At 43.5% G+C, this 72,089-nt stretch overlaps 1 long non-coding RNA gene across 1 annotated transcript; it reads right to left on the bottom strand.

Annotated features, from left to right (window-relative positions):
* Nucleotides 1-27,247: 27,247 nt before the first annotated feature.
* Nucleotides 27,248-41,015, bottom strand: LOC108499647. Its single transcript, XR_001875613.1, has 3 exons — nucleotides 40,472-41,015; nucleotides 37,315-37,422; nucleotides 27,248-27,389 (listed from the first exon to the last, which is right to left on the bottom strand). It is a non-coding gene; the product is annotated as an uncharacterized LOC108499647 (long non-coding RNA).
* Between the last annotated feature and the right edge of the window lie 31,074 nt (nucleotides 41,016-72,089).

Consider the following 72,089-nt stretch of genomic DNA (forward strand, 5'->3'; position numbering starts at 1 on the left):
GGTGACATTTGCTTCTGTGTCACGCAGCTGCATTTCAAAACCCCGCACATATTTACATGCCTCTAAGAAGAAGGGCATGTGTTTGTTGCCCTGCTCAAAACCAAGCACGTATTTACCTGCTTTGCTGAATTGGGGCCATATACCCTTCTTTTTCCTTGACACTGAGGGCAACCCTTTGTTTCTGCTGGTCAAACAAAACAGAACACACACAAAAAAATAAAAGGAGAACTGGGAGAGAAAATGTATTTATTAAATGGTTCTATAAATAAAAGAGCTGGGAAGATATAGGAGGCTCTGATCTCTGAGGGGTGATGGCAAGGTGCTACTGATAAAGTGGCTACGATTCAGATCAATAGCAAACAAGACAGGCAGGTGAATTTCCCCTTTGATCTTCATTCCCTGTGCAGCCCGAGTCGGTCTGACTCTGCCACACAAATTACTGCTTTGTGCAGGGAAAAAGCAGTTTGCTTGGCTTTTTGCTTATTGCACAAGTGTGTTGGGTGGCAAATGATAAGTGTCGCTTGTTACCATTTCAAAAAGCCACAGGAAAATGGTGGCTCTTGCACTTCAACTTGATGCGTTGACATTTTTTGTGTCAGCAGGGTATTATGGGGTTGATACATAGATCAGGGCTAAACGGTCTTAATAAAAAAGAGATTAAATCTGGAAGAGGGAAATAAAGCTCAGGGCGGGTTCACCTGTAAAGCTATTAATATACAGTAGGGAAATTTGAGGGGGCAGAATAGTGATGATGCTAGATGACTCTTTGCAAGCCAAAAATGTGCTTTTGGCCTCAAGAGCTGCTCTGCTCTGCTACTGACTTGGGAAAAATCACATCAGCTTGTGCCTTACTTCCTCCAACAATCAAGTAGGCATGGCTGAGGAGAGCTTTGCAAACTTAGCAAAGGAGGTGACCTGTGAGCCTGTAGTCACCAGCCCAGAAGTCAGTAGCCCAGATAGCTACATCAAAGTGAGCTCAAGCTCAATTCCCTGCTGGAAGCCACTCTTCCCAAGCTCTAGGGAGCTGCATTATAGGGGTTTGAACTTCTCCAGAGGAATGGCTGATATAATTCTTGTTAAGGATTGTGAGTGGGTTTTGCCTTCATCTTTTCACCTCAGTGACAGGGGTGGGAGGGTCACTTGGCAGGTCTAGCCTTACTTCATGCTGGCAGGTTCCCTACATAAACCAAATGATAGATCAGATAGAATCATAGAATCATTTAGGTTGGAAAAGCCCTCCAAGACCATCGGGTCCAACCATTTCCCCAGCACTGCCAAGGCCACCACTCACCCATGTCCCCAGGTGCCACATCCACAGGGCTTTTAAATCCCTCCAGGGATGGGGACTCCACCACTGCCCTGGGCAGCCTGTGCCAGGGATGGACAACCCTTTCCAAGAAGAAATTTTTCCTAATACCCAATTTAAACCTCCCCTGGTGTGTCTTGAGGCCCTTTCCTCTTGTCCTGTCACTTTTTACCTGGGAGAAGAGACAGACAACAAAGATATTACAGGTGGGGAGAGGGTTGCAAGCCATTTGGATGGACCCCCTTCCACCCAGTAAGTCCACCCCTGTGGTCCACAGAGCAAGGCAAGCCTCACTGGGTGTTTGTTATTCCTGGACTGTCATGGATGAGGCCACATCCACATGGAAAAGCTGTTAAACCATAATATATTGGCTTCCCATATGTTCTCATTTTTATCACAACAGCCCAGTCTGTTGCAGGAAGAACTTCCCTCTGACAGGATTGATAGTTTCTCAAAAAATAAACAATGATCTTGCAGCTTCTATGCCCTCTACTGCTGTTCAACTTCCCACCCAGCTGTTTTAATTGTTTTAAAATTAAGTGTACACCATGGAGATCTGTGGGTAGTTGAAACTTGGAATGTGCTTTTGACTGGGGCTAATGAGTCAGTGATATCCAGTCAGATGTATGCCACCCTAGGGGTTTCTGAGCAGTCACGGGACAATCTCTAACTTGGTTTCACATAATTTTTGATCTGGTTGTGCCTTCTTTCCTTTTTAAGTCCCGGGGATCCTTGCAGGTCGCTGCGTAGCTTATTAGTAGAACAAGTATGATTAATGGAAAACAAATCCCATTTTCCAGACACCTTGTACTGCACGTGAACACAACTGCCATTCATTCATCATCAAATCATTAATACCAATCATTTTCTTGTCGTGTTTCCTGCACTCACATCTAGTAGCAGCTGAATTTTTTTTCACCTCCGTGTTTCTTAGGGTTTTGTACTGATTACATTTTTAATCAGGAGACCACGCAGATCGCCAGAAGAGACCTCTTGTTAACAGTGATGAGGAGAACAGCAAATGTCACAGGGAACAACCGGTGAAAGCACAAACTAGTCTTTTCCTTTCTGGGGTGCACAACCCCATCTTGCAGGGTGAAGTCCAGATGTAACTAAAGTAGCCTCAAACCCTGGCAGGGAGTGATACAGCTCCTGTGTCCCCATGTACCCCATGGACCATCTTAGCAAAACCATTATCTTGTTCCTCACAACCTCTTCCAGTGGTTTCCAAGTCCCTTTGCTGAGTTGATGGGATTCAGCTGGAGCATGATTTCCTTCTTGGTCTTCGCAATTCCTGTTCTCCACACTGGGATTCAATTTTTCTGTGTTACTTGCTGGTGGTAACATACAGGGAAAGGAAGCTGGAGTTACCTGGTATCACCAGAAAAAGGGGAGCCGATGGTGGAACTTCAAAATTTTGCCAGTGGAAAGCTGATTTTCTATCAACATTTCCAAATATGCATATTGCAGACAGAGTGTTACATAAATAATGCCTCCATTAAATGGTGTGCAGTGCTTGTCTACATGAGTAAAAATGGAAGGAGCTTTTTATTCAGTTCAATTTTAATCAAATTCTACAGAACAGCATTTCTAAGGCCTATTTAGAATTTAAACAAAGGCAGAATAGCTCCATCTATATCTATACCCTCTTACTATTGTCGCAAGAAAAGAACAAGTAAAAGCTAAAAGAAGCCCTTACAATCCCATTGACATTGGCCAGATGCAAGCTGCACAGATATTTTAACCTCACTAAATAACTGTATGAAATGCCTTTTCCTTCTATTTTGGGGTTCTAAAGAGCCTGATGAAATGATACCTGGAGAAAGTGGCCAGTCCTATTGTTTGTGAGATATCTCTGTGGATTCTTAATAGCAATTTTCAATACTAAGCAGTTGCCCTGGTGCCTGTTGTGAGATTCTCAAAAATCTGCTCCAAAGTGAAATAGACAAAAGAGAATGAATGAAATCAAATTGAGTTGTAGCAGGGGACAGATGGGACCCACTCACTAATGTAACCTGGCCTATTCATGATATTCTCTTCCATGCAGAACAAGGTTCTAGTACCTGGAACTAAGATGGAAACGATATATAGTTCCCAAGATCTGCTTTACACTGATGTTTGGGCTCTGAAATCCATGTGTTTAAATAAAAAATTTGATCAGTTTAATTTTTTTTTCTCTTTTCTGGTAAAACCTGGTAGCTCAAACTCAAAGACTGCTGTGGGAATTGGGCTGCTCTTTTTAGTGGTAAAGTTTTCTTGGATGTACTCAGAGGTGAAGTTTAAAAGTCTCTAACTAGCAAGGTTATAAGTAACTGCCAGCTGGGCCTCACCAAACTCTCCTGCCTTTTGTATAATGTCCCTCTGCTTATCCAAATAAGATAGATGTGAAAAAAATGGAAAAATCTGATGACTGATGCCACTGACATGAAAGAACACTTCAATGATCAGTACTTAATTTGGTGTGTGGAAAATCACTGCCCTCCTCCAAGGCATATGCTGCTTGTTAGCTGATTGTTGCTGCTGGGAAGTTTGGCTATTATTAAAAGTGCCAAAATTTGACATCTAAAATTAAAGTTTTCCCTTCTCGGCTGAGGTCGTTGAGACTGCAGTTTGTGGACAGTGGTAAAACAGATGCCTTCAGCTAAACTCTTTGTTTCCAGCCGTATTATTCCTATGCAGGGCATGGGGATAAGGCTGTATTTTTGCCCTGAGAATCTCCCCATGCTACAACGCTGCAGGTCTGTGCAAAACAAGGAGCTCCATCAAGAATTAGTTGCAGCAGATCTTGCTACTCACCCTCAGAAAAAAAAAAACAGCTGGAATGTCAGAGGGTCGGAGCATGTCTTCTATAGAAACAGGATGAGACAATTGGGATTGTTCAGCCTAGAAAAGAAAAGGTTCCACGGAGACCTTAGAGCCCCTTCCGGGGCCCAAAGGGGCTCCAAGAGAGCTGGAGAAGGACTTTGGACAGGGGGAAATGGCTTCAAATTGTCAGAGGGCAGGTTTATATTAGGAAGGAATTGTTGGCTGTGAGGGTGAGGAGGCCCTGGCACAGGTTGCCCAGAGAAGCTGTGGCTGCCCCTGGATCCCTGGAAGTGTCCAAGGCCAAGTTGGATGGGGCTTGGAGCAACTTAGAATAGTGGAAGGTGTCCCTGGCCAAGGCCAGGAGATTGGACTGGATGACTTTTAACATCCCTTTCAACCCAAAGCAGTCTATGGTTCTATGACTGTTATTCCTGACTCCCATAAAAAAGCCAGACGTTTTTCAAACCTGCAGAAAATAAGTATTAGAGCGACCACAGGCTCCATCAGGACAACCATTCAGCAGATAGCTGGAGATAAAACAGGGTCTAGGCAATGAATGAATGAGGATTTTTCATCAACTTGTTTTGCAGAATGTCTCTTTGCCTTCCATGCATCATTTGCAATGCTCCTGTCACCCTTGGGTGTCATATTTGGCAGAAAAACCAAGCTGCTGGCCACTGTTGGATGGCTGTGGAGGACAGAATTTCAATTTCTAAAAACAGTCTGATTTTTCCATTTCCTGATGACCCTCCCAGAGTAAAAAAAAACATCAAATCCCACACACAACGTGTTGCATTTAATCAAACTTATGCAGGAGAGAGTAGGTTGGCTTGTTTGTTTGTTTCATTTCACACTTCCATATTCCACCCATGGAGAAATCTTGCTGGTAGGGAGGATAAACAAACAACCAACCAAACAACCCAAACACTGGGCCTCTAGGAGCTGTTGTTATTTATTTCCACAATTAGCAGTCGAGTTCTGGTGCTGTGCCCAGAGAACTCCTCTCATTTTTCAGCGTGTCACTCTGTGAACAATATGCTTTTAGGAATTGAGGATTAAGGCGGCTGATTGTGGGTGGTTTATGAAACTTTTTATGGGAAGCCATATAGCCAAACCTTTAGAGAATCAGAACATCATTTTAATGGGCTTATGTTGTGTACAAGACTGTTCAGTAAGATATTCACACAGTACAGAGCATCTTGATAAAGAATTTGGATTAATCAGGGATGCTGTTGCCAATGGGTGCTGTGGGTTGTTTTCTGAATTAGCTACAAGTGGTGCTGAGAACAGCCCTGGGGGTGGATGCCCTTCCTCCTTGAGGATGCAGACATGGTCACAATCTAGTAGGGAAACAACTACAGATCTATTTGTGAAACAAACAATATACACTCTCTATGTAGAGGCAAAGTGAAGAAGGCAGCTTTGCTCATCAGAAAGGGTCTCTCTGAAGTTCGGTGCTACCGGTTCACTCAGCAGGACAACATCAGGAAGAGGTCAGCACAGTCACAAAATCTGTTTGCATTTCATTTGCCCACATGAAAAACACACATTTCCACTTACCAGCGGGAAAACAGCGATTTCAGAGAGTGCAATCACCTCGTAAAAACTGCGGGCACTCAGCACCTTCCAGGACTCAAGTCAAATACTTCAGCTGTGACAGAGGGATGAGTATTTAAGGCACGGATCTATGGCATAACATTCAGATTTACCAGAGATGTCATTCTCTCCCAGGGTTGTTAAAGGTATTGATTAATTGCCTATTGTTAAAGCTATTGATTGATGAAGCTACAGTATAAATACTGGCACCATCACCTACTCCATACGGACTTTAACCTGAGGACTCAAATGTTTTATCTCTTTTTGTATCTGTAAATCAATGGAGTTTCGTGCCAAATTCCCACTGTGCCTTCTTTTATACCCCCCCTTTGCATTAAGGAATTCACAATAAAACCTCGTCTCTACACTGTGATGCAGGTACTGGGACCATCTTGATGTCCAGTTCCCTTGCAGATAGTACTGAAGCTTTTTGAAAATCGGCTTTTCATATGTAACGAGCAAATCACCATCTGTCTTTCAGGATGAGCAAAGAGGTAAACCAAACCAGGAGCCATCCTCCCGGGATGAACAAAGAAGCCAATTTTCTGGATGGAGCTGAGCCTTCAAATACACCTGGGAACTGAAGACCTGATGAACCCTGCTATAAATCCTATAAAGAAAAAAAAAATCATTTTTATTGAGTGTCACCTACTTTCAACAATGTTGTTGGTACCTTTGAAAGGAATCCTGAAAAACCTTTCCCGGAGCCTTCAAGGTCAATCCACCATCATCATTATCAAATTGTTGCAAGACACTCCATGTTGATTAACCGACATCATACTTAATTAGTGTGTGAGTGGCACTTCATCCTGCTTATTGTTAGAAATCCCTTTATCTTGCTATTTGCATTGCAGAGTTTTTAATTAGGATATGTGTAGGGAATCTCTTAATGATCTCCTGTCTGCATAACCATCCAATCTGTGCTCAGTTGTCTCTGCATCTCCAGAGGGTGCTTTGCCACCACAGAAGAGAAACTTGTATTTCCTCAGTTGAGGCTTTGGAAGTGTGAAGTTGCTTTGATAGCAGCTCAACAGGTTGGGTACTACTGCCCAAGGCTTCAACCTTGTCCTAGGAAATACCTGTTTCCTACTGCCCAACCCCAAACCTCTTCAGGTGCAGCTTCTTTCCCCGTTCTTTATTACCAACAACTCTTTGTAATAACCTTTCAGGTAGCCTTAATCTTCAGCTTGATTTCTCCTTTAAATTCATCTTTTCCTTGCTCAAGCCCTCCTTGCAGCCGTGTTCCTTGGACTGACCATCTCGGGGACCTTCCAATAAACACATTTCTCAGCATCTGTCTTGACATTAACTACAGGTAAGAAACCTTAAAAGAGGTAAAGGACAGCTACAGAGCCAGTGACAGAAAAATAATTGTAGGAAGGTGATCCTCTGTTATCACCAAAAAGGAAAGCTTTCATCTTTGAAAACCTCTAGTGGAATGAGGTGATCTTGAAGGTCTCTTCCAGCCAAAACCATTCTGTGATTCTGTGATAAGTTGTTAGCCACCTCTATGTCGTAACACATGGTTATTTGGATTTTTCCTCCAGCCAGTGAAGAAACAAAACCTTCACAGAAAGCTGTTCCTCCCTTCATCTTTGACATCCTCTTCAAGGTGTGAATCACCCTCTAAATCAATCTGCTTGCAGCGGGTCTGCTAGACTCAGAGAAAACCTGAATCACAAGTGGGTTTTAGGACCCACCACACTGCAAAGAGTGAATGTAAAATAAAATGTGTTTCTGAGAAGAACAGAGAGGTGCAAAGGCACCAATAGAAGTAAGAAGACAATGCTGCATTCTCAAAGCAGCCTTAATGACGTTCCTGAAGAGCAGCAAACCTGGGCTGACACAGCTTTACAACTATCACAGAATCATAAGTCGTGGAATGATTTGGGTTGGGATTGCCCTTTAAAGGTCAGCTAGTTCCAAACCCCCTGCCATGGGGGGGACACCTTCCAACAGACCAGGTTTTTCCAAGTGCCAGCCAGCCTGGCCTTGAGCAACGCCAGGGATGGGGCATCCAGGATGTGAATCCATTATGTGTGCTGGCCTCTCAGATACACACATGGCTTTGGCATCAAAGGTTGCTCCATCCAGCCCATAATTCAACAGCCAGAGGTGAAACCACAACAGCCCTCATACACTCAGCTGGGATATTGAACTAGGAGGAGATTAAATTACCAGATCCTGGCTGTGCCAGAAAGCACCATGTGTCACAGCACCATTAAAAGGAGAAAAACCCTCTTTGTTACCATCAATAATCTCTTCCTTCCTCTTCTTCTTCTTGTATTCCTGTGCTGACCACCCAGACTTGCTATGGCTTGTCAAGATGAAAGAGGTTTTTTGGAGGGCTCTACCAAATTATAACTGGGCGTTTCAATTGCAGAATAGAAACAGAGACAGTGTGTAGGTAATGCACACTGGAAGGAAAATAGTTTGAACTACTTGCACATGCTGATGGGTTCTGAATTAGTCATAACTCACTGGGACAAGATTTAGGCATTGCTACTGACAGCTCAATGTGCAGCAGAGGTCAAAAAAGTAAATAAGGCATTAGGCTCTGTTAGAAAGGGAGAGACAATAAAGAGCAAATGTAAGGCTGTGGCTGTGCTGCATGCACAAAGGATTGAGACTGTTCTTTAAATGCAGCTTTAGTTTCTTTGCCAGCTGGCCCAAAATTGGGACTGTCGAGAGCAGGGAAGTGAAGAGAGGCTGTCAACACCACAGGAATTTCAGGAAAGGGGGAATCTCAAAGGATATGCCAGTGCCAACCAAAGGGGGAGCTTAGCACATGTCAGAGTAAATAGCTAATGGTCCTTGTCCAGAGGATGTGCCACAAGTTTTGGGTCCAGAAGTTTCTGCCTCAAGGTAACAGGGGAAAATGTTGACATCATCTGGACTCTGATGTCAGGGATTCCCCATTTTTCTGGAAAACTTCTCCATTCTCAGACAAGCAGTTCAGGCACTCCATCTGCTCACGAAGTGAAAAAAGGGATCAGGGAGCTTTAAATCAGAATCTGTAACAGAATGGTTTGGGTTGGAAGGGACCTTAAAACTCATCTCATTCTACCCCCCTATCCATGGGTAGACACACCTTCCACTAGACCAGGTTGCTCTGAGCCTGGCCTTGGACACTTCCAGGGATGGGCCAGCCACATCTTGTCTGGGCAACCTGTGCCAGGGTCTCATCCCATCTCCAGAAAAATAATTTTTCTTTTAGCTGGCTATTGAATTCCTTTAGGTACTGTCAGAAAGAAGAAAAAAACATGTAACTATAAAATATACTAAACAAATTATCAATGTTTTCAATATCACTTATTGATTTATATTAATATTTTATTATCAGTAAATTATCTCTGTGCTTTGAATTTCATTGGTACGGAAAAAAGTCCTGGAGTCTGCAGCGTTGAAGAGCTCACTGAGAAGGAAAATGAAAAAGCCAAATTTTTCTGTGTTCATTTTGTGCATCTCAGATATGAAAAAAAAAAAAAAAAAAAAAAAAAAAAAAAAAAAAAAAAAAAAAAAAAAAGGTGATATGCCTATACAGCTCAAACAAGGAGCTTTCATTGATGAACTTTAGTTATTCGTATTTTACTTACAAACCTATATGTGCTGGGAGCTGTACAGGAATCACAACACTTTTTAAAGTAAAGCTCCTGCCCAAGGATTTTTGTTCTTTGTGAAAGAAATCGTTCTGCAAAACCAGCTGTGGGTCTGGGACTGTCCAGAAGGGAAAGTACAGAAGTATCACGAAGTTCAGCCTTGGTTTGTTCAGCCTGGAGAAGAGAAGGCTCCGAGGAGTCTTTAGAGCCTCTTCCAGTGCCCAAAGGGCCACCAAGAGAGCTGGAGAAGGACTTTGGACAAGGGCCTGGAGGGACAGGATGCAGGGAATGGCTTCCCACTGCCAGAGGGCAGGGTTAGATGGGATATTGGGAAGGACTTGTTGGTTGGGTGGTGAGACCCTGTCACAGGTTGCCCAGAGAAGCTGTGGCTGCCCCTGGATCCCTGGAAGTGTCCAAGGCCAGGCTGGATGAGGTGTGGAGCAACCCAGCATAGTGGAAGGTGTCCCTTCCAACCCAAACCATTCTGTGGTTCTGTGATCCTAATTATTTTGGCACTTGGACATAAAAATTGTTGTGTGACAGCTATGGGTCTGGGAGCATCTCTAGGTTTTGTGGATTATTCTGAATCATTTCTTCCTTCTTTTCCCTTGGTATGGCCTATTTTTTTCGTCATTGTGAATCACAATTGCTTCTCCTGAAGTCAGAAGTTACAGCCCCCAAAAAAACCCGGAGTTCACTCTGCTTCTGCAGAGCACCTGAGCAGGTTTTGGTCCTTCTGCTTGAGCAACACCTAAATAAAACCGAACTCATGGTTTTAGAGCAGTAGGAATGGCACCAAAATTGCCGTTGCCTCCCAGTTCCCTGGAATCTGGTAGAGGTTTGCAGCCTGCATGGTTCAGGCATCCCCTCACCTCACTCAACCCATCCTGTCCAGCTGCCTCCTTCCCACACAGCTTTATTGCCCTCCTTTGTGCTCAGGTGACTGTGGGCTGTAAATTCACCAGGTACAGGTTTAGCATCCCTCTTGTCTTCAGAAGGGGAGGAAAAAACCTTCTCTGAGCTGCAGCCAGATGCAGCTGGATCAATACTGCAGTGCTGCAGCAGCCCTGGATGGGGGCTCACCCCAGACACCCTGTTTCTCAGCTCCCTGGACCCCCATCAAGCTGATGAGCTGCCACAGCCAGGGCTCTCGTGGAGAATGGAAATGCATCCTCGAGAAGTGGAGTGGATCCCAAGTAATTAAATGTATAAATTAATTCTCCCCTTAAGATATGTTCCTCTCCCATTATTAGGTTTGTCTCAGGGAAAATCCTTGGAGGATCTTCATAAAACTACCACTACTTCAAATATTGTCTTTCTAAAGCTTTTCTTTCTTTTCTTTTTTTTTTTTTTTTTTCTTTTTTTTTTTTAGGCTCGATGCCTGCAGCCTGCAATTAAAATAAGTGACATGATCTATGAAAAAAATGAAAGGATTGTCTGTCAAAGGGTGAAAAATGAAAAATAGCAGTCTCAGATCTCTGAATGGATGAGTGGGGAAAATTCCTGTCCGTCCTACTACCCAAAGGGATAAAACCCAATGATAGCTTCTCAACTGCTTAGCAGATAATGCATGTGCTGTTTTGATGGTAGTAATGTGTTTTTTACTTCTTTCTATCTGGGAGGAACGAATCAAATATGAGAAGTGCTGGGACATGATTTTCAACCCATTGCCTTTGATTAAGTGCTTTAACATGTGAGTCCAGAGACTTGCAATAATACTAATGGGGCATAAAGCACTATAAACAGGACGGGCCTACTTTGGTCCAAATGCCATTATCCTGGAATAAAAAGGAGCAGCAAATGTAATATGTCCACTGCTAACCTTTTTTTTGACAGGAAATTTTCTCTCCTGTGTGCATGCCATGAATTATGCTGCGTTTTGCCAAAACCGTGAGCGATTGTTTAATTTCGTGCGAAGGAGCGTTTGCTAAGCTTGAACCACTTAGCTCAGTGCAATATTTAGCTGTGGAAACGCGGCGGCGTGAAGCAAAACGTGGATGCAAATGGCAGCGTGGATGGGCTGGAAGGAAATTTCTTTTTACGTCAGGTTTTGGGAAATGGAGGCAAAGACCTGTCAATAAATGTTGGGGCGAGTTGAGCGTTGTCCGGTGATTCTAAATGTGGTGAAAAAGCCACCTGGAAATCCAAACCACTCATTTATCTAGAAAGGATAAGGGAAGTTAGAAACTTTGCTTAAGTTTCGTTTTTAAAGACATTGAGGAGTCTGTCCCAGTGACATCCCCCCTTGCAGGCAAAGCAAGCCCTGCTGCCACACCACTCTGTCAGGATGTTCCAGCACAGCCCTTCAGGCCTGGCTCTGTGTCACTTCTAACTTTGTGCTACGTTTTATTGCTCTCAGCAAGTTGCAGATTGTCCAACTGTTCTGTCATTTATTGTAAACGGTTGCAAAATAAAAAAAAAAAAAAAATTTAAAAAAAAAAAAAAAAGGGCAGGGGAAAAGAATTCCGCAACTCTATAACGTAGTCCTTGGTGTAAATCAAACATTCCCTGTCATGTTGATAGCTTGTGTTAGTCTAATGTATTTTATATTACTCAAAAGCATTGAAACCCTGCAGCTTTCTTCATATAGGCCATTATGCGGTTATCATTAAATTGTCTTGCAAAGAACATTATCGGTAATTATAGCAGACACTAAAATCAAATGATCAGACTGGGACCTTTAACACCAAGAGGAACCATTAGAAGTTAATCAAATAAAAGGATGAGAATAATTATGTTAGGATTAAGCAGTAATATGCCAGAAGTTATATACTTTGCTGACTATATATCTTTACTCCCAGCTTCCTGCCTCTCCTCCTGTTTGATGCTTTTTATATAATACTTTGGCACAGAATGTAAATGACAGTATTTTTGTGTGCCACAAATGGGGCTTTAGGGTTCAAATGAGGTTCATGTCTAAATGTCACAAAAAGCAGCACTATGTAATGATGAAGATAAAAAAAATAGTCCTCTGTGTGTGTGTATGGATAATATATATAAAAGTGGAAAGCTGAAGAAAAAAAAATCCATTGGTCAGTGAAGCATAAAGTGGTGGTAAAAATAGTTGCAACAGGAGGTGAAACCACATGGCTGTTGGTTTGCTACTTGAGGTCGCTTTGCTGTTTTTAAGTGACAGTCTTTCTGCCTTTCGCCTTTCAACAAGCCACAAGAAATCCCCTGCACAGACAGAAATTGCTCCTGTCATTCCTAACATTATTCTCTAGGGAAAAACCTTCATATCAAATTCAGTCCTGGTGTTTGCGTGAGCCTCGAAGCGGTAACAACAGTGTTGAGGTTGTCAATAAAAACACAGGGAAAAAAAAGGGGCTAAGGAGGTTGCCTCAAGAAGAGCAGGTTGATTTTGGTTATGGCAGATGAAACCAAAACTAAGATCCTTGTATTGATCCTTGATTTTTGCCAGCTAATGCTGATGAACTGGGCACTAACAGAATAAAAAATGCAAACATGTCACCTCTGGCAGGGGCCCAAGAAATAGGTTCCTGCCACTCATTCCCTCATTACCAGGAGAACACAGTTATAGGATCCTTATGCTTATTACCTGTCCCTGCAGAGCCCAGCACCCTGGTGACAACCCGTCAGTGCACTCTGGATCCGTTCCCACAGACAAAAAACAAAGCAGTGACGCAACATCCATGGGGAACCTGGAATTTGGGATTTTCACTATGTTCTACTGACATGGAAATAAGTCATCACCCTTAAATCATTATGCCTCTGCTACTAAATTTTGCTTTTTACCGCCTTTCTCTTGGATTTTTTTTTTTCATTGAGGATCATTAAACTTGAAACGTAATTGGATGAGACAGTTGGTGTTGGAGCCAGAGCACCATCTCACCCTTGAGGAGTTAAAATGTTCATGCTATAATGAAACAGTTTCTTTCTTATTTTTAAATCTTTTAAAACATCAGCTATTAGGAAAATTTCAAAATTGAATTTGCTATTTGCTTGTGAAAGTGTTTTATGCTAGATTTTTCAGCTGAAAGATTTTTTTTTCCTGACTTAACATACTGTGCAAATTAAACACAGATCAACCTAGACTTAGACTACTTTCCTGAAAAACTTTTTTTTTTTGGCTACAAAATATGAACATTTTATCTGCAGTCATTGCATTAGATAAAATCATAGAACTATAAAATAACAGAACCATAGAATTGACCTTCATGATCGTGTAGTTCCAGTTCCCCCCAAGTATGAACCAGGAAATCTTCCCCTACGCAAACCCAAGAACATTTCACATTTAAAAATCCAACAGATCTCTAAAAATAAGTTTTCAACCCCAAAATGGAGTGTCTCGTGTGACCTGTCTTCATAAGGTGTTGTGGGAAAAACGTCTCATTTGAAAAGTCATGATGGTCCTTACAATATCCAGCCTTACAAAGGTTATGGAAGGCAGTAGTTGATGGGGAAACACCAAAAGTCTCTGACAAGACAAAACTGTAAAATGCAAAACATTACATATGTGTATACATGAAGGTCCATGATGCATTTTCTGCTTGTTCTACTGCCTTAAAATTGCCTTAGATAAGAATAGAAATTTAACCACTAAAGTCATACACCAACAGCACAGCAAAGCTTTCCCTGTTAAATTTGCTGTGACACAACTGCAACAATCAGTTCCTTCTAATATCCCCTCATGTGATCTCATGACCTATTTTGTTGATTCAGAGCTTTCAATCGAGCTCTGCGCTGGCTGAATTTTAACTGTGATATTAATTTAATAGTTGCCTCTTCCAGATCTAGATGTTGATAAAACTGGGGTAAATCAGCCCTGCAAAGTGTAAGCTGAAGTGTGGAAATGATCCAGGGACTTGCCAGGCTTGGAAAAAAAACACATCACCTGGCACCACCCAGGTGGGCCTCCAAGCCCAGGGAATTAAAATGACAGTGACCATCAGAGTTTGTCCACAGCAGCAGCTCTGGGTTGATTCAGTGGGATTGATTCAGCTACAGGCAAGGGTCCTGTGGGTTGGCAGAAAGGGTGATCACATCCCCCTCTTGTTGCCACCTCAGCCTTTGTGTCAAAGGGGGGTTGGATGGGGCAATGCACTGCCCCAGGGTTTCCATCACCTTCACCAAGGGCTTCCTGGGGAGGCTGCAGGAAAGGGAAAATTGCCTCTTCCCATGCATGAAGTTTAGAATGAGCTGGACTTGGCCTTCTCATTAGACCCTTTAAAATAACTTTACTGAGGAGTAAAACCAAAGAGTCTTCCAAGAGTCTCAAAAAGTGAACCTACTGGAGGAAACAAACTCATTTTAACTGCTTTTCACAAAAACACAGCTGGTTTTACTCTTTGCCAGTGTAAGCAGTTATTACTTCTTCATTAAAGCTTTTGCTTTACTATGGGAAACATGCTGCTATTACAGAGGAAACCAGATGCAAAGTGACCTTCTTCCAGTCTGTACATGGAGCAAATACCCCTTTTTCCAAAACTTTCCATGTTAGAAATAATATAAAGGATTCCCAGCACTTAACAATTCATGTCCAGTCCACTCTTCTCTTTCCGCTGAATTTTTATTGAACCACCTGGTATTGTTTTAGGAAAGATGGTTGGAATTTTTAGGAATTAACTGGTATAGAATGAAAAAAAAATGGAAAAAAATGGTCACGTGTGTTCATTCTGAACTTAAAGTCAAGTTGTTTCTACTTAGATCCTGTTTATGGCCTTTTCTCTTGGTTATTCTAATGAATTTTAATTTACTGGCAGGGTTGCTTGGTGAAATGAGTTTACTGGCAGGAACGTTGGAGGGAATTGGAAAGAGGACAATTTAATGTATTACCCACAGAGATTTGGCAATGAAAACAAGTTAAAATGTTTTGTGCCCCAAACTGGAAAACCAAACTCCCGGGGTGACTTACCTGCCCCATCCAACAGTTCAGCTTTCACGTGTAGTACACACGCCAGTGAACTGGTTGTGAACCAGACTCAAAGCCAGACTTATTTGCAGAAGTTATCTGGCAAAAATTTCAAAGTAATGAATCAATTTGAGAAAACCACAATCTGTTCTCGAACAATTCAAGAGCAGAAAGTCCTGATTTTGGCAAGGAAATAAATCATCGTGAATTATTGACCCAGCTGTACGATTAACATTAATAAAGCTCCCCAAATAATTAACCAGAAAACTTTTGTTATTAACAAATAAGCAGGGCCTCAATCAGTGTCCTTCCAAAATATTAGGTGTTTGCCTCACGATGGGTGCTTTAGTGGTTTTATTAGTCTGATGTGGAAATAAGTGGCTGGGGCCTTCTCTGGACATGATGTCAGTGCAGGCAGTTAGCTTTTCCACCCTGAGAAACATTCCTTTGCTACCTCAGAGCTGAAGACATTTGGAAAAAAATGGAGAAACCTTCCCTACAACTAGAAGTGCTTCCACTCTGACCTATCAAGCACTTAGACCGTGTCTTTAACACTCAGCTGAAACTAAAGATGGTGTGTAAGTGTTGGAAGTGCTTGGAAATTCTCAAGCCCAGGCTGAGTGGGACTTGGAGCAACCTGGTCTAATGGAAGGTGTCCCTGCTCATGGCAGACGGTGGAATGAGATGAAATTTAAGGTCCCTTCCAAACCAAACCATTCTGGGATCCTGTACTCTCTAAGTGCTTTCCTGTGCGAAGCCATAGGTCATTGAAGTTGTTCACTAGGATTCTTCAGGTGACAATTAAGTGTCTGATGGAAAATGAGGTAGGAGCCCCATCTGGAATACAGATACACTAGATACAGATGCACTAGTCCTGGCATTTGTCTTGGAGAGAGGGTCAAGACGTGCAAGTCCTGAAACCCCACAGAGAAAGATGTCACTGTAGAGGCACTGCATTGACACTTTACCCTGAAGCACGGTGCTCCCTCACCCTGCAGGGCAAGAGGAAATAAATCCCACCCTCAGTGACAGAGTGAAGAGAGGGCAGTGAGTCCTTCTGAATCTTGGGGAAATCCTGGCAAAAATCAGCTACAAGCGAATTAAGGCAAAAAGATCCAATGCAAAGAGAAGATTTGCAAAGAATATTTCAGCAAGTTCCCAATTATACTGTTTCTGTCTTAGAAAAACACTGTTTGCAGCAAGCAGTAGAGATCTGATTGTAGTCCATAAACCAAGCTTTTAATTTAGCTTTAAAAACAGAAATATACACTTTTCTTGTGACCTGGCAGAAAGAATGGCCATTAAATGCTCTAAAGAAAGGCATGATAAAATGATATTTGTCTCTGGAAGGTAGGAGAGTTTCATAATCATGTTTCAGATTATTTTTTTTCTCATCCAGATGGATGTTCTCTTTCAAAGCCTGATGGTCAGAGAAATGAAAGGTACCTTTCACTATTAAGTAAGTATAGAAGTTTTACCTTGCTAGATTATTTGTTAGTTGTAACCAAAATAAAAAAAAAAATGCTCTGTCAGAAAAAGGCTTTTAAAAGTGTAATATTTTGTTTTATTTAGCAACTACTTGGGAAAATTTAGAACCGAGCCAGAAAGGTTGCGGAGCAAGTAGCACTTCATAAATTGCTTGAGCCCTAATCAATACATATTGTCATCTAGTCAAGTCCTCCAAGCAGATTTTTCTTTGCCCTGCCTCAAAAGCGTATTTTATGAGGTTGTTACCGGCTTGCGCTGCAAGGCCTGGCCTAATGAATCTGTCACTGGCACTATTGATTGACATGCCAGTGTAAGTGAGACATGTGATTCCGATTGACTTCCTAATTACTGCTGCTGTGATGTCTCACCAACTGGTAAGGCCAGAGGTTAATAGTTTTGATGTTCAGCCATTGCTGGCTCTGGAAGCTGGAGTTAAACCAGCTCGTTGGAAGTCAATATCTGAATCAAGTTCTCAAGGCTACTTTCGAAGCTGATCAATTAAGCCCTCCTTGTTCCCCCTCTTGTTGCCTGACAAGACTTTGATGAGTGGGGACCTCTAAAGCTGGCGGTTTAAGGCAGAGCAGGGAGGTTGGTGAGATTTAAATGCAGGAGGCAGCAGGAGCGGCGTGTCAGCAGGGGCTGTATTTCTGCCAGCAGCAAGATGGGATCCCACTCTTTCTTCCTGTTGGAGGGAATAGGGCTCGGATTTCCAAAAGCTCCTGGCTGTCCTAAGTGTACTCGTAACATGGACATCATTTGGGATATTCACACAAGCTTGGCAACAATAGCCAGACCTTCCTGCCCTTCTGTTGTACCCCACAGTGGGAGGGTAATGATCAGGCACCCTCTGTGCTTGACAGCCCCCAACTGTGAAAGGGTCCTGGCTCAGAATTAGGCATGAGAAACCAGTCTTCATTTAGAAAATGTGATCTTAGCCCTCATTCTGAGCAAACAACCCTGAAATAGGGTGGTGAGATTGGGACCTGAGTGTTGCCGGAGTGTGCAGACAGCCTGGGAAACAAGCTCAGGAGGGCATGAGCTGCTCCAGATGTCTGTCCACAGCACAGAGCCTCTGAGAGATGCTTTGTGAGGTGCTGTAGAATTTAGGGATTTTGCTGTAGCCAAAGCAACAAAATGAAGGAGCTGCCTCAACCCAAAGGACTATATGGCCGAGTACTCTGCCTCTGACCACTGCTCTCAGCTCAGGCCTAGAGACAAGCGTAAGAACATGGCAAGTACAAATCACTTTGCATCAAGTATTTGCATCTCTGAATTTCCAGCCTCATGACTTTCCAAAGTCAAAGTGATAGATCAGTACCAATGGCCTTTGTGGATTTGTCTTCCACGAATTAGTTTCATTGCATCCTGAAACAACATCATCTCTCAGCTTCCACCTGCTCTCCTGGTGGTGAGCCGTGGATCCCACCACGTGCAGTAGGAACAACATACCTCCTTTGGCTTTATACACCTCTGTCTCCACACTCACCTGCTTTGAGGGACTTTGCTGGACCTTGTGTGAAGTTGTTCTTCTCTTGGACAATCCTGCCCATCTTGTCCCTATGTTTTCCTCTAGGGAACAGGAAGGCCAGAAAGGCATGACACAGATGTAGCATTAATCCATATAGTTAAAGAACATTCCTGGCTTGTTCTTCACCACTTAGTAATTATCATCAGCCAGTTTGCTCTTCTGCTCCCAGCCAAGCAGTGAGCTGGCAATTCCCAGAACTACCTGTTGTAACTCCAAATCCTCTTTTCTGAAGGTAATAGAGAAATCAGAGTCCATGTGTGTGCATTACTTTGCATTTAGCAATGTTGAACTTCAGCTTCCATTTTATTTTCTAGTTGCTTGGGGTTGCAGATCTCAGCAAGTCTCAGCAGACAGCTTTGGCTTTTACTACCCTGAATAATTCAACAATATCACTGAGCTTTGTCATCTCACTATCCGCACTCCTTCCCATGTTATTTATGAATATGCTGAACTGCACAGATCTCACTACAGACACACGTGGAATGCCATTGGTAACCTGTGCAAGCTATTCCTATACACTATTTCCTAGGGGTTTTTTCCCCACCTAGTAATTAATTAATTGATTAAAGGTCCTGCTCTTCTAGCTGCCCCTTAAACTTTCAGGATGGGATTTCATAGAAATCTTACCAGATTATCTTTCCCCATATGCTTAACAAGACCTTCAGAGAGCTCTAACAGATTCATAAGCTTGTGAAGGATGGGTTGAACCTTCTTTATTGTATTACATTTACCATGAATGCCTTGATGATATCATCATCTTTACATCTAATGGTTTTCTTAATGCAGATCTCAGACTTATGGGCACTGTCAGTCTACAGACACCCTCCAAAACAGTGTGTGTGCAGGAGCCACATTGACATCATGCCAGGACACAGCACAGATAATTGTGATCAATTTCCTGCTCAAGTTCTTCTACAGCTCAGAAGAGAACATCTTCCCAGCTCAGTAACTGCTCTGTTCACTTTAACAGGCTGCTCTACATCTCTCCTACTGAAACTTCAATTTCTGATTTATCTTCTCCTGAACCCCACAAAACAGACATTACAGGTGTAGGATACTCTCCAGGCTTCTCAGTGCTGAATATAGATGTGAAAATCTCACCTAGTTTATCCACTGGGACCCAGTCTTTTCCGAATACTCCTATTGCATCATGAGCACCTGAAGTCTTCGTGAGGTCTATTGAAAGCTCCCAAGCCTCAAATCCCTGAAGGCTGAGAAAGGCTACTGTGGAACTGTCACTAAATGCTCTGCTATGCCTTCCTAAACATCTGGTGTCAGCTGCTGTTGGAGAGAGGGTGCTATGTTGGGGGAAACTTTAATCTGACAGTACAATTGTTCTTGTGCTGCAATTGCCCTACAAACCTTCAGTCTCCTACCTCTGATTTATTATCAGTGTTTGCAACTTCAGCAATTTTTTTCTTCAAAAACTCTCTGGTTTTTTCCTTTTTTTTTTTTATCCTGTTATAGTTTTAGCTATAAGGTGCCAGATAATTTGTTTCCTATTTGCTTTTGGTGAATGTGCCTTTGAAGGAAGCTTTTTGAAGGACACCTTCCAACCCCTCGTAGTCTCCTTTGAGCTATTTCTGATTTGCATGGGGGTCTTTCTAAAGTGCACTTTGTAGAGATTTACTGTTAGTCTCTGAAATAACATCTATAAGTAACTCCACTGCCTCTTACCAGCCTTTGGCCCCTTCTTTGCTCTTCCTACTTACAAGACTGCCCCATTTCTATGTAGGTCTCCATTCTGAACTGGAATGACACTGGTGCTTATGCTGAGGCTTCATAGTTGGTTTGTCACTGTGCCCCATCCTACACTTGATCCAGTTGCCTGTTTTAAAATGCAGAGCTTAAATGGGACTTTATTGGATTGTGTTCTTTAGTTTTGTCAGCTTCTGGACTACCCTCTATTTCTACATGACGAGATGATATCGTCTTTATTCCCAGAGCATGCATCATCCTGAAGTCTTTGATTTTCCTCCCCTGTCAGGTTTCCTTGAGTTTCAGTTTTCAAAACTGTTGATGGAACATTTCAATTCTAAGGCTCAGTTCTAGTCTGACAAAGTCTTCTGCTTCCCCTTAAGAGTTTATCAGTTATGATGCACCCTCATTGTGTATAATTTTCTCAGTTTGTAATTGCAAGATTTACCAAGTCTCTGCATTGAGCTGGTCCTGCAGTGGTAAATATTGAAGAGTAATTTAAAGCCCGAGTGCAAATTTTTTGTTTAATGGTTCAGGTCTGTATGGAAGTTTTTAGTTGAAAATCAGTCACACAATTATCATTACCTTGAAACAGGCCTCTGTCATTTCACTGAAGTTGCTGAAAAAAAAAAAAAAAAACTAGGCAGGATTTGTGATTGATTACCCTCCATGTTATATTAGACAATATAGATCAACCTGCCAATATGAATTTCTCAGATGTCAAAAATACCAGGTAAGGAAAAAAATCATATGAGAGGGGGGAAAAAAATCATGAGACAATCAGGGACAGCAATAATTCACCCATACCTATGCACTGTGTACAAATAATGCCCAGGGGAATTAGCCATGCTTATCACTTTGTCAGATGTCTGTTGCCAGCAGATAGTGCTGGGTTCCTCATCTGTCACTGCTCGTATCCTGCAACTTTTTCAACATGATGACATAACAAGAGATTCTGAATGGAACTCTGCACCTTAACTGGTTAATTAAAGGCAGTCTGAATATGTGGGTTCTGATACCGAATTCACTTCAAAATCTGTGGTTTAGGAACCCTGTGTAAGGGTTCCCAAGGATTAGAGACTATCTCAAAAACCTGAACTGCGATTTGAAAGAACTCTTGGCTGCGTTAGGGAAAGGCAGCCAAAGGCAGATCATCTCCTGAGGACTCCTGTGTCGCTGCTTCCCATCCCCTGCCAGCAACACCTGCTCCCACGATGACCCCATGTCCCTGTCCACCATGGGGGGATCTCTGCCAGTACCACAGGCTCACCAAGGTGCTGTAGCTTGGAGCTGCCAGTGGGAAATGGGGACCAGCCCTATGACTTGGGCACACTGGATGGACTGAGGACCCAGCCCTGCCTGCCTGCCTCGGGGCAAAGACCTCATCTCATGTGCCCTGGCCACAGCGGTGAGGTGTTAGAGGAGCCGAATGCTGGCAGGGTTTGGTCTTTCAAATGGGAAAGTGGCCAACACTGGGTTTTTAAATCTGTCTCAGGAGGGCAGCCATGGCATTGTGACTGTAGCATGTAAACCCAATAGGGGTGGCAAGACCCCAGCACCTTTCCTCCAGGCAAGGACCTGTAGCTGTCCTGGTCTTGGAGAACTCCCATCAGATCTCAGCCATGGTGAAGCTCAAAGTTCTCCACACCATACCAGTTTAAAAAAAAAAAAAAGAGAGAGAGAGAGAGAGATCAGAAAGAAAAAAAGCAATCATTGTGAAATAAGAAACTTAATTACTTCCAAAACAATTAATTAATTAATTAATTAATCCTCATGTCTCCCCTGCAAGGTAGGAAGTGATTATTCTGCCCATTTTTTCACAGAGGGAAACCTCACTGCTAAGTGACTCGCCGGAGGCAAAGGCATCAAAGGTGAAATCAGCATCCCATGACCAGCATTCCCCAGGTCTTGCTCCAGACCAGCCCCATATGGTTGGAGGTTGGAAAGTGCTTATCCTCATCACCCTAACACCTCAATGAACCAAGGCCACTCACGTCCTTGCTCTGATTCCCTGAGGAAAACCCCAGAGTCATTCTACCAGAGCCCAGATCATGCCATGGTCCAGCTGAGCTCTGGTGAGCGTGGTGCTGCTTGACTTACCACCCAAGGGTGATCCCTGAGGGATCCACTGCCATGCCCCAGAGTGGGGTAATCCCAGGCAGAGATGGAGTCTCAACAGGGAAAGGTTTTTTGGAGAGCAGTTTTGGTACCATGCTGCCCTCAGAGCCTAAATGAGTTGTTGGGTCCATGTTGAAATGACCCCTTCAGGGTCAAGGTAGCAAGGACTCAGCCCAGCATCACTGCACTGCCTCAGGCTGCACTGTGGGGACTGAAGGCTCAGGGTAAATCCTGCTCTGGCATATTGTATGAGTGGCTTCATACTTCAGTTTCAGCCCTTGAGGTGGAGGTGGGTTTGTGGGGAAAGGCATTACCTTTTGTCAGACCAACTCATGTAGGTGGGAAAAAACAGCTGAGCTTTCAGGTGGGCAAACCTTCCTTCCCTCTGATACAGAAGCACCAAATGCCAGCCAAGCACAGGAGATGGGACAGAATCATAGAATCATTTAGGTTGGAAAAGTCCTCTAAGAGAACTGAGTCCCCCAGCACAGCCAAGGCCACTGCTGAATCGTGTCCTTAAGAGCAGAAGGGTTGCTGGTCACACTGCAGGGTTGATGGCAATCACAATGCTCAAACCAGCTTGGTTTCAGACCATTCCAGCAGGCCCAGCCTGGGCTGGTCCCTACACATTTTGAGGGAGACCATGGGCAGGGATCATTCCCCTTAGATGGTAAGGAGGGAACAGATGAAGCCAGAGGAGAATGATGTGTGAGAGTTATGCCTCTCCTCCGTGGCTTCCCAGAGCAGCAAACTCCAGCCCACATTTGCACACAGGTATTTTTTAAGGAAACAAGTTTCCCCGTTATCCCAAGGATCCAGGAAATAAGGAGCTAACAACAGAAAGCAAATTCCAGGAATAAATCTCAGGGCTCATGCTTTGCACAGCCAAGTGGAGCCTATGCAAGAGAAAAACATACTCTTGGACCAGAAGTTTGCTCAGGCTGTGACCATGTTGGTGCCTCTCAGTCTTTCCAGGGGCCCTTGGAAGTCTTGCAGACCTGCTCCAGGCTAATGGGAAGCCCAAGAGACCCTCCCAGAGAGTAACATTCACCTATTCATCTTGATAGCATTTGTTGTGACCAGCCAAGGTCCCAAATTCTCTCTTAGATCAAGAGGCCAAGAAGACAGGCCGTAAAGGCTACATCTGCACAGCTAAAATCAGCCCACCTGGGCCACTTTTGGCACAAATATCCTCATCTATACTGTTACTCAGGGTGGCCAGACCCAAACAGGCAGTCAGGATGGTGCCTGGCTCAGGCTGCTCCTCAGAACATCCCTGGAATGTAGCTGGGAGAGGGCCAGCTACCTCTGGCCAAGAACACCTTCAGACTGAATTAATGATTTGGCTCACAGTCACATCCAAGTGCCCAGCAGTGACCCCTGGCACTTTTTAATTTCCTAGCCACAGGGTCCCAAAAGCCATAAAACCCAGGCTTCATCTGCCTGAAACGAGGTGGAGAGACCAGGGTCCCTCACCCTTCAAATCCCAACAGCGATCACTCCCGGGAACCTCTTACAATTCTGCTTTAATTGTTGTGAGAGCTTTCCAGAGAAAGTGCTGGCACTGATTTGGATCTAAACCTCTCTCCTCATCTCAGGGTGCTGCAGGAGTGGCATCCGTGAGACCGACTTTTATAGCATTCCTCCGAGGGGTGAAATGTACCTACTGTAAAGCACTCTCTGTTAATTCTGGTGCATCATTTGCAGGAGAGCCACGTGGGGATCAGCGTGGGACATACAGATTTAGATCATTTAGCTCGAGTCAGGTGGTGCCTTGCTCCCAATTCCTCGCAAGTTAATTCTTACCTGGGATAATTATGTCTCTCTTCAATCTAGCCCAGCTTAACCCTTCTCATCCCACGCTCCTGCTGAGAGCACACCTGTGGTGATGGGGATGATGATTTGGCGGGGGGTTGTGACCATTGCTGACCTCTTCTACAGATTTCTTCCATGACCCTGGGCAATTCAATTAATTAATTTAGCTTGCTTGCTCCCTGATGCCCTCTGACAGATGAAAGCTGCCTGGTGTCTAAATTACACACTCCTGAGAAACCATCTAGCTGTTTAAGACAGACCTGCCCCTTAAGATCTGGTTTCTGATGAGACTGATGAGACTGACCCCATCTCCACTGCTCAAGCCCCACTCCATCCAGAACTGGGTCTTCTGAAATCGGCTGCAACTTGATGTTGAGGCATCTCCATCTTGTCCTGTGCAAGAAATAGAAATTAAAAAAAAAAAAAACAGGAACAGAATCTGACCTCATCCTGGAGCCCCTCTTCAAGGAGGGAACAAGGGAGTACCTGCCAAGCTGTTCCCATTCCTATTGAGCCCTAGTGCCACGTGATGGAACAGATGATGTGAGCTGAGCATGATCTGAAGCCAGGCAGCATGTGCAGGAATAGGGGTAATTAGGAAAAAATTCTTGTGAAGGGGTTGCCAAGCCCTGACACAGGCTGCCCAGGGCACTGGTGGAGTCACAATCCATGGAGAGATTTAAAAGACATGTAGATGTGGGGACTTGGGAACACGGGTTAGTGGTGGCCTTGGCAGTGTTGGGGAATGGTGGGACTTGATGATCTTAGAGGGCTTTTCCAACCTAAAGTATTCTGGGATTCTAGGATTAGGGCTTGTACATCCTGGGCCCCATTCTTCTTCAAGCCATCCCAATAAATTTGTCAGGTCACTGATGTTCTGCCCAGCACCTTCAGGCTCCCTGGCCTCTCACAAAACTGCCGTGCTCCAGGGTCTTTTTCTGTAGCCTAGACAAAAAAGAAAATGATATCTTGTATTCCAATAACCAATAAATTATTCTTGAAATGCCATAATTGCTCAGCTGCAGCTGCAACAGCGACTAAGTACAGAACTTTAATAAAATATTATCGTTCAAATCAATTTGCTAAGAGTCTGCCTTGCTTTCTACATGGGGTGCTAAGCAGCAAATAGGAAATACTGATCAGTGATTAGAGAGCCAAATAGCAAGAAAAGCCTGGAACCTGATTTTTGCCATCTGTACTTTTTTTTTTTTCCCAAGCTGTCTGAGCAAGGACAGGGGCCAGATTCTGCTCAGTGTTTGCAGAGTTGCACTTGTTTCAAAGGCACGGGAATGGCAGCTATTGCATGTATAGGTTTACAAAGTAGCTTAGGCATTTAAGAAGATAATCATCCAGAGAGATTTACAGAAGTGACTTTTACAGGGGGGAAAAGGGAAGGGAAGTGCCCAGCTCCCATCAGGGTGAAAAATAAACACAAATAAATCCAAAGCAACGATGCAATTGGCAGCTCTGGTAACAAGTTCAGAAAATGACCACATCTGGGCTATTCTGGATCAAAAACTATTGAAGTCAATGAAATTCGCTCTGGATTTACAATGGTATTAACTGAGATCAGAATCCGACCCTATAAATTTACTATTACTTCTAATCCCGGCACCTCTGATCTTGCTGAGATATTTGCTAACTGCTGAGCAGCTTGCTTTATTGACACTGAAATAACACACCCGTGCCCTACTATTGTTAAACTCAGCTGGTTTTAAAAACCCATCATACTGTTTGTCATGACTGACCTTAACAAACTGGCCTGCTGTCCTTGGATCTATGGGCAAGAAAGTTGTCAAATGCCCCCTTTTTTTGCAGCCTTCCACCACCAAAAAAAAAAAAAAAAGGGAGAAAGAAAGAAAAAAAGAGGAGAAAAAATCAATTTCAATCAACATGGAGTGTAATATTATCAAATGTCAGATGCTGAGGCCGTGTGCTTTGAAAATTATCCTTGACAGCTTCTTGTCGACTTAATTAAGTGCTCAAAAAAAAAAAAGAAGTAAAAAAAAAAAGCAAAATATCTCAATTGTCGGCTCCCTCTCTTTGTGCTTCAGAGGTTCTATTGACAGCTCTGAAAAAAAGATTGCCTTTGGGGGTTTTATTGATAGATCCTCGCCTGATATTGGAATGATTCCTGGGCAGATAAATCACATTTAGATTTGTTAGTAATTGAGGAGAATTGATTGAATAGTTAGGATGGTCCCAGAGGGAGGTACCTACTCCTCTTCCGTTCTGCAGAGGTTGTCATCAGATAAAGGACCTCTTTGGGCAGGATGGATAAAGGTCTAATTGTTTACATGATCAGGTATTGCTTCCTTTTAGCCCTCCCTCCCCAGACTTCCCCAACTTTCATGTGGCATGAATGTCAAGACGACAGTGGGGAAGGCCGTAAATAAAACAAAATGTGGGTGAGGGTGATCAGCCCTCTTCCTGACCTGGAAAGGCGCTAATTGTTTTCAGATCATTAGTGGAATTTGGGTACTAACAGCGTTTATTTAAACAGCTATGAATTTTATTTAGCAGCAGGTTAAGCTCGACTAACAGGTTGGGGGGGGGGGTTGTAAACTGAGTAGATCGTTTTGGCTGATAGGAACTGTGTGAAGGGCTGGCATGTTTGGTCCTCACTGGTGAGCTCCCCCTGAGCCCTGTGTCCCATCAGTCTGGGCGAGCTGCTGGTTCTTGCAGGGTCCCAGAGAGAAGCAGCATCGTAGAGTCTGTGCCAGAAAAATGTGAGTGGAATGATGAAACAGTGAGGGGAGACGCTTTTGAGGAGGGCATGTGGTGACAGGACAAGGGGAAATGGCTTTAAACTGAAAGAGATTAAGTTTAGATTGGGAATTAGGAAAAAAAATTGGTGAGGGTGGTGAGGCCCTGGCACAGGTTGCCCAGAGAAGCTGTGGCTGCCCCATCCCTGGAAGTGTCCAAGGCCAGGTTAGGCAGGGCTTGAAGCAACCTGGGATAGTGGAAGGCATCCCTGCCCTTGGCAGGGGTTGGAATGAGATGGTCTTTATGATCCTTTCCAACACAAACCATTGTATGATTCTAGGCTGGGAGCACTGGGGGGGAAGATGAAAACCTTGGGGGAGAGTTCAGAGCAATGTTGAGTGACAGTGGAGCAATGTGAGGGGACAGATTCTGCAGAGCCCCATCCTGCCCAAGCCAGAATTTGCAGCAGATAGTTGGATGACCTGCTCAAGGCTTTCCCATGCTGATAGCCTTTCCAAGACTATCAGAAGGAGTGGGAAGGATGACTTTCCAGAGAGGGTTTTTACATGGACTAAAAAAAGCTCTGAGAAAGAGAGAGTGACATTTTCATTATCACTTCCCGTCCATTTTTAAAGATTTTATTTCTTTATGAGAGGGAAGATACATTGCAGTCTGCTTGGCACTTCAAGAGACAACTTATTTCTGTACATACCAACTATAGATTCTCCATGGACCCTCTCTCTATGTTAACTTCCTATAATTGCTCAGGCAGGATCTTGTTTTCTCTACCATCTATACAGGGCAGGGTGCTCAGGTTGATCATCAACATGTACTGTGCCACGATTTTCTTCCAAGGACCTGTTTGGGAATAAAAGGAAAATGTTTGAAAATCGTTTTTTAAAATCTAAACTCATTCCTACTGGTTTCTAAAAAGGGCTAAAATGACTTAGTCAGCATTTCTCGTCCTCTTCTCTCAGCACTGGAGAGAGGGTAGAAAGTTACAATTAAAAAAAGAATCAATCAAGGAAAAATAAAGTAAATGTTTTATTTTCCCATCATCCAGCTTCATCGAGAATGAAAGACATTGAGGGAAAAGAAAGGCCAGTTTTTTAGCTCAAAGTAAATACTGTTTTGGAACCACCAAATGTTTAATTTGTCATAATGAGTGATAAGAAGCTTGAATTCCCCCCTGCAGGCCTGATCCTCTTAAAATTTCAACCCCACTCATAGACATAAAATGTCCACTGCTCAACCCAGTCAAGCAGGTCTTTGGCAGAGGCTGCAGGAACCAGGTTCCTCTCTAGGTCAAACCTGTCACCTCCATCTACCGCCCTGCAACCTCCTCATTCCTCTGGGAGTGGGCTATTGAAGTGCAAATGGATCTAAACCAGCCATGAATAAATTTAGGGTGGAAATTAGAAGAAGCTTTCTAATTATCAGAGTTGTGAATATCTGAAATCATCTACTGTTAGAAGCAGAGGACCTGCTAAAAAAAAAAAGAAGCAATGGTGGTGCTGCTGGTTGGGAGCATTTTGGGAGATGCCAGGGCCTTAATTCACAGAGAGAATCTTCCTGCTTGCCAGTAGTGGAAATGGTGTGTCTTCTTTTACACATCCAGGTGCATTCAGATAGACTCTGGAGCAATAATGAATTGCAGACTCATTTAGGTTGGAAAAGCCCTTTGAAGTTATCAAGTGCAACAGTGTCCCCAGCACTGCCAAGGCCACCACTAACCCATGTCCTCAAGTGCCACATCCACACAGGGATGGGGACTCCAACACTGCCCTTGATGACACTTCCCTTGAAGACATTTTCCCTAATATCCAATCTAAACCTCCCCTGGCCCAACTTGAGGCCGTTTCCTCTTGTCCTGTCCCTTGTTCCCTGGGAGCAGAGCCCGATCCCCCCAATTGGCTCCACTCTCCTGTCAGGGAGTTGCAGAGCCAGAAGGTCCCCCCTGAGCCTCCTTTTCTCCAGGATGAGCCCCCCCAGCTCCCTCAGATGCTCCTGCTGCTCCAGACCCTTCCCCAGCTCCGTTCCCTTCCCTGCACACGCTCCAGCCCCTCAATGTCTTTCTCAAAGTGAGGGGTCCAAATTCCTAATCAACACATTGGCCCCTCACAAAGTTATTTCTTCAGTGTAAAAATATAAGTTTTTACAAATAACTTTGTGAGAACTTTAACCCTGAAAACTCTGACACACCTGTTTCTGCACAAGTCAACTACTGTTCTAGCCAAAGCAGATGTCTCAACCAAAGGAAAAACCAAATCACTTCCATGTGATAGTCACTTTGACCATGGCTTTAGGTGAAGTCTTCTTTGAAGACTTAGAAGAGAATCTGGACAAAGTCAAGGAAACAGGCTTGGGCCTGAGACAGGGCATGGCCTGAAGCTGTGTCAGGGGAGGTTTAGGTCAGATATTAAAATAAGGTTCTTCCCCCAGAGGGTGGCTGGGTGCTGAACAGCCTCCCCAGGGCAGTAGTCAAAGCACCAAGGCTGACAGAGCCCAAGAAGAGTTTGGTTGATACTCTCAGGCTCATGGTGTGACTCTTGGGGATGGCCCTGTGCAGGGCTAAGGGTTGGACTTGATGATCCCTGTGGGTCCCTTCCAACTCAATATATTCTGTGATTCTGTTATTTGACACTGATTGGATTTCCCAGCACCAAATCCGATGCTGAAAGTATTCATAGACACACCTGAATCCACATCAAAAATCAAAATTTTTCAGGCGTGTTTTACTGTACTACCACAAAGCAAGTATTTCTTCTAAGCCAGTTCCTTTCCTCCCTTCAAGCCTTCCCCCCCTAAAAGCTGTTGAATTGCCTCTCTTTTTTTTTTTTTTTTTAACTTTCCTTTGCTCATTCCCATAGCAAGAGTGGAATTGATTTTTGATACTATCCATTTTGTTTGTCACAGATCGTCTTCCACTTCCCCCTGCGCATTGCTGAAATATCACCCACAAATGATTATTCCTATCACTGCAGCCAACGCTTCGCCCGGGGCAGGGAATCTTCCCGCAGTAAAAAAAAAAAAAAAAAAAAAGGAAAAAAAAAAGAAAAAAGGAAAAAAAAATAGAGAGTGGCCGCATAATTGAAGGCAGAAGCACCAGCACCTGTAGCCTGAAAATGTTAATAAACTACCAGAGGTCCCAGGAAAGTTAAATACTGGGAGGGATGTCAGAGCCGCGGCGTGATTAGTGGAACTGAACGACAAAGAGCACCTGCCTAAGGCGCCGGCACGGGGAGGATCAGTCTCCCTCTGACATCCCAACATGCCATCCGCCTCCCGGGATGGGGTTTCCACTGCAGCTTTGCTTACAGGGAGGCAATCAGAGCAGGGGAAGCGTGCTTGTATTGACACAGAGCTTGTTTTCTTGGCCACGGGTTTGGGGGCTGAAGGCTGATACACTTATGCGACAAAGGATCTTGAGCTCGGTGTCGGGGTCACACGTGTGTCGTGTTTCCAAGCCTCCTGTTCAACAAATGCATATATTTTTCGATCATTCAGATTTTGCATCATGCTGAAGACTCACGGTGCGCTTCGGAGACATGCGAATTACACTCACGTACTGTATGCCCAGGCCAAAAAAAAAAAAAAGTGAGATTATGTATGAATACATGTTCTTATGAATGAAAGATGATTACTATGTATGAAAGATGGTGTATGAAAAAATATTCTCATGTGTTTATGCTGATTTGTTCCTAAGAGCCAGCCACATTGCAACCTCTACAGGCAGAGTTCTTCCCACAGAAACAATTCCTTATATGCATGTGTGACTGCATGCATGTATTTTACAAGGGTATGTAGTGAACAAAACGAGGGGGGGTGGCTTCAATCTGACAGAGGGCAGGGTGAGATTGTATTTCGGGAAGGAATTCTTCCTTGTGAGCACAGGTTGCCCAGAGAAGCTGTGGCTGCCCCATCCCTGGAAGTGTCCAAGGCCAGGTTGGATGTGTCTTGGAGCAACCTGGGCTAGTGGAAGATGTCCCTGTTCATTGCAGGGGTTAGAACTAGATGAGGTTTAAGGTACCTTCCAACCCAAACCTTTCTGGGATTCTATGATTTATATGTGTAGAGATGCATGGATATCATGGCTTGTATGCCAGGGGGTTAGTTTGAGGGAATTATATATATAGGCTGCACTATACTGTGCTATGTTCATTATGTTTCATATCATATGTATTATATCAGAGGTTGGTTGACCCTTGGGCAGTGTGGTAGCTTTGCTTGAGTAAAGACTGAGAGCCACTTACACTTAATAGAGAGATATTCTCATTCGTCCAAAATCCTTTCCTATCCATTCATCATTTACGTGCTATTTCAGCCGTGACTTTTTTCTAGGTTTGCATACAGAGCATGTACTTCTGTGTGCACACATGTGCACGTGTGGCTATTTGCACACACAGTGTCTCTGTAGGTGGTCTCAAATAGGTGGTCTGCTGGACCATCTGAATTTGTAGAACTATTTGCTCAAAATGGGGTTTGAAGGCCCAGGTTTTGGCTGTGCTTGCTGCAGAGGTGCACGACTGTAACACTGGTGTGAGGTGTCTAGGTGAGAATGGCCAGGCAAGGATGAAGGGAGGTATATTAACTGTGATTTCTATGCATGCTCCCCTGGCAATTAACCCCACTTTTCCCCCAGGGAAACAGGAAGGTCTTCTCCCCCTTATTTTACCACCCTTCCTTTTCTTGCTTGCTTGGTTCCCTTCTTTCCTTTAGCAGAGTATCTCTAATCATTGCTTTGCATCATTATCATTATCTCTTATTATGATCTTTAGTTACGATGTCAAAGAGGAGAAAAATGAGCTCAGTTTTCTGGCATCTTAACACATATTGATTTTAACAGCAGCTGCCACGAGACCTTCACATATGATGGATTGCTGCTAGACTGATGCAAAAAATACCCACATGAATAAAAATATTTACCAAAGAGAATAATCAGCAATTGCATAACTGCATTTAAGACATTATCATATTGACCAAAAGTCCAGGCAAGCTCAGGGGGTGATCTTAGTATGTACTAATATCAGGATAAGCTTTAAGAGGTTGCATTAGAGACCCTGTTTCAGGTACTTATGTCCATAACTAACCCTTGGCTTCTTGGGAGCTTCCTTGAGCCTGGAAAATTAAATATCCCAGTCTAAGTGCAGGGCACCTTGCTGCTGCCAGCCTCTTCTGTTTGGATGATAGAGGAGGCTGGAGACAGGCAGGGGTTGGCTGCTTCTCCCAGGTAACGAGTAATAGGACAAGTTAAGTTGAGAGAGGGGAAAGTGTAAGTTCAGTATCAGGAAAAATTTCTTCACTGGTGGTCAGGCACTGGAATGGGCTGCCCAGGGCAGTGGTGGAGTCACCATTCCTGGAGGGATTTAAAAGCCGTGTGGATGTGGCACCTGGGGACCTGGGTTAGTGGTGGGCTTGGCAGCGCTGGGGGAACAGTAATGAATTTTAGAGGGCTTTTCCAACCCAAAAGATCCTATGTCCAAAGCCATTAGCATCAAATCTCTGGACTCAACCGTTGCATCCAAAAAAAAAAAAAATCCAATATCATAAAATATTTTTTTTCAGGATTTCTTTCCTATTCTTTCCTATTCTTTTCTATTCTATCCTGGAGGCAACCTCAGCCAATCCTCTCTGAATTGTATCTTTCCATCTTTCAAAGGGACCTCCTGTTTCTTACAGAGTGGGAATTGGAACTATTCCTGCTTTCTTTTTCTGTTTTCATCCATCTGCACCAGCCTGGCAACCGGCAAAAACACACATATAAAGATGTCTTAATCTTAAATATAATTAGATGTAATACCTCACGCAGCGTTGTATGATTAGTAAAATATATGATCATTAGTTATTAGATTAATGTGTCTACTTGTGTAACTGAAAGCCATTTGCAGCCAGAAATGAAATAGCTCAATTTGCTGTAATTGACTTATCTCCCATAGAGATTAGTACACTTGCTGCTGGAGAAGGTTTCTTCAAATGCTGGAAGCAGCTGTGTGGAGAAGCTGGATCCTGTTTTCTTTGGAAAGCACCTACCCCGCTGGAGGCAGAGATATCCGAGGCGAGGTCTGGAGGATCAGCCGAGCCGTAATTAGGACTGCTGGAGTGAGGGCTGCTGTGTTTGGAGGGGGGCAGTACACGAGGATGCCTTTTTTGGGAACCTGCAGGATGTAGATCCAACCTGCCGTTGGGTGACCATGAGAGACGCAACAACCTTTTACTCCCCGTGGACGCCAATCCTGTTTGTGCCGGTGGAAATCAAGGGCAATTTCACACACACACACACACACACACACACACACACACACACAGGGAACGAGCCTGAGAAAAGCAAGTGGCAATGTTTGGGTCCTTGCACACCCCGGTAAAAGGCTCAGCACACAAGAGCAGCTGCACAGTAGCAAACCCTGGGCAGGGTATCTGCAATGCGGGTCTCTCATCCCAGCTCCTCCCAGGGGTGCCAACAGCAGCTTGGTGGGTGAACACACTCAGAATAGGGAATTGGGAGCACGTCTCTTCTGGCTACGTGGGATTCTGCCCTTAAATTATCTGTTGACACCTCTGACATTCTGAGGTGCTGTGGGGCCCCACAAATCTCAACTTTTGCTGCTGCCTCTTCTTCTCTTTTTTTTTTTTTTAAATAGGTTTTCTTATGGTTTTCTTAATTTATTTTTTTTTAGCCACAGCAACTAAGCGAACCGTTCAAATTGAAACACTGAAATGAACCAAGCTGAACAATAAACTAAAAGATGCCTAGAGCAAGTTGAGCAATAAACAGGTTTTTAATTTTTTTTTCCCCCTTCCATCTCGGTGGTGTCTGTCTCTGATAGATGATGTGACAAAAGAAGAATCCTCAATAAATTCTAAATTCTGAATACTAAATCAGTGAGCGAGAGCAGGCATGTGAGATGCCATCCCAGCTCATAAGTGGCTTTACTGCTGTGATACCACAATGATACTGCCCCATGGGGCTGCAGTGGAGGTGCAGCTGGACAGAGGCATTGAATCCATCCACCTGTGATGGTTTTATCCAACCTACGCCCAGCCCAAGTCCATAACCCAGGTGTGACTGAGGCTTTTCCCACTGTTTCCTGGCAGGAGTCTCAAAGGGAAAATATTATTCATAGATTTTAAGGCCAGGAGGGGATATTTTGCTCAGCTCTGACCTCCATTATAACACAGGCCAGGGAATTTCAGAGAGCGATTCCTGCAGGAGGAACAAATGGGAGGCATCAGCTCCTGTGTTATTTCATCTCATGTGAGATGTAAAAAGGCTGTGATTTCTACTAAGGGATGCCAGGGAGAAGGAGGACCTGTGAGGCAGGCGCTGGACGAAAAGAAAGCCTTGAGCTGGAAGAGCACCGAGACCATCCATATGAACTCAATGTTGTATGTTCTCTCTCACCTTTCAGGGGGGCTGAGAGCTGTAAAAACGTTTGCCCTTGGGAAAACTGTGTGGTTCAGGAGAAATTAAAAACAGGGGTTTTTTAAAAGCATTGTCACCGTCTTTGCCTCAGAAGGACCTAAATGTGAAATAATCCGACAAGGGATGTGATACAGCGTAAAGGGAGATGCTGGTAGCCACACACAGCTGTGCATTAGTCTTGGGACAGGCTTGTGCTTTGGACTTCAGTTTGCAGCCTGCTTTGAAGAGAGCTGAGGTGCATTTTCCTTCTGCAGCACCTTCTATCCTCTGTTTGTCCTGCCCGAATCAGGACGGAGCAGCTTTTCCTTCTCGGGTGTCATGCAGCCTCTCTGGAAGGAGCCATACATTCCTGCAGAAGACACTCTCTAATCTTTGGTGCAGAGCTTCAGCATAGAGTTGTGACTCACTCCAGCTCAGCCTGCCTGCATCTATTTATTATCCCTGTGGTTTTCCCATGGAACTTGTTGGTATCCAGAAGTTTCCACCTCCAATGAGCGAAACTCTTTGGTTTAACTGGAGAAACCCAGCAGCCTGGCTGGAGTCTCACCCTGAATTATTTTCGTTCCACTGAACTTGCAGCTCAGCTTGAAGCTGACACAGTCAAATGTACATGAGCACAGCCCAGATTTGCAATTGAATCCATCAAGCTGTGCATGGCTCTGCTGAACAACCCACGGCTGAGATGAGCTCAAACTTAATAATTCAGGCATTCAGCTTCCAACCCACACTTCATCATGGTCCTGCTCTGATCAGGCCTGGGGCTCTCCTTTAGCTCATGAAAAGTGGAGTTCTTTGAAACTCAGAGTAAGGTTTTTGTCTTAACTCAGTCTGTAGATCCAAATTAATCTTTACAATCTGTCTACACAGGTAAATCAGAATGACTTGCTTAAGCATCACTGGGGAGTCGGTGCAGAGACCTCAAGTTGGCTTGACGTGGTTTGTTGGAGGAAAATAGGTTTAGCCCAGCCTGCAAACTAATGGATGATTTATAAAACTCAGAGTGACAGGGAAGAATTTGAGCCTCTCTCCTTCAGGAATATTCCCATGGCTTGCACATATCGCCTTGGTGTGGTTAAAATGCATGAGCAGACAATGATAAACTAAATCAGGCACCACTACAAACACGACAAATAAGCCATGATGCCAAATGCACATTACCTGTAGGTACTTTTGAACTATTGCTGCCATCAGTTCTGCTGCCAGGCTGTTTTCTGAGGATAACCCAGGTATTACCAGATTTATCACCTTTTCTTCCTCATTCCATTTCTCACGGCCAAACACATCAGCAATTCACCAGCTCAAAGACCACTACCATTGGGGGGGGGGGGTTTCCATATTCATCTCTCTTCTGAATAATTTTGCCATATTGCTTTTTCATATTTAGATAACAAATATTACTGAAGCTCCTTTCCCCCATTATTTGATCAGCACCGTAAAGCATGACGGAAACTGGCCTGTGGAACACTGCTTGGAAGCACAAAGCAACTCAGGTGTTGGGAAAGCTGGGGTACAGCAAAGTGACCCATAAATCCTGCCTCATCTCACCTTCCTCTTTAGGTGTGACTTACTCAAAAAAAAAAAAAAAAGACTTGGAAATATCTCTGAAAATGAAACTCCTCTGTGTACAACCTGTGAAATGAAAGGCAGTTCTTTTGCCTTGCTGGAAGAAATGTCCTACAATAAAGTTCCCATATGCCAGTGATGTCCAGCAGCTGTGAGTGAAAACAAGGCTATTCTGGGTGCTGACAGGGAAACATCCCATCAAATTAAATAAAACAAACAGCTAATATGAAAAGAACAGTGTTTCCAGTTGTTTTTTAAGATGGGAGCCTGAGAACGTGGGATTGCCATGAAAGCAGGTCTGTGGCAGTACCAGGAGCTGAATCACAGAATCATTTGGACTGGAAGGGACCTTAAATCTCATCTCATTCCAAACCCTGCCATGGGCAGGGACACTTTCCACTAGACCAGGTTGCTCCAAGACACATCTAACCTGGCCTTGGACACTTCCAGGGACGGGGCAGCCACAGCTTCTCTGGGCAACCTGTGCCAGGGCCTCACCACCCTCACAGGGAAGAATTTCTTCCCCAATATCCCATCTAACCCTGCCCTGTGGCAGTGGGAAGCCATTCCCCCTTGTCCTGTCCCTCCAGACCCTTGTCCAAAGTCCTTCTCCAGTTCTCTTGAAGCCCCTTTAGGCACTGAAAGGGGCTCTAAGGTCTTTCCAGAGCCTTCCCCTGTCCGGCCAAAGTCCAGATATTCCCCCTCCTGTTCCTCCAATCTCCAGCCCAGGGATACTCAAAAGCAAAAGCCACTTCTCATTTTCCTTTGGACAAGTGGGTGGGTTCAGCAGAGCTGGGGGACTGGAAAGGAAAGGTAATGGAGATTTTACAGCCACGGAGCTGATATAGCTGGAGATAAAGGCATTGCGAGCTCTGGTGTCACAAACTTTATTGCAAGGCTGGTGTATATAAAAGAAGAAACACGACACGGTTTTCAGACAGATAAAGCAGAGCTTTAAAACCTGGCAGTCAGTGCAGAAATAGCTGATTTTTAATTCACAGGTGGTGAAAAGAAAGACGTTATTAAGAAAAAGGGCCAAAAAAAGAAAATGCAGTAACAGATGAACTGCATTAAACGGGCCTGCCTGGAAAAGGAGGATGGGGGTGCTCCTGGTTAGTTTTAATTTATGTTATAATAATGGCCCATCATTATCCATCAGGACAGTCTAAAGGGCTGACACCAAGCTGGAAGCAATGTGCCAGGCCACAGGCTGTTCTCCACTTGCCCAAGGCTGGTGGAGAGATGTGAGGAACCACCTTAATTCATCACTGCCTCTGCCTGGTAAATACACAGGTTCTTCTGAGAAGATAAATAGTCAATAGCTATTTTCTATTCCTAATCCTTGTGCCTTTCAGGAATGTGCATATCTCTATCATACTCCCCTCCAGCTGCCTCTTTTCAAGACATCTCATATAGTGTTGGATACTTGTGATACAGAAATCTTATTCCAAATCCTAATCTGTCCATTGTTTCCTTCCACAGTATCTTTTTCAGAGACCAAGCTATCAGATTGCCACAAAGGACGACCCATTCTCATTCGCTCCTCTGGAGAAATCGCATGGGCTTGAGACTTCTTTTGTGTTTTATGCAGGGTTATTGCACAGGATCCATTTGTTTCTGTACCACAAGGATAAACAAAGATATAATTCTTTCTTCTCTGTTAAATTTATATGCTCGTATTTACTGCTTCTGATTTGACAGGATTAGTCTCACACTTCACAAAATTTAAAGCATCTCTGTTAGGTATAGAAATTCTAACTATCAATACAGGAATTAAGCTGCTTAATAAAATATCCATACCTCCAGCTGTCCATTCCCCAGTGCTAGTGGTCTTTAAGAGCTCCTTTATCCAGGATGAGTTGAGGTGCCAAAACCCTTTCTCCCCATAGGACAGAACTGGGAAATCATCTGTGCCAAGCCAGAAGGGAATAGAAAATGTCATAGGGAAAGTAATATTCACACAAGGCAACTCTCCATGATTGGTAAGATCAAAGACAACATCCATTTTACAGGTAGACAAACATATTTTTCTTTTTTTCAGTAGTGCCAAAGAAGGGTGAGGGTAGGAGGTGAGTAGTTAAGGACTAGAACACAGCCAAAACCAAGCTCTTACCAGAGACACCTGAATAAGGAATTAATTATCCCTGGCTCTTCCATAGGACTTGGCACTTCCCAAGCTAAATCAGTCCCCTGCCAGACATGAATCTCTTTATCCCTTACTCTGGAAATTGTGTGTTTAAAGTTACGTAGGCTCTCAAAGACATTAGCAGAAAGGTGGGAACAGATCCATGTCCCTTGGAAAGGTGCTTCAGCCAAGAAACAGACCAGGAGAAAGAGCTGAAGTTGAGAAAAATATTGACCTGAAAAGCTTCTGAATTTGTTCATCGGTGGTTTCATGTCTCTCTAACTTGCACTTGCACAGTTTTCTCCCTCTCCCTGTAGCACCAAGGGATCATTTTGCCTAACTGCTAATGACAGCCTTACTCTGTTGCTGGTTATTAATAATGACACCAATAACAAGAAAAAATACTAAATATACAGGATTTTCATCAGATGTGCATTCTTTGGCTGCTCCACTAATACTCTTCTTCCTTTCCTACATCCAAAACTATCACCTTGCCTCCCTTCCAAAGGTGATAAATCACACAAACATTACCAGATCTACCTCAGTGCTCAGTTAACTGGAAGCAGAATCTCCTTTTTTCAACTAGAATAAGCAAAGCTGCAACTGCTCATAAGAGCCATCCTAGAATGGGATCCACCTCCAGTCAAGGAAGGGTTGCAGCTGAAATGTAAATGAACCAGAGAACTATCTAGGCAGGTGAAATATAATTCCTAGGCAAAGATCCTGGATGCTCCTGCATAATGCTGTTTTTTTTCTGAAATCTGAAGGGCCTTCTAGATATCTAGTATAATAAATATTCTACCTTTCTATATCAGTCATTCACATGGGTCTGGTTCAAAATCTTGTGCTTGACTTAATTTTTTTTTTTATTTTAAGGAAGAAAGCCAGATATTTTTTTTCAAGTCATCAAAAAGGCAAAGATCTACTTTTGCCCCTGATGATTATTATCCATGGTTAATTATCCTCGCTGAGAGAAAAATATATGTTTTGTTTCCAATTTGACATCTTATAACTTTAGTCTCCAGTCCTCAGTTCTTGTTACCTCCTTCCTCACTAGACCAAGGAGTCCTTTGGTACCCACTGAAGGATCCAGGAAGGAAATATACTCTCTCATCAATTCTCCTCTATATCTTTCTGATAAGCTGAATAGATCATGTACCTTCAGCTGTTCACTATGGGACAGCTTTTACCCTTCCATTACTCTAAACTCACACATTCTTTAATAACAGTGCCCTGAGGTCTTTAACCACTGTAAACAAGGTCACACAGCATAAGGACAGAGCTATGAGGGGCAAAGTATCTCATTAAAGGTGAAAAAAACACCACAGCAACAGTTTGCCCTCTGGAGTGTCAGCTCTAGCATGGTAGAGAAATCCACTGAAAGTTGCTAAATATTGAAAACAGTGAAGCAGGGGCAGAGATTGGAGGCTGGAAGGCACCAGTCAAAGGATGCTCACTTCATCCTGAGCCTCTTCCCAGGCCCCGTGGGGCAGCACTGCTGAAAATAGACTAACACAGACCTTTCATCAGAGGCCACACTTCCAGTCCTGGGGGTAGTTCTGGGCCCCTCAGGACCAAAAAGACATTGAGGGGCTGGAGCGTGTGCAGGGAAGGGAACGGAGCTGGGGAAGGGTCTGGAGCAGCAGGAGCGGCTGAGGGAGCTGGGGGGGCTCATCCTGGAGAAAAGGAGGCTCAGGGGGGACCTTCTGGCTCTGCAACTCCCTGACAGGAGGGGGGAGCTGGGGGGATTGGGCTCTGCTGCCAGGGAACAAGGGACAGGATGAAGGGAAACAGCTTCAAATTGCACTAGGTGGGGTTTACATTGGATGCTGGAAAAATTCTGTCACAGAAAGGGTTGTCCAGGCCCTGGCAGAGGCTGCCCAGGGCAGTGTTGGAGTTCCTATCCCTGGAGGGATTTAAAAGCTGTGTGGATGTGGCACTTGGGGACATGGGTTAGTGGTGGCCTTGGCAGTGCTGGGGAATGGTTGGACTCGATGGTCTTAGATGACTTCTCCAACCTAAGCAATTCTGTGATTCATTTGACCCAGCATGGTTTCTCTTACACTTTCACATCATGTCAGTGTACTCATCACACTTAGTGTTGCACTGTTCTTGAGCTGACTTTCCCCTGCTATAATCCTAATAACACATCCATTTGCACGTTGCCACCAGCACAAACCTCCTACCCTGATTTAAGAGGTGGAGAACTCATTGTTTTCACAGTTGGGTTCTTTAATTATTCTGAGTCCAGCTGGAGAACATCTATAAATACAGACCAGGCTCTGCTGGTGTGTTGAGAGTACAGCACAAGGTGCTAATGCTGCTAATAATTGAGTGCTAATAACTGATGTGCAAGGAGCTGATACTGCAAAACTTTGATCCCATCCTCAAGCTAATGCCAGCGATGTTGCAAAATGCAGAGCAAAGGAACAAGGCTGTAGTTTGTGTTAAATCAGCCCAAACTGGCATCAGATGAGTTGAATTAGTACACAGAGAGCGTATGAAACATATTTATTTTGTTAATAGAAATGCCTAGTTATATTAGCCCCTTTTTTGCTTATTATTCATAATATTTTTCTGTAATACAGAAAATCAGTTTTTATTTTTAAAATGCAATCAAATTATATTTCCTATTAAAACTTTAATATCAAAACAAATTAACCAGTGCTGCAGATTACACATTAGTAATGTAGTTCTGACAATAATTCATGCTCTTCTCGATTCTGTTATGAACTATCACACTGCTAAAGTGCAGCAGTTCATAATATATTCTTAAGGGGAAGTGAAATGCCTTTTATTTTTTGAAGGGAAAAAGTGAATTAGACAGGATACCTCAATGGGAAGTGGTTGGGCCAAATCTTCAGATGAAAGTATTCTCAGATGAAAACAAAGCCAGGCCTGTTCTTCCTCTAGTAACCTGCTGAGATTGACGGGCTCCTTTTTTTTCAGACGCAAAGACAATCATTTCAGGATACAAACCACAAGACCAACAGGTTCACTGCAAGACACTGTCCAAGTCCCTGTTGCACAGCAGTGTCTGCTACTCCTTAGACAGTACCTGAAGCAGCTCAAGAGTGGAAAATCTGATTAAGTGGGGCTATTAAGGAAGAAACACTTGGATGTGATTTTGTGCAGGTGGCTTGGTGAAGTAATGCTTTTCCAGGTACGAGATAGTGCACTAATGCAGAGACAGTGGCATCCTAAAAACTTTCGAGGTCACTAAGCATGATCTGTCCATCACAGGTTCATCTCCTCCATCCCTTTTGGAGGCAGCTGCTGGCTCACACCTGGCCAGACTTTCTGAAATAGTCCACCCCAGGTCCAGGCTCAGGAGGAACAGGTCAGCTCTGCTCTAGAAGACGTTAAGAAAAGTTCACCTCAGTTGTCCAGGTGAGTGCATGTCATAGAATCATAGAATCCTAGAATGGTTTGTGTTGGAAGGGACCTGCAAGCTCATCCAGTTCCAATCCTGTGTCATGGGAAGGACACCCTCCAGTAGACCAGGTTGCTCCAAGCCCCGTCTAACCTGGCCTTGAACAGGTCACCTTGATCAGTCACATCCTCAGGTACCTGAATTTGTTCCCACACCACCAAATGGGGCTCATATGGAGGAAGAAGCATCACTTAAAAAAAAAAGAAAGAAAAATTAAAAAAAAAAAAAATTAAAAAAGGGAAGAGATACAGTAATTCTCAGAATAAAAATTCCAAGCCAAGCAAAGACTTGCAGTAAGGGGAAGGCACATCAAAAGCAAAACTGAGCAACCTGTTTCCTGTGGTGAAAACAGGGACGGGGAAGGTGCCTTATGATGCAGCCAAGAGGAGACCACATCGACAAGAAGGATGTTACATCCACAGGAAACAAAACAACGTGGTTTGCAGGCTGGCAGTGAGCAACATGATCGATACATTTGTCTGCCCCATGAGTCCTGCTTTGAGCAGAAGGGTAGAAGTCAGTACCAGGGCTGGAAGGACCCAAGGGATGGAAGGGCCAAGGTCTGGAATTTGTTCCTTTGCTCAAGGACATTCTCTCTGGCCAAAATTTAGGGCTTTAGAGCCCTGATTTGCCAGCATGCTCTGCTGAGTTGTGCATCCTGAGAGCCAAGATCAGGTTCCCAGCCCCTTCTCTGCTCCAAATAGGTGGCCTGCACCTCCCAACCTGAACCATACGTGATGTTAGTTACCAGTTGATGATTGTGATGCTAATTAAAACATACTAAGAGACACACTATAAACATGCACAGCACATGAAGGAAATTAGCCAAGTGAGCTTGTCTCTCTTATTGTGCTTTTATTATGATGCTCCTCGGATGATGTTTTTAAATGAATTTTGAATAGTTTTCTTAATTTGTTTTATTTTGCTTCATGGTAACAAAACTGCTGGAGCCCCACAGGAATGATTCAGAGAAGTGCAATATTATTGGAACATGTCTCCTGCTTTTCTCACTGCTTACTTATAATTAAGCTTTATTGAGGTGTAAAATGAATAACAATTTAAAAAAACCCCACGTTTATTGGTCCAGGTGCAAATTTACAGATACTCCAGAAAACTTTGTTTTCCATGACCTCAACAAAACCTTGCTGGTTTCTACCAACTCCCATCAGTTTCTACTAAGGCAGCATCCTGCTCAGCCATATGTCCCAGTGGGACATCTCTTCAGAGCCACTTGTCACTACTCCTTGCACACAGGCGAGTGGAGAGAGTATTCCTGGTTTTTCTGCTTGGAAGCGAGCACACATGACAGCTGTAGCTGCTCCCCATAGCACAAAGGTCCTGGTATCAAACCTCATTTTTTCCTGCCCTTGGTGGGAATCAAGACTCTGCTGTGAAAAGCAAAGTGGGAAGCAACACCTTATCTATTGCTGTATTTGCTCCTTTCGTGGACTGTCCTGATGCAGGCAACTACTGCAGACATAATTGTAACTGGAATGCAAGATTTAATTAGTAGAAAAAAGTGGGGGAAACGCAGGAAAAGTGAGTAGGCTTCCCAAAGAGACAAAGTTCTCATAGACCCCAATTTATCCTGGTTTTAGACATTAGTGGAACCAGTTGTGATCACATACTCAACACTACCTTCAGCTCACCACTGGTCCAGGCTTTGACTTCCCATTCCTGGCCTTTGACAATCTTTTGATTGGGGAATATTTGGCTGCACCATTCAAAGAGATGGCTGGCTCTGTTTTGGGGGGTTTTGGGGGGTTTCACTTTTTTTAGGGAATGTTTTCTTGGCAGGCACAGAAAGCACGTCTGCACGTTCAAATGGGTTTCCCAACCTGTAGCACAGTTCAAAGCCAAATCCCAGAGTGGTCAGCAGTCCTTCTGCTCAATCTGGGATTTTAGCACTTACAGCATCCATTTTAGCACCGTGCTGCTCCCCCAGAATGCAGCACTAATGGATTACTGTGCATTACGTCCCTCATTACTGCTTAAATATTTATCAGAACATTATGTATTTAGTGGCTGGGGGAAAGAGGCAATCCTGCCTTTTGCCATACAAAAGGGTTAATTACAGACTGGATAAGTCTCCATGACTTAAAAATTGATAAAACAGATAGAGAGATTAACAGGAGAATGTGTTATTTACAGCTAAATAAACATTCAGCTGCATAATCCCGAGCTGGGATTTCCCCATAGGAAAAACAACTAAAGTCAGTATTTTATATCAATGGTCTACATTTGTACAGCAGGGGAAAAAAAAACAGAGAAGGCTGGTTTCTACTGTCTGAAAACAAACAAGTTGCTCATCTGAGGCAGCTTCCTACCCCGGGGCTGGTGTTCTTGGAAATATTTGGAGAAGTTTGTTAAGAGCAGATTTGCTCTGGCCTCAACCTGACAGTATGGAAGCAATTGCATTTCCATCTTTCCCTGCTATTCATGTGCCTCTCTCCATCTTTTTCAACACTGAATCTTGAATTTTTAAATCTATTTTCAGTCTACACTTCCCTTAAAACCATGCTCGCAAGTTGTTTCCGTGGGTGCCTATCATACCCGTACTATCTATTGCTGCTGGAGGCAAACACGGGTACGTGTGCTAGAAGAAAAAAGTCAGAAACCAACGTTTAACATGAAACAAAGCAACCCCTGTTTGCACTTCAGCAGGAATTCTTTCCCTGATGATAATCCCACCACCACCACTTCCACTGCTGCACTGGTCCACGTGTTACACACGTGTAACACACACATCACTTGTAAAGATGGGCTTATTTACAATTAAAAACCTTACTTAAGTTTGGGTTCTTCAGCAGACAAAAGACACCAGAAAACCCAGTTGTTCGTGGAATTCAGCCAATGTTTGTCTCATAAAATAAGTTCTTAAGGTAACTTATACTGGCACTGTGAAATATTGTTCATTATAACGGAGCAGCTGAGATAATGTTGTTTTCTAATTTCCCTTTCTCAGTCAGAAATTAAATAAAAAGTCATGTCTAAATTACAATACTGGATTGAACGCAGACAAGGACCCCATGCGGGGAGCTTATGATATATCCTTCCCACGTTTTATAGCCATTAAAAAAGATTATAGGATTTTTTTTTCCTTTTCTTTTAGGCCATTTACATTTGTTCTGAACTCTCACTGTGTTTTATTTGAAGCTCTTAAAAGTGCCAATGTACATAATAAGTCAATCAAGAAGTTAAATTAAGAAAAAAAACAAAAACATATTGACTTGTCTATACCAAACATGCACTTGGAAATCTGAACTCCACCACCTAATGACTTTCTGACTTTGCAATAAATATCACTGAGCAGGGGTAGCTGAGTTGTTCTGCACAAGGAAGTGCATTTATAATCTGATTAAGAGGTCTTCTATCTTAGCACAACCCCAATAATGGGGTGCTCTGTGCTCTTCCCCACCAAAGCATCCATTAACATCTGCAGAAATGCTCTGTGGGGGCTGGACTGCTTCTAACAAAGCTTTCCAACCTCAAAAAAGCTTTCCTTGTCCCTACTGATTTCTGTAATGCCTGGTTTGCCCACGCCCGTGGGGGGTCACAGAGCAAATCCCACAGGGCCAAGTGCCCCTCCGTGCCACTAACCCCTCTGCTGCCCTTCATCTGCTGCCTCCCTGATTCCCCCAGACCCCAAAATCCTCCTGCACAGGGCTCGGCCATAGCAGTTTGGTCTGCACAGCTTTCCAGCTGCTTTCCCAGCTGCCTGATACCCACCCACCACCCCATGCCCAGCTTTTCCCTACCTCATGGCTCTCCCCTTGCTCTGGCTGCCATCTCCTCCTGGAACAACACACCGCTCCTTTCCTCACAGGGGTATCGAGTCATTCAAGGTCATCTTCCTCTGCTGTTGTTATTCTGAGCCTGCAAAAGATTTTTGACAAGGTAGAAATTGATTCTTCCTTTTCAACCCTGCAGATTTCCTCTTTTTCCACAGATTTTCAAAGCCAAACCTCTTTCCCCCTTCTCAGTTCCAAGAGCATTTCATGAATCCTTCTTCACTTTGGCAGCTCGTCTCAGAGCTGGTGACATCAAAGGACCTTGAGGCAGGTTTCTCATGAGGCTTCATTAGCTGAAGGTGGGATTTATCTCACTTTCACACCAGAACAACATCTCAGGCCAGACCAGTCAGCTGGGCTCTCTTCCAGTCAATAAAGAGAAAAAGGCAACTCCAGAGGCAGATTTACCCAAGCAAACTGGGTTGACTCTTCTTAAAAATGAGTCACCTTTCTTCTGAAAGCACCTCTTTCTTTCCACTGATTAGGAAGGCACCCCAGGCTGCCAGGTTGGACTTGACTATTTAGCTTCAGGAAGGTGGGCACCTGGCCTTGTTTTTCCATGAAGATGCTTTGCTGTTGGAAGTGTGATTTCTTGGACAGACCTCACAGCACCGTAGCTGCACAAAGCTCTCCTCACATGCTGCATCAGCAAGGTCAAGCCACTGGGAAAATTCTTGTTCATATTATTGTGTTGGTCCCTTACCGACAGCTCACATCAGAAACCTGATGCTTTCACTGGAGTTTGACACCATTTGCTTCCTACTGCTTGTCTATCCTTGTGAAAAGATTGCCGTGTTTTACTCCAGAAGTGGCTGCATTCCAGTGGAAGGTGAAGTGCTCCTGCATGTGGATTCCTGGACTTTGTTCAATAAACATAAAACTTTAATATTGTGTTTGGATTGCTGCAAATGGAAGGTGCTGTGTTACCCTAATGCATTTTCTGGGAACATGAGCCCGCTCTATACCTCGGGACTCAATTAATTAAAGAACATTAAATACAGTACGAGGTCTTCCTCCGAGCGGCACAAACACCTGCACTTCATTGTGCAACTTGTGCCTCTCATAATAGCTACAGAGATAGCTAAGGCCTAATCCAAAACCTATTAAAGTCCGTGGAAAGGTTCCCATTTACTTCAGCCTGGCTTGGATCAGACACCAAGGCAACATCATGAGGATAATCAACTCGGAAAGTAAATCACAACTAATTTGCAACTGGGAAAACTTGGAGGGAGTCAAACAGTTGAGCTCCAAGCCATAGACTTTGAATGTCTCTGTGTAGTGTGAACAAAGGATGTGAGTAAAGTCTGAGTAAAGGACTTCATGATTAAATAGCTGTAAGGTTGCACTCCAGAGATGTTTTCTTCTCTCACTGAAGCTTGATGGTTTCCAGCTCCAATACTGTGTAGTTGTGCTACTAAGCAGAAGATGCTTCAGTCTGCAGAGGAGGTATTTATGCTAATCCATTGTAAAAACACAGATTTTCAGTTCCCTAATTCCCCTGTCAACAGGTTTCAGTACACAGTGGGAAAGATTAACTAACCCCATTTTACAAGACTGTCAGACCAGCCAATGAGTTATCTCGTCAACACAACAAATAATTACTGTCTGTGCCTGATTAAAAGGTCAAGGAGCAACTAGGATGGTACCAAATGTGAGATCAATTCATTTTCTCTAGACCAGTCCCTCACGTACCAACCTATGATTATTTGGTGGTTATTTCATTTGGCTTTGCAAAGAGATGTTTTGCACCTCCTGCCTCACCTGTGTTTATGCAGCAGTTTCCAGCAACAGCCAAGGACCCAGCCAAGAGGAACTTCTCCTGTAGAAACATGGAGAAATGTTAGTCCTTAACAAATACAGTGATACAGGGTAAGGATATGTTCCTAGATGATATTTAAGGTCCCTTCCAACCCAAACCATTCTGTAATTCTATGATGGCTTAATTCCTTCTTCTCACTGTCATCCCCAAGAATTATATCTGCTACTGGCTCTAGAAATAAAATAATTTTCATGCATTTCTACCCTAAGTATTCACACAAAGTATTTAAAACATCAGAATCAGAGGGTAAAAATATCTGATAACCTCTAGCAGCCTTGAGGAGAAATGTTGAATACGGGCTCTTTCTACCTTGCAGAATGTCTTAAGAAAAGAAAAGAAAGGACACAAGGATTGTAATTCAGTTGAGCTATCCCTGCAGTCTGTGGTTGGAATGCACTCCAGCTTTTGAGGCAAATTGTGTTATTTCTCCAAGGCAGCAACTGCAAAATACAGATTCCTATTGCTCCCTGGCAGCACAAACTTAAGAAGTCAAAATAGAAGGTAAAACAGGAAAAAAAACATCCTAGACACACAGTGAAATGGAGCAATGCAGGGCAGGAGTCTGTGGAAAACATTTAGCTCTGTGACCTTCCACCTCATTTATTTCAGTCCTACAAAATTAACTCTGCTCCTATTGAACTGAACCGGAGCTTAAAAGAAGGGAACAACTCACATAACATCTGTTTCAGTCACTACCATTTTCAGCTTCTGGTTTGATAATAAAGCTGGAAGAGACCAAGTCACAGGAGAGACTTCATCCAGCTTCAGCATGGTCACCTGAGGAGTAGGTCACATCTTCAGGGAACCCAACTACTTCCCAGACCAAAGGAGAAGGGTTCCTTAATGCTTTGCTGGAGGCAAAACACTACTTTTATTGCTATGTTGGTGAAATAAATCCTTCATCCAACAGCACAGAGGCTGCTCTAATAGACTCGTGCATCTGAGTGTGAAGTAAAGGATCACATACAGTCCTCAGCAAATGCTGGAAAAATCAGAGTCCAGTTGGGACACTTCCCTGGAACTGGTTCATTACACATCCCTGCAGGAGGTTAGCCTGGAAAGGGGAGAGACCAACCTCTCTGCCCCCATTCCCGTCTCCACTCTGCATTTCCTCCTCCCTACCATTTCTGCCTTCCTTAATTATTTTTTATTTCTTTGTCTGTGTGTCGTTTCGATAAGCGCCGTAAAAATCCATGTGCTGGAAATCTTGCAGTTAATATGTGGGAACCAGAGCACTGTGAAACTAGCTTGGTATGATAACTGCGCCTGTGATGTCCCTGCTGGCATCTGAAATTTCCTTGGATCCTTTGAAAAAAAAAAAAAAAACAATGGAAAATGTCAATAAGTAGAAGACATTAAGGTATTTCTAGTTAGTAGCTGAAGGGATCTGTACAGGGAAGAACCAAGGAGACAAAAACCAGATTAAGCTTTCTGTACCTTCTACCTTCTTTTCAGGGCAAAATGTGATATAAACTGCCCACTTTAATATTCCATTCTCATTAAAGAAAACTACTCCTAAGAAGCAGATAGTGATAGGACAAGAGGGAACAGTTTGAAATGAAAAGAGGGGAGATTTAGATTGGATATGAGGAGCAAATTCTTCCCTGTGAGGGTGGTGAGGCCCTGGCACAGGTTGCCCAGAGAAGCTGTGGCTGCCCCATCCCTGAGGTGTTCAAGGCCAGGTTGGACGGGGTTTGGAGCAACCTGGGATAGTGGAAGGTGTCCCTGCCCATGGCAGGGGTTGGAACAACGTGAGCTTTAAGGTCCCTTCCAACCCAAACCATCCTGGGATTCTATTATATTATCCATGCCCTTCTCCAGGGAGAAATTGATACCTCACAGGGGACAAAGCATTCATGACTGGAGTAGCCACGGGCAAGAGGGATGATCTCTGGTGATACCAGATCTATATCACAGCAAGAGCATCAGGGCTGTCCTAAATTATGATTGCTTAGCAATCATCTCTGTATAATCCGTATAAGTACAGGTGATAAAAATATAAAAGCAGGGCCCTGAGATTCCATTACTTATATGGTTACCAGGTATAGTCCACCACCATGAAGATTTTCACCACTTAAATACTCACATCAACCCCACAAGCTACCAAGACCCAAACGACCGAAACTGAGACATTCCTGTCTTTCTTTACAGTATGTTCCAATATATCTTTTAATTTCAGTGTCTTAAATTTCCCCGTGTGTCAAACTCGGCTTAGCTTTTTCATGTTGATTATTGTTTGCTCAGATTGCTCAGCCTCTTCTATATGGGAGCCATCTGCTGTTTATAAAGCTCTCTTACAGTCAAGTTTCCTGTAAAATACAGCAGCTTTATTGGTAATTTTGCTCTTTTTCAGAGGACACTTCTGATTTTGATCGTTTAGTTTTGTTTTGAAGTTTATTTTGCATTAAAAAAAAAAAAGTCATCCAATTTTCCTTGGGCAGTTAGAATCACTTTTGCTGGAGGGAATATAAAAATTTTCATAATCACAGAAGTTTTCAGTCAGCCTCTAAGAACAGGAATATCCTGGTGGCTATTTTGAGTAGACACAGTGACTTAGTCACTTTAAACAAACACAGTGAATATCACAGTTACTTAGAAAAATGTCTTATTTCTCTCAGGGTAGAAAGTGAAAAAAAATTAATCAAAACGTAAACTTGATAAAATAATTTCTTTAATCACATTCTATGAGTCTGTGATCCTATGGAAATATTTTCTTTGAGAACTGAGGAAAAAATGTGATGTGAGGTAAAAAAATTTGTCTTGAATGTTATGGAAGTTATAGCGTCTCTGTATATAATAAAAGAGTTCTGCACCCATTCCTTTTACCCAAGTAAAACATTTTCCAATAAAAAGTTCTGTTGAAAACAGTCCTAGTGAAAACTGATCTGTGTCAGATACCAACACTAGGGAATATCTCCCAGGCAACTCCTTAAAGAGGAAGAAATAAAGCTCTTTTCCTTCTTGACTCTAAGGTACTTGTTCTTTCTCCAGAAAACATCAAATAATTTAGTAATGGGTATTTTTTTTTAAGTGTTTTCAGAAGAACAGGCACCTGAAGGCAAAGTTGAATCTGTAAGGAAATTCCATGAATGCACAGATCAATACATAGAAATAACTATAACAGAGCTAACTGCAGTAATATTTAACTAGTTTGCATGGACTTTTCAGCTATAAACATGACCTTTGCCTTATCATGTTTAAATCTGTCATGGATGTCAGATATTGCCTTCTTAAGTGGACTCAACTGTATTACAGGCTTCTGTGGTAATGCTGGGCTGAAGTGTATCTCCATTTTATGTTCTTAAATATTCATAAGAAGCTTTGCAACATTAATATCTTAGAAGGCTTACAAGAACACTTAAATAATGTGTCTTACCTCCCTTCGCCCCTCCCAAAAATGTCCCAGTCTTTTCCAATTTGTGTAATGCATTGAGCCATTTTAATAATTGTTTGGGGATTTATTCCGTGGTTCTGCAGTTCGCCCATAGCCAGTGTAATTATTATCTCCACTGGTCTTATCGTGTGCTAATCCTGCTTGTTTTACCAGCAGAGGAGACAAGATTTGAGAGCATAAGCATGAGGCAGGGGTTTTGCCCTGGAATTACACCCTCTGAGCCCCCCACTGCCTCATGTCTGCATGTGAAACATGAATAATAAGAAGAATAAAAATAAAATGGGAATTAAAATTAAAGCTGAACCTTACTTCAGTTGAACTGTTTCTACTATGAGGCAGGTGAAGGAAAGTAGCTGTTTTGTGATTGTAAACAAAGTTACAGACTGTGGAAGCTTAGTCATACTCGCATAAAATAATGATTTCTTTAGGCCTTATTTAATCTAGCTGCTCTAAAGGATCTTTATCAGGTCATTATGGACAATGTGTGTATGCACATGTGTATGTGTGTGCACAGATATCAGATGCATATGGAAGGCATAACAAATCCTGCACCAGACAAGGTCTGCATGAATTAAAGTTTGCTTCGAGATTTGGCATTAACAGAACTTTTTCCCAGCTACGTAGCTGAATTCCCAGCTATGGAGTCAGAACAACCCCCAGAAATTTCCTACGGACACCTCTAGGAACATACTGATTTTGCGGGAGAAATATTTAAGCTATTCTTTTTAGCGGGTTCCACCTTATTTTCCCGACAATCTTGGATGTGTTTTACATAACAAAAGCCTGTTCCCACAAGTTCTGCGTTTCACACATGTACATTTCCTTTACTATTCTAGCCAAACCTCACTCTGAACTTTCAAAATTAAGCACATGAGGGCTGTTCGCTTCAACACATCACGGCCTGAGTTTGCCATGATGAGCTTACAGGATGTTAAGACCCACTCTCTACTTCTGCTCGCTGCTGTTACCAATCTGCTTCCCGCCAAGGGGCAATATTTCAATGAAAAGCAATACAGAAAGTATTTTCATCACAATTTTATCATCGTGCTGCTGTACCAGGGAGCCCTCCCTCTCTCTTTCACCAGCTAAAGCAGCAAATAACCCCAGCGAGCTGAGGCACAGGAATGTGCCTCATCCCTTTATCTCAGCTTCTGGGTGGTGTTTAGATAAATGTAACTCAGGGCTACCATTTGCAATTCAGCTTCTCCCTGTGTTTATCCAGGCCAGCGTGAAAATGCATGCGGAGCCCCGTGGCTGCAATGGGATGGTGTAGATACGTAGGGATCAAGGGGGTGGATTGAGGAGATGGCTTGGAAGTAGTGAAAGTTGGGCTTGAAAAGGGTTGGAAGTGAGTTATGGGGCAAAGTTGATCACTCAACCGTGGGCAGCAGGTCAAGGGGGGGATTTTGCCCCTCTGCTCCCTCTGCTCCCTCGGGTGAGACCCCCCTGCAGAGCTGCCTCCAGCCCTGGGGAACAACAGCACAGGGACGTGGAGCTGCTGGAGAGAGTCCAGAGGAGGCCACGGAGATGCTCCAAGTGCTGGAGCCCCTCTGCTCTGGAGCCAGGTTGGGAGAGCTGGGGGGGTTCACCTGGAGAAGAGAAGGCTCCAGGGAGACCTTATTGTGGCCTTTCAGTACTTACAGGGGCCCTGCAAGAAAGATGGGGACAAACTTTTTAGCAGAGCCTGTTGCGGTAGGAGAAGAGGTGAGGGGTTTAGATGGACGTGTTGATGTAGATTAGGTGTAAGGGGGAAATTTTTTATACTGAGTGGTTAGGCCCTGGCACAGGTTGCCCAGAGAAGCTGTGGCTGCCCCATCCCTGGAAGTGTCCAAGGCCAGGCTGGACGGGGCTTGGAGCAACCTGGTCTAGTGGGAGGTGTCCCTGCCCATGTCAGGGAGGTTGGACTAGACAACATTTAAAGGGCCCTTCCAACCCAAACTGTTCTAAAATTCCCTGCTTTTGATGGTTTCTGTTGACTGGGGTGCACACTTTGGCCAACTCTACTCAATGTGGTTTGGGTTAAGATTGCAAAAGGTTCACCAGATGCAAGGTAGAAAAAGAGGGTGCTGCAGAGCCCAAAATGCACTTCCACAGCAGGGCAATACTTGGTGTCAAGCTGGATCACACATCCAGCATCCCACGGGACACCTCGAAATTTATGTGGGTGACCTGTGGAACAAGCAGAACTCATTTGCCTTCGAGTCCCCGTGGACACGAAATGCACTTTAAGCAGGAGACTTTAAGGAGGTGTCAATCAGAAAGGACCACAACGAAGATAATTCACTCTGCCAAAGCAGAAGCCCTTGAGAGCTTGAGAAAGTGAACCCCAGCCTCACCTGCACTGCATTTTTTGTTGCAAGTCAGGAGAGAAGGACTCAAGTATTACAGGTATCATGGGTCTTGCCAGGCTCTGTTGTTGGGGTGAGCAGCACTGTCCATGTTCCTCGGCGGACAGAGGTGTCTTCCAGCTCCTAGGGTGGACTGTGACATACTGCATGCTTCACTTTCATATATTCCCATAAATAACAACAAGGTTAGAAAGCAACACAGTGCCAAAGGCAGAAATGGGAGGTGGGGGCGGACACACAAATCCCTATTTCTCAAGCAGCTAGAGTGGCTGATTGAAAAACTTATACAACCTGCCTCCACTATTCAAACTTTTGGGTGTTAAATCCAAATCTAAATAATCCTGCATGTTTCTTCCTTGACTAAGCACCTGAGCACTAATTACATGCCTGGTTAATTCAGTAATGTACGTACATTTCTGGGCTCCCTCTGCTTGTATTGCTCTCTCTCCGCTTCGGGAGATTAATGAGGTGAGGAAACAGAAGATTGTTACAAACCTGCAGCTTGCTGTACCTCCTAAGAAGATGATGGGAAATGTACCAAACATCATGTTATTTTGTTAACACTGCTGTGTACTGTACATAATTATAATTTAGCTGTTATATTTCTTGCCTATTAAAATAGATAAGCAATGATCCAGGACTGCAATGAACAGCACAGCTTCACGGGACTGTTTTTGCCATTGTGCTGTAATAACCTGAAATACATTTGTGTCTAAGATTTTTGGCAGGATCATTCCTAGAGAGATAGGTTCTGAAAACACATACTCCTGTAGGTTTACCATGTTCAGTTTCTTTGCTTTCTCTTTGCCTTTGGGATTATTGTGGCCTTTATGCCTTTTGCTTTTGTAAACAAAGAGTTTAGGGTTGATTCTTCATTTATCCATTTACTTTAGGGTCTACGGGAATTCTGGATGTATGAGACATAGGATCATACTCAGAGAATGGTTTGGGTTGGAAGGGGTCTGTAAAGGTCATCTAGTTCCACACCCCATGCTGAATTGGACCCTATTGGGTACATGTGTGAGAACATCCATGCTTAGTTATTCAATATACTCTGATGTGACATGCTGAATTAGAGCAGAAATTTGCAGTCATAACCTGTATGTTGCTGCCACTAAAAGAGGTGAAAACTGGGTTGAAATCATAGAATCACAGAATGGTGGGGACTGGGAGGGACCTTTGAAGGTCATTTAGTCGAATCTGCAGAGAAACCTTTCACTAGGCCTGGTTGCTCCAAGGCCTGTCCAGCCTGATCTTGAGTATTTCCAGGGAAGTGGCACCCACCACCTCTCTCTAGGCAACTTGTGCCAGCGTCTCACCTTCCTCAGCTTAAATGCCTTGGAGTGTTCTTTTAGGGGCCTGAATCCCAGCCAAACTGACTCATTCTGACATAAAAAAAAAGAACATACGATGATGCTCAATCCTCAGCCTAGATACTTGGCTTTCTCTGTTTTACCTGCTCTTGATCTGCCTTTCTGCCTCTTCCATTTTTTTAAGAAGGCTCCTACGAGCACAGCACTGACGCTGTGCAATTATCCACTTTTCTCATTTATCAAAGTTTTATGCCTCTTAGTTTAGTGCTTACACACTCATTATATTAAAAAAAGAAAATAAGTCTAATGAGCCCAATTAATAATCCAAGTAAGCCCATTAACACCGAAACAGCCGAGCAGACACAGCAGTGTGGAAGTGAATGCTGTTTAAAGAAGCTCAAGGCAGGGATGTCGGCTGGTGTGCTGCACAAAGACAGAAAAGTCACATGCCCAGCCAATAGAATCTGCATAAACATTCAGAGAGGGACTCTAAATGCAGGCACTGGCTGCCATTCAGGATGCTCAGGGTTGTTCAAAGCACCTTCATGAGTGAAAATGAAAGGTGGAAAACCTTTCTCACATCCACTTGACAAAACCAGAGTTCCTTCCCTTGCTCCCCTCTAATGGATGCTCAGAGGAATCTTGCCTCATCCCTCTTCAAGGTTTCCTCACATTTCAGTCTCCCACCCACAGACTGCCAAATTTATTCTGCATCCAAACCAGAGCTGGAAACGGGACATTAACTAGCATTCCTGGATTTAAATCCAGCTGATCCTAACCCCAAATCTAGATGGATTTGATATTCCTTCCAAGTTTTGAGGCAAAGCAAAAAGTAGGGACTCAAAAATACTGGTCATATCGTTCAGAAAATACGGACTGGAGATTTATGTAGTCATGGAATCATTTAAGCTGGAAAACACCTCCAAGACTAATGAGTCCAACCTGTGTCTGATCCCCACTTTGTCACCCAGCCCAGAACAGTGAGTGCCACGTCCCATCATTCCTGAAACACATTGAGGGATAGGGACTCCACCATATCCCTGGGCAGCCCCTTCCAATGCCTGACAACCCTTTCCATGAAGAAATTTTTCCAGATGTCCAATTGAACCTCCTCTGGTGCAGCTTGAGGCCGTTTCCTCTTGTCTTATCATTGGTTGCCTGGAAGAAGAGTGTGACCCTCACCTGCCTGCAACCTCCTTTCAAGTAGCTTTAGAGGGTGACAAAGTCTTCCCTCGAGTCTCCTTTTCTCAAGTGAATTTGAATGTTTAAGACCCAGGACAAAAGTTGATGGTTCTTCAGGAAACAGATTGCATCAATTTCCACAAAATAACAGCTAAATGTGCTCAAAGTGGCCAGAAACTAAAACACGGGATGTTCCCCCTCAACACAAGCAAGAACTTCTTTACACTGAGGGTGGCAGAGCACTGGAACAGGATGCCTGGGGAGGAGAAGGTGGAGACTCCCTCTCTGGAGACATTCCAAACCCACATGGATGTGTTCCTGTGTGACCTGCTCCTCGTGACTCTGCCTTGGCAGACAGGTGGAACTGGATGATCTCCAGAGGTCCCTTCCAACCGTAACAATCCTGTGATTCTGTGAAAATAAATACCAGGCTCCTCAAAAGTCACTGCCCTTTCCTCCTATTATTAAAAATCCAAGTGGCCTAACTCTCTCTTCCACGTCCCAATGAAAATATGCTTTACTCGTACACATACACACCTAAAAAATGTGTATATTTACATGGATATGGATACAAACTCATCCTCTCTCTGTACAAAGAGATTTCTTTCTCTGCCTTTCCTCACTGAGATTTAGGGAAGCTGCTTCTCTGCTGCACAGCAGTGCAGCAGGAACAACCCTATGGTAGCCCTGCAGTATTTCCCTCGTGTAACCCAAGCCCTCAGAGCAGAGAGAGCTATCAACTCCCTTTGATTAACAGGGTGGGTATGCTCGGCTATTCACTCACCAGAACAGGGAAGATAACTTTGTAGACCACATTAATGGGGATCTACCTCCCTTGCTCATTGATGACATTGAGCCCTAACCATGTGGTGTTTTAGGAGCAAAGTAATTCCATCGGCTGCCTTTGATTACATCATAAATTGACACCTTGCCAAGATATAAAAACATGGTTTTAGTCTGTGGAGGCCAGGGCACTTCAGATGATGCCCTCTCTCATTTGCTGGGTCTTGTGCCACAGCAGAGCTATAGATCACATCTGTAATCCTGTGGAGTTCATTATCTCCTAATGCTATTTGCTTTTTTAGATCATTAGAATGAAACTTGACCTGACCTGTGAACTATGAAATTGATTGTTGCCTTTAAATGGTCAACAGCCCATTTTCTAATCGATACACCAAATAATTTTATACATATTTAAATTATATATAACTTTAATGCTCGTTAAATTTATCTGCCACTTTCCCTCTATAGTTTATTTTGCATGCATCTGAAACATGGATGGTGCTTTTACTACTTGGTGGTACCATTTAGGAAAAAAAAAGGAGGAAGAAGGAGGAAGACACAAATAAACCCTGGCCTGAAACAGAAAGCTGAGCTGCCGAACATGAGTGCAATTCTGCTCTGAAGGCTTTTAAAACATATCCTAGTTTGGGCTGTGGTTTGAGATTAATCCATTCCATGATAGCTAAAGGGAAAAAAAAAAAAAGGAACCCAAACCAGAACAGAGTTTTGCTGTAATCATTCAAGTTTGAATAGAGTTTGTGGCTTCTGTTCCCTGCCTGTTGCTTTGCAGAATGAAAAACAATAAGATGTTGAGGTACGCTCATGGCAGAACTGGATTCAGTGAGAAGGAAGGTTTCTGAGATTAGTGAGGTTATTTCTGGTCCTGGGGAAGCTCTGTTTAATGGTTTGGGTCGACTGGGGCCTTGCACAAGTATATAAAGGGACGGGAAATATCATCTCTGGCCACCTTACAGATCACTTAACTTTTAAGTAGATATAATAACCTTGCTTATGCTCTGATGATTTTAGGAAGTTCTCCTCTGGGCATCCTTCTGCATCCTGCCTTTGCTGTATCTTCCAAGGTAAATTGCTATCCTCATGTACAAATTCCTGTGGAGTCCCATTAACAGCCTTGTTGTTCTACCTTTTCAATCACTTCATGAAACAGTCCTTGGTTGTTGGCAAATTCAGAAAAGAGGGGGGGGGAAAAGGGTATCCCACCCCAATCTGCCTCATCTTTTGACCCAACCTGTCTGGTTCCCTCAGCATCTCCACATCAACAGAAAATTCACTGTACTATCCCAAAACTATTCCATTTTGGGAAAGAAGGAAACTCAGACACTCACAGGTTCAAGTTTCTTCTCTTGTCCATGTGGGAGAGAGAAATAAATGAGTAAAATCCATAAAGTTTATTTATTCTGTGGGAGATGAGACCCAACAGCAGTAACACAGAATTAAGAGGTAAATACAGACACAGAGTCAGGATGGGTGATGTGACCAGTGCAATTACTCAAGGGTTTAAAACTCTTGGTTTCATGATTGCAGATCTTGCATCACCTTCAGTTTTTCCAGTCAGCATCAGCTGATATTATATACATCCCTGTTAAAGGCCTCTAAGGATGGAGTAGTTAACTTTTTAAACTTTTTTAAAGAGGAAAAGCAGTACATGCTACTGCAAAATGACAATTAATGGTGCACGAAATGGTTCTTCAGTGGAAAGGTCATTCCCTGCCACCCAACCAGCCAGTCCTCCGTGTCATGTGCGGGGTTTTCTGTCCTGTTCAAACAGATTTTTAAAAATACTCAGACAAAAAGGGAAAATTCTTCTTGTATTACACAAATCACAGCCTTACTCAGATAATCGCAGTGTTCTTTCACCCAAATTAATTGGTGAAGGAAAGAGTGAGAGAAATGCCTCACTCTGCTCCCTGGCCTGCACCCGCTGGGCTTGCAGAAGGTGCAGGATTGCGACCTTTCCGCTGAGGATCCAGCCAACACCACTGCCTGCAGCAGCATCTCTTTGTTAACAAAGTGACTCAAGGCATGTCCTGGCCTCTCCCTGCTTCTTGAGAGGTCTGCCCGAAAAAATAATAAAAAACTAACAAATAAAATTAGAAACAAGCATAGATCCACAGAAGAAAACAAACCTCCAAACCCTTTGGAATGGATTCCCTAGATTATTACTAGTCGGGCAGGACTTAATCTTCTAGATATCCTTGGTTTTGAGAGTGAAGAGGCATTCGGCACTTATCTAAAATTAAAATGGTCAGCACTAAAAGCCCTTGCAGGTACAGGGATCTCATCTGCATACATGTCTGCTTTGCTTCTGCTATTAGCCCCTGCTTGGTGATGACCAAGGGACTGCCACGGGAGGGCCATGGGGGGGAAGCAGGAGCTTCTGCTGTGATACTGTGCCTGCCACTGCTGCATCCAGCAAATGGCATCTTTTAATACGTGGTCATTTTTACTTATATTCCAGTTTTATCAAAGCAATGGGGCGTGCGATAGGCTGGTAAATAATTAATTTATTTCCCAAAGTCGCCCAGTGGAAGAGATGACAGGCCCTGCCATTTATACTTTTATGAAACGCCAGATGAAGTGAAGACGTCAGCGAGGGGGGCAAGTCGCTGGGAACAAAGTGAATTAGAGAATATCTTTCCTTCAGTAAGACAAATTTGTGTTGGGTAACCATGCTTTGCTGGGGAAGCCAATTGGAAAAGAGTGATAGAGGCCCAGCTACCGAAGTTCATCAAAGTCATCTGTTTCAGGTAAGCTCATTTTTCACCAGCCAAGGGGATATTTACCTGGAGTACACCTGTAAGGTACAGCCGACAGATTGAATGGTACAGTGCTTTATTATATTTCACACCCTGATGATTCAATGTGATAGGAAAGAGGGAGAGAAAAGGGGAGAGCTACAAAAAAAAAAAAAATGCCATCTCTTCTCTTTGGAGTGCGTTTGTTGCACTGTTTGGCTGCGGTGCTTAGGTAAACCAAAGGAGAGTGAGCAATGGTTTGCAGTGCATTATGCTCCTGTGTGAGAATTTAGCTCAAAATAACATTTTCTTTCCTCCTTTTTTTCCTTTTCGCAAGTGTTGTCCCAGATTTCTGCAGTGAGGCAACACTAAATTATACATATATACGTTGTGAAGTATGTCCACCCAGCCGGTCAACCTGGACAGCAGCAAGAGCTGACTGCTCCTGCTGTGTCCCAGGGGAGTTCCATGCTTCTGCTGCGGGAGCATGGATGACTTCAGCTGGGCAAAGAGCTGAAATTCCTCTGAATTTGCAGCCAACGCTCCAACCATGTGTGAAGCCTGCTTGCAGGCCACCTCCCAAAGTCCATCCAAGGTTGGAGGGTCATCCCTTCGCTGTGTTGAAGACAACCAAGGTTCAAATGAGAGCCTGAACCCAACCCTCTACAAGATCAGGAAACAACATAATTTCACCAGAGTTTGCAAATCTGGCTGTTACAGTCCATGAGAGCCCAAACATAGCTGTGCCTTGGAAAATAGGAGTGGTGGTTTCTGTGTCTTGGTGGGGGTTATGGGGGTTTGGAGATGGGAAGTTTGCTGTTTGTGCCCACTGTTCCCACTCAAAAAGAAAATGAGCGTTTCTTTCAGCTCCTGAAAGAGTGTGGCCACAGTTTTTCTTGTTTGGGGAGCAACATCCAAATTTTATGTACAATTTCTTGTATATCTCTGCTTCTCAGCTGTCAAATATGTTTGCCTCCTGTAGAAGGAGTTTATCACAGCAAGTTTAGCTCAGATACCAGAGTTTCACAGATATTGCCACTACCATTTTGCTGTGAGATGTCAAAGCTGAGTTGAATGAAGTCTTCTGAACAAATGTGTAGTTCTTACAGAAATTATTGTTGCCACAGACAATATGTAGAAATTTCTGGTGTCTGACAATACCTTCATCAGTAAGTCAGAGATTTCAGGTGTCTTTGTGCCTGAATATGACCTGGTGGCAATGGTGTGCTCGAACTATCGGGGTTCCTTGAGGCATCCTTGAGAAAAATAGGTTTGGGGTTTATTTATATATTTCTGGACATGTCAGTCCTCCTCCTGTAAGATATTGTGGTGCCATGGACCAACAGAGTGCTGCCAGCCTTGAAGCAACAGCCAGCAACGCTCTGAAATGCTCACTGTTTTGGCAAGAGCTAACAGCTACCTCACTGAATCCACCCAAACAGTGATGCCTCATTCTAGTCCAAACCAACACTAAAATCCAGTGCTGCTGTACATGGGACTTTGTTGCCCAAGGGAGGTGGTTCTGGTGAGCAGCAGATACCAACAGGGCAGAAAGACAACGGTGAAAAGGGGACATGGGCTCTACACCTGCTGGCAGTGCTGGAGACATCTACACTGTGCATTTGTGCAGATTGTGCAGTTGTGCCAGGATTTGCCATCAGACATGAAATTACTAGAAATGCAGGTTTAGATGCATAAATGTCCAGACTTGAAGGACTATTAGTCAAGAGTCTGAGCATCTTCACGTTCCAGATGGATTAAAGAGGATTTGGGATCGTCTAGAGAGCATCCTTCTACACTAGATTTCTGCTGATATCTTTTGTCCTTATAAAGAAGGTGGTTTCTCCTAAACTCCAAGATACGCCTATTTCTGTCCCTTTTAGGAAAAAGAATCCTTCAATAAATTAGCATGCCTTTAAAATGATAATATGGACCATAAAAATTATTGCAATTCATATCAGAACACATAATGATTTAACTAATCAGTCATTAATTAAACAGGTTTTTACCTGCGGGGGCTGCAAGAGTTTAATAATTTAAGCTGACTAAATGTTAGTACTACCCAGGCATAATTAGAGCTGTGGGGAAAGTTTCGCAAATACAGCAAAGCTGGCTACATTTCATGCTATTTACTGAGAGTAGGCAGCAATCTGCCAGCAGAGCAGACTTCTCACATCTAAATGAGCATGCTGCCAGGACAGAATGACCAGGAGGGAACTGGATTAAGGATGTTGGTCTACCTAAATTGTAAAAGGATCCCCAGTCCTACAACAGCTTAAATAGAATTATTGAATCCCAGAATGGTTTGGGTTGGAAGGGACCTTAAAGGTCATCCAGTTCCAACCCCCTGCCAGAGGCAGAGACAACTTCCATTAGACCAGGTTGCTCCAAGCCCTGTCCAACCTGGCCTGGGACACTTCCAGGGATCCAGGGGCAGCCACAGCTTCTCTGGGCAACCTGTGCCAGAGCTTCACCACTCTCACAGCCAAGAATTTCTTCCCGACACCCCATTTCACCCTGCCCTCTTCCAGTTTAAGGCCACTCCCCTTTGTCCTATCATATATTCCTGGTACTTAGGATCATCCTCACTGCGGAAGCTGTTGCAGGACTGAGCTTTTTGTTATGAGTTTACATGTTGAGCACATGCTTGTGCAAGTCTGAGGACGCTGAGGTTCATTGAAACACTTTGCCTTTGCCTGTTTTGGGGTACATGATTGCTGCATCTGTGTTCCAAAAACACTTTGTCAGTGTGAGGTATTATCTTGTTGATTACAGGCTACATCTTTGCCCTTGAGCATCAACAGCCTGTAGAGGCCCAGTGAAGAAGAAAACACTTGGAGGAGGTCACAGATTCGCACACACAGGCCTGTGATTTCTGAATCCAGATCCTGTGTGTTTGGTAACAGCAGGGATGTGATCCCCATGTATTTAATATTCAGCATCTATAAGAGAAATGCTTTGGTCAAAGCAACACTGAGGAGGAGGAATTCTTTGTTCTATGAAAGGTTAATGCACCTGGGTAGCAGCCGAGAGCGTTTGCATGCAGAGAGATCATTAATCCATGCAGTAATAATTTGTGAAATAAAAATCAATCTTGGGAAGGAGGCAAAGCCTCTAGTTCCAAAGTAATGGACTGCCTTTTGCACTGCATCTCGTTAAGCAAGACCCAAATACATAATGGGCTCAATTTCCATGAAAGGCTTCTCTGCAACCCAGAAAAACTAATAGCAACCCTAAACAAGATGTATCCATATCCTGCTCCCTTTCAGGCCCTGGCAATTGCAGCTCAATTAGCAGGGCCTTCCCAGGCATGGCAGGATGGTTTTAAGTAGAAAAAGCTGCAACATTTGTTCCAGGTAAGTGGAGCTCCTGGGCCGATGAACCAGACCTGCAGACGTGGCTGGCAACATCAGCCCTTGGTGAGATCACACCATGGACAACAGGGTGATCCTCACTGAGGGAGCTTTAAAGGGGCTCAGCAGCCTCTCAGTTCCTCTCCACCTGCAAAGAGAGAGGGAGCATGCAGAGGGCTGCAAGATGCCCAGTGGAGGTGTTCCCACAGCCCCAGACAACCTCATCCATGCCTCTTTCTGCTCCTGTTCACTTAAGGGGGAAAAAACGTGGGGCCAAACACAGCAGCCAAAGAGCCCTTGATGCCTCAGGCATCTCCCTCAGGCAAGGCTTGGTCGATAGGGCTGCTGAAATCCATCATGAGTCCCTACAGGTAAATAAAACAAGATGAGAGACAACTGGAAGGGAAATGTGGGCTTACCTATGGAGCAGAGAAATCTTTAAAATAATATGTTTCTTTGAAAAACAGCCCACCAGCTCCTCTGTAGAGGAGTAATGGGGTCAAATTCATTCCTCGGTTCGACACACAATGAAATACCTTTTTGTTTCAACCTGCTGGCCTGAGTTAAGGTGGTATCAAAGCTGCTGTGCTGTAGGCATCTGATTTCTGCCAGGATCCCAAAAAGAAAAATCATACTTTATCGCTTGCTCCTTAGGTTGAAATCTGTCCCTTTCACCTTCTCCCTGCCTTCCAGGGGTTTTAATTTGAATTTTCTGCTTGGGCTGGGCAGGTTTCTTAGACACTGTCACCGGCAAGGTGGGTGGCATCTCCAGATGATTCCATCAGGGAAGACAGGCAGGCTTACTGCCAAGATACAGCCCAGCCCCGAGTGTGGAGGTGTCACTCTGTAATACTGACAAAGTACAAAATCCAGTCCCAATAATCCTCTTAAGTCAGAAAAGAAAATAACTGGTGTGATTGATAACCCAAAGACAATCAAAAGTGTTAAGGATTTAGGGAAGGTACCATACATACAGAATATTTCAAGGAAGAGCTACACAGTTTAAAGGACTGTTCTATTTGACTGTTCTTCTTTTTTTGATATACTAAAAGAGGGGAAAAATAACAATTACAACCTGAAAATGCACTGAAATCAGTGACAGGCTTGCCATTGACTTGGATTGATTTTCAATCAGGCTTTTAAGGAGCACAACAGAAATATCAATTAACAACAAAATAATCATTACAAGTAAACAAAGACGGTAAAGAATAAATCAGAACAACACTGGAAATCAATATCATTCAAGGAGAGAAAATCAGTTGAGTTCAGTTCAGGGATAAGAGATTCAGCAAAATTAATGCAAAGAACTGTTGGCTTGGGGTTTTCCACTATTCTTCAGGTGGTGGAAACCCCAAACTGTGGAGCCATGTCCTCGATGAACTCAAGTGCCACCAGTCTGTCAGCTCTCCCTTTGTGCCCTGCAAAGTGTGATTCCCTCCTGGTGTTGTTTGCACAGCAACCTGAGAGACTGGATATCTGATTCCCACTTTAATTAATGGGAAATGAACATCCCAGATGCCTCTCTCAGGTGTAGAGGTGATGTTTTCAGATGTGCAAGGTGCTTCAAACTAAAGAAGGGTGCAGAGGCACATGGGCCCTTACAGCTACTGCTGTAGAAATTAAAATGTCTGGCAGCTCTGGCAGAACTTACTTGTTCCCTTCATGCTTTGGAAATACCATGCTGTCTCGTGATACTCCTGGGAGATGTGTTGCTGTCAGCTTTACCAAGTGTAACTTTTTCTGCCCAGAGGGCGATGGAGTTAAATTAACAACAATTTCATAGTCCAAATATTCCCCAAAAAATTTGAAATTAAAAAATCCTCGCATTTTTACTTTCCCAGCTTTCCAGCTATCCTGTGGGATTCCTTCCACAGCCAGAGTTGGCTTGGATGCAAATATTTTAGGGGGTGAAAAATACAACAAAGAAGCAAAAAATGTGTTATACCACTAAATAGGCCCATCAAACAGTAAAACTACCTCAAGATACCTTTTGGACAGCTGATACAAGACCTATTTTGAAACTTTTTAGCTCAATTCAGCCTCACTGGGAGATGTTTGCACCACATGGCTTCCTCCAGCCAAGGCTGTCTGGTGGTAATGTTCTGCTGTGACTCCTCTGTGATTCAGCCAGAGTGAGGGGATTAAAATATCCCTCTAGAAATGTCAGGTCTACAGAATGACCTGCCTAATCTTACATGACAAGATGGTTCCCACTCTCCAGCTGATTTTTCAAGTCATTCCTGAAAGACAAGGAAATCCTCTGATAAGTGAATAGCCTTGTCCTTAATTCTGGTGGCAGCTCACTGCTTGCAAGCCCTTTATCTTCAGAGTATTGGGCTTTAAGGGCATCACAGACCACTGTTGGGTTAAAAATGGGCATTTTTCCCTTTCTACCAAATAGCAGGATAACTTTGAGACTGGCAGCAGGCAAAGGGGGAGAGCTGGCCCTCCTGTATTACACACTTGGTTCCACACCTCAACATCAGGTCACTGGCTAGATGTGGAAATATTTTTCCCCCAAAAGGATGGACCACTGGGGTTTTGTTCACTCAGGTTTCATTTATTGCACAGGACACAACCCAGCTGTCTTGGCAGCAATTGCTAATCTCAAGAGGCTCCTGGGTTTGAAGAGGCTGCACAGCCTCTGGCCCTGGGCAGTTCTCCCAAGGATGTCCCTGCTCAAGGGAGCGCAAGGACTCCAAGAGGGAAACCAGGGGCAAATCTCTATATGAGATATATATATATATATATATATATATATATATATGGATGGGGTTTTTTTTAACATAACTACTGCACTCATAATTCTTCATACTAATCCCATCCCTGGCACAAATCTTCTGTCTCAATCTTCCTATTTTTTCCCCGTCCACATTTTGACATCCATTAAATTCTCAGTGTGCCCAAAGCTTACCAATACGGCACAGTGCTTTATCCAGTGGCGTCAGTCCATCAATAAAGCTCAGCTGTTGGGTTTGTCTGCTCTCCTGCATTTTCGGATTATTGTAAATTATGTGGATGCTGGAGCCAGCGACGCCGATGTGTCAGTGCCACGTCCTGAGGTCTGCATTGGATCCCCTGTGCTCCAGCAACACCGGGTATGAGGCAGAAGTGAGGCTTTCCCATCACTTCCAGGGGCACACAAAGCCACCAGTGGCCAAAAAAAAAAAAAAAAAAAAAAAAAAAGTGGTCTGTGCTAAAACTCAGCCCGACTGGGAGGGGATGAAAACACGAACAGCATCTTTCTCCTTGGCTATGACTTTCCACTCATCTTCTCCTCTTTCCTCTCTCCAGAATGAATGTACAATTAAAACACAATCAATCTCTGTGACATTTCCAAAGTGTGCAGTCAGTGCACCGGCTTCTCTTGTAGCCTTGGCGAGAGCCCAGATTTCTTGGGAAAAAATAAGCTCTCAACTTTTCCCTCGGAGAAACTCAAGATTAAAGGTTGTCGCGTGGGGACAAAACAAGCATCAAACTTGTTGTCAACTAATTAATGTACCGAAGAGACTTGTCTGAGTGACTCTTTTCAGGTTTAGCAGTAAGTGGGGATGGTTAATTCTAATGGTAGCCAGAAATTTGCATTCAGTAGCTCTGGGTAATGTGGGAGACAGGTTTTTGTAACAGAAGTGACTTGTTACACCTTCCTTTATAAAAAAATAAGGGCAGTAAAAGGTGAGAAACCTATTAGATGAAAAGCCTCTTGTTTTGGAGGAAAAAAAAAGGTATTCCCAGTTTATAGTTTATTTTATTTGTCATCTCAACACAGACAGGAAGAAAAATATCAATATTTAAGACTACCTCTAGCAATTGTGCGTTTTGTTTTTCTATTTATACACCCTCAAGGTGCATAGAGGGTTATAGCAATGCCTCAGGTCACACTCATAATAATGGGAACCTCACTTTTATTTTTTTTTCCCCATCTCTCTTTAAAACAACTCTATTAGTACTGCGCAAGCTACCTTAAGCAGCATCTGACATATACAAACTGTTGCCTGTAGGTTGCCTGTTTGTTTGATTTTCTGCAGTGTGAAGGTTGAGTTGAGTCATTTTGCACCCAATTACTTTGCAGTAAATTTGTCGGATGATTCTTGTCGTGCCGTATTGATCCAACGTGTCACCTTGAACTTGTTTATTGACACATCAAATTCCGAAGGCAGCCCTGTTCAATTTACCACTTCCCAATTATGGCATTTATATGATGTCACTGAAGCTTCTTGTCACGTTCAGATGAGGCCATTTTCCCCCCTCCACCACCAATCACCTGAGCAGCGGTTGCCATTTTTCTCTGACCTTTCCCGAGACAGATGGTGGTTCATAAAATACATCATTAGCACACGTGTCATTTTATCTTGCCTGGGTTTTTTAAGTGAAAGGTGCTTTGTTCAACAAAAGATTTTTCAATTTCGTCCTCGATGACGGTGCTGCTAAATAGGATTTTTGTCGTGACACCCGAGAAGGGGGTTCATCCCCCATGGGTTCACCAGAGGGATTCGCAACATGACACCAGGAAAGCTCCATCCTTGGCCTGATGCCTTCATCACTGCGTGGTCTTGGGAGCTGCACGCACCCAAGCAGCTCCAGGATCCAGCCTGCTGCTCTGACACACGAAACAGATGTGGGAAATGGGATGTTGATGTGACGTTCACCGTGGGAGGTGGGCGTGACGCTCTGCAGATGGTCAGAGGTGAGCGCACAGAAGCAATGGTTATTCCCTTTGCAAAGCAGGATTTTCAGGATTTGCGTGTGCTACCCTGAGTTTATTGTCATCAAAGATGCTGAAAATAACCTCCTTTTTCACACAGAAGTGTTCTGTTTTCTCTGTGATTGTTCATTCAGCTCTTGCAAACTCAAGGCCCTTGCAAAAAGAGTATTTTAAAGACTACTTGCTTTCTTTTAGCTCATGATAATATCTGATGTCAATAGCTAGAAATATTATCTGGACATTTTTGTCCCTTTGAATTGGCTCAGCAACACAGTTGAGCTTTGATTTTCATTGGTGTTTCAGCCCCAGTGTTTGAGTTTGAGATGTCTACGTGGTTTCTAAGATGAAGTCCCTCCTCTCACTGTGAAGAAACTTTGATGTAACACAGAAGACAATCTGGACCAAGACAGGTTTTGCCTCTAGTTTGAGGCTCCCTAAGGCTGAGGTCAATGTTAAAGACAAATAGAAGAGACATGGACTTCTCCAGCACATGATTTATCACTTGCCAAACCGTGCCCAAGAAGAAAGCCAGGGGAGGGGGGGGGAGAAAAGCTACCACAGCAGAAGAAAAGATTATCTTCTTGGCAGTTCCTCAGTTATGATGCCAGTGGTGTTTTAAAATAGCTGGAACAAAAACACTTCCGAATCCAATTTCATTAAATATAATTTCTTCTTCTTACTTGACACTGACTGCTTTACTTCCCCATTTCCCTGACAGAGGACTTGATCATTTCTGCATCCCTTGAATTTAGAAAAGAGCAAATGGCATCTCTCTAAATTCCTGAAGACCCTGGCTCATCTCACCACATTCTCGCATTACAAGTTCAAGTGGCGCCTGTTATTTCCTGCAAAGATTTTACCTACATCCCTCCTTCAGTTTGATCCATCTTGTGCACAGCTCCCAGTGTCCCCTGCTTTTCAGTTATCAGTAAGCCACAGATGAGCATTAGTTTCCCATTTCCAAACATCTTTATGTCAGAAGACATTAAAAATAACTCCACTTCCTATCCCTGGAACGATTCAAAACCTCCAAGTCCATTGGACACTTGTTAATTGCGAAAAATTTGCTGTACACACACTCAGATGTTATGGCAGCAGGGGCTGTGGCACAGCCAGATATTTGCATGTGGTTTGCATTCTGACTTGTAACCATCACTGCCTTCTCTAACAGGGAAATTGCAGAGATTCTCCTCGATGCAGGAGGCAACAGGAGATAATATCCCAATTTCCAAAGCAGAGAGTGAAGAAAAGGAGACACATCTTGGGACACCAGGTCCAGGAAAGTCTTCTGAACTGGAAACAAAATGTCCCAACAGACAACCAGGAATATGAAGCCAGGGTCATTTCCAAGCACAGCAGGATGTGCTGGCTTGCCCTGCTGCTCTGATAATTACTAATGGTTCATCAGGTCAACTCTGAAGTCTCTGAGACCTGTGCACACAAAATCCATATCTTGTCAGACAGAGTGGGTTTGGCAGTCTTGTGGAGCATCTCCAAAATTTCAACTGAAGAAGGCTCCTGGCAAATCACAGGATCTTAGAATATCCTGAGTTGGAAAGGACTCACAAGGATCACCAAATCCTAGACCTGCCCAGGACACCCCAGCAATCCCACCCTGTCCCTGAGAGCATTGTCCAAACACTCCCTGAGCTCTGTCAGCCTTGGTGCTGTGCCCACTGGCCTGGGGAGCCTGTTCAGTGCCAACCACCCTCGGGGGAAGAACCTTCTCCTGAGATCCAACCTAAGCCGGCCCTGACACAGCTCCAGCCATTCTCTTGGGTCCTGTCACTGGTCACCAGAGAGATCAGTGCCTGCCCCTCCTCTGCCCCTCCTGAGGAAGCAAAGTTTGGGTTTTGCTTGGTTTTGGCTGGAATGACACATCTTTGTTTGCACCACTGCAATTCTCTGCTCTCAAATAAAATGGGATGGAGAACAAACGCTCTGGTAGATACTGGATTTATGACATGCCAAGTTTAAATAGCACCCATAAGGCTTAAACCAGCAGCAGTGGGGAATCCATTTTTCAGCTGCAGCAAGCACACAAGACCTCTCCCTTGTTGCTGGGTAAGCTGATGCTGGGTACCAATTTCCCGAACTCCTCATGCCAGGAAATCATGCCTCCACCTCCTCACGTGTGACTTAGGGTTCTTTTGTGGGTTCTTTCTAAAGTCCAGAAAGGTACTAAAATAGCAACCATGCTACTTAAGAGTATCGGGTGACTTAGAGACAGCCCTTAGATACCAATTAACCTCTGTGCCAGTCTCAGTCTGGTGTGCACACTCTCATCATGACGGCAACTGTTGAATAATTAATCCCTTAGACTAAACAAACCATTGCCGGGCTGCACTCAGCTTCCTCTTCTGCTCCTTTATGCACTGATGTCTAATTTTTTTGTAATTGATTGTCACCCTATTTGGAAGGGCATTTTTATTTCTTTATGTGGATATGGTTGTATTCTTAGTAATATGAACGGAGGGGAGGGGAGGGGAGGGGAGAGGACGGGAGGGGAGGGGAAAGGGAACAGGAAGGGGAAGAGGAAGGGGAAGGGGAAGGTTTGGGAAGGGGAAGAGGAAGGGGAAGGTTTGGGAAGGGAAGGTTTGGGAAAGTTTGGGAAGGGAAGGTTTGGGAAGGGAAGGGAATGGAATGTTTGGGAAGGTTTGGGAAGGGAAAGTTTGGGAAGGTTTGGGAAGGTTTGGGAAGGGAAGGTTTGGGAATGAAGGAAGGGAAGGAGGGAAGGAAGGAAGGGAAGGAGGGAATGAAGGAAGGAAGGAAGAGACAGGGAAAAAGAAAGAAAAAGAGAAAGAAAAAAGAAAGAAATAAAGAAAAAGAAAGAAAAAGAAAGAAAGAAAAAGAAAGAAAGAAAGAAAGAAAGAAAGAAAGAAAGAAAGAAAGAAAGAAAGAAAGAGAAAAAGAGAAAAAGAGAAAAAGAGAAAAAGAGAAAAAGAGAAAAAGAGAAAAAGAGAAAAAGAGAAAAAGAGAAAGAAAATGCTTTTTGCTCTACAAGAATAAAAATGTCATTCTGACAACTAATTGAAGAAAGATGCATTTTGGTTACAATGATGGTTTGGTCTGCTGCATTATTTTACACAAAACTCTAGAAATTAAAAATTACCTCCAGGGAGTAATTCTTTATTTTATTTTTGCAAATATTAGATAGCCCATTTCCATCTTATTGAACATATTGTCACTCTAAACTGGCAGCTCATTTGTTATTCTCAGAGCATTCTAAAGATACAGAAATAATACTACAGAGAATACAAATAGCTACACGTGTCATGAACACTTTCCAGGATATAAATTTGTAGTCATGGAAGAATTTACTGATACATCATTGTTTTGTTTTCAAGTCAAAGAAATACACTCTTACATTTCATGCGTAAAATTGTATGCAATGCTCTGCTGCAAACACATCAATTAATAATAGAGGCCCAGATTTTGTGGTTCTTTGAGCTTTTTCAGGTTAAATTCTCACAGGCGATCAAGAACTGCTTAAAAAATGTTGAAACAGATTTATTTTTATGAGTTGTTTGATTCAATTTTGTAGTTAGGCACCACCTGCCTCTTGGATTGTTCCAAGCAGAAATGTTGGGAGGTCTGAACCATAAAGCACCAAGGCCTAGTTTGGGAATGACATTCTTTAATCTTTTGTTCTGAGAATATCTCCTGTGACTGGTGTCAAAGAAAGCTCACAAGAACTCCAAAGCTGCTGTCTCAGTTTGCCACTGTTCAACCATTCCTTGCATGCCTTGGAAATGTCACAGGGGCACCTCACATTTCTGAGTGACTGACACCTTTTGGAAGGGACAAAGAGTCAAGAACTGAAAAAGCAAAATGGGAATTGTAGCCCCCAGGGAGTTGGCTCCAATGTCTGCCAAAGCCTAACTGTGGTGGGAGGTTTTGCCCCAGTCAGGAACCCAGGGATTGGGTCCCATGTACTTACTTTTCATTATTCTTAAAATCAATAAGTAGATACTGACTACTCTTAAAGTGAATATCAAGATTAATTGACCCAAGTGGTAAGTATTGATTCAGGAATGGCCAATCGATTGTCAAGGGATGATAAATCTTGAATTTTATGGGAACACGAAGCCACAGGCAGGAGCAACCCCAGGTTTGCAGTGGTGGACGAACAACACGGGGAGATCCTGGGCCAGGATGCACTCACAGCACCAAGCTCTGAGAAGGGAAAGTACACAGATCCTCCCTTTCTTTCCCAACAGGGAGCTTGGGTGAAGTTTGTCACATATGCCAGGCAAAATCAGAATCTTCTTATTGCAGAGTGCAGAAGTAGATGTGTCCAAGGTGAGTCTTCCTCCCCTGTGGACTGAAATCGACAAATACATTGGGGATCTGTTGGGATAGCAATCTCCAGAAATGCACCTGATTTCTTTGGGCACTGGAGCCTCTTTAACCAGCACTTTAAAGAGATCTGAGTGAAAAACTGCTGTTCACCTGGGTTTGAATACTCTGTGGGGCAGAAGTCAGCTGATATGGAGGAACTTTTAAAAAATAATACATGCAACATTGCCAGGCAACATGATTTATCAATAGCACTTCATACAATATTACCTATTTCTTGGAGTTGCAAAAAAACAGAATTCAATTGGTACTTTGTCCATTTCTTTTTGGCAAAGCACAGCTCAGAAGGTCTGGGGTTTGGGGTTTTTTTCTTATGAACTTAAGAACAAATTTTCTTTAAAACCAAAGCTAGTAGTGAATGGATATCCTTAAGCTACACCAGAAGGAATTTGCAAATCAAAGGGGAGTTATTCAGTACTGTAAAATCACAGCTGAGGACAGTGTCTGTCTATCCAGGAGCTTCACAGACTCTCTTCTCTAGCAAGGTTGCAGCACAAAGAGCAGAGACACACAGGGAGAGGCTGTGACCTTCAAGATAATCTATCTCCTGTCTGCCTAAATCAACGCAAAGCCTAAAAATCCCCAGCACCTGGGGCTTCAGGCACTGCCTTCAGGACATCTCTAACTGCCTAGAGAAAATGTCCTTAAAAGGTTTCCTCCTTTTTTTTCCCCACCAGCATATCTGTGCCTCTTTAGCCACATTCCCGTTCCCACTGCAGCGGTGCCTCCCCTCGTGAGCATCCTCATCCGTGATGTTTCTTCGAAGGCAGAACCACCTGGGAACTGCCAAACAGCATCTAGACCTCTGGGATGCGAAATATTTGTATTTTAATTGCATTCTTTGTTCTTATTTCTAATAAAGGATGATATTATGAGGCCTGAGGGCCGCATTGCTCTTCCTGGGGACTGTTACTGTGCGATGATAAGGAAAATGCTACGTGATGTGGAATATGCATTCAACAAAAATGTCCTTCAGTGCGAGGAAATATTCTGTCTGCCTTCATAACCTCAGATGGAGGGGAATACAGCTGTGAGCTCTTCCCTTAAGCACTGCTTCCTACCCTGCATTTACTCTTCAGTCTGATTTTCTATAGACTCCCGTGAATGACTCTTGGAGGCAAGAAAGAGAAGGGAATTTTCAAAAAAAAGTGTGCAGGAGGCATGGGTACAAAACCAATTACTTATTAATAGGTTTTGTCCACACACCTCCTGTG

This window comes from Lepidothrix coronata, unplaced genomic scaffold, assembly GCF_001604755.1.
Source record: "Lepidothrix coronata isolate B3197 unplaced genomic scaffold, Lepidothrix_coronata-1.0 Scaffold77, whole genome shotgun sequence".
In the NCBI taxonomy this organism is placed as follows: domain Eukaryota; kingdom Metazoa; phylum Chordata; class Aves; order Passeriformes; family Pipridae; genus Lepidothrix; species Lepidothrix coronata.